At 37.7% G+C, this 72089-nt stretch overlaps 3 protein-coding genes and 1 non-coding gene across 5 annotated transcripts; 1 reads left to right on the top strand and 3 right to left on the bottom strand.

Moving 5' to 3' along the window:
• Positions 1 to 5294: 5294 nt before the first annotated feature.
• LOC145641124 (small nucleolar RNA R71) lies at positions 5295 to 5401 on the bottom strand. The gene has a single exon (XR_014115189.1). It is a non-coding gene; the product is annotated as a small nucleolar RNA R71 (small nucleolar RNA).
• A 10002-nt stretch (positions 5402 to 15403) lies between these two features.
• LOC145638876 (E3 ubiquitin-protein ligase CIP8-like) lies at positions 15404 to 20003 on the top strand. Of its 2 annotated transcripts, none has more exons than XM_081689932.1 (2): positions 15404 to 16666; positions 19574 to 20003. In XM_081689932.1, the coding sequence occupies exon 1, from the start codon at positions 15503 to 15505 to the stop codon at positions 16628 to 16630; it is 1128 nt and encodes a 375-aa protein (XP_081546058.1). In that variant the 5' UTR covers positions 15404 to 15502; the 3' UTR covers positions 16631 to 16666; positions 19574 to 20003. The 2 variants fall into 2 exon arrangements, with proteins under 2 accessions (XP_081546058.1, XP_081546057.1); XM_081689931.1 differs by having other exon boundaries at positions 15405 to 16666; positions 19577 to 20003.
• Positions 20004 to 22127: 2124 nt separating this feature from the next.
• On the bottom strand, positions 22128 to 32174 carry LOC145638875 (uncharacterized). Its single transcript, XM_081689930.1, has 8 exons — positions 31895 to 32174; positions 31353 to 31465; positions 31169 to 31243; positions 24551 to 24586; positions 24250 to 24295; positions 23478 to 23571; positions 22517 to 22574; positions 22128 to 22254 (listed from the first exon to the last, which is right to left on the bottom strand). The coding sequence occupies exons 1-8, from the start codon at positions 31965 to 31967 to the stop codon at positions 22210 to 22212; spliced, it is 540 nt and encodes a 179-aa protein (XP_081546056.1). The 5' UTR covers positions 31968 to 32174; the 3' UTR covers positions 22128 to 22209.
• An 800-nt stretch (positions 32175 to 32974) lies between these two features.
• On the bottom strand, positions 32975 to 43019 carry LOC145638874 (DEAD-box ATP-dependent RNA helicase 28-like). The gene is made up of 11 exons (XM_081689929.1): positions 42666 to 43019; positions 42384 to 42566; positions 42216 to 42284; positions 41517 to 41623; positions 39814 to 39892; positions 38473 to 39378; positions 37606 to 37707; positions 34708 to 34806; positions 34528 to 34614; positions 33920 to 34179; positions 32975 to 33419 (listed from the first exon to the last, which is right to left on the bottom strand). The coding sequence occupies exons 1-11, from the start codon at positions 42909 to 42911 to the stop codon at positions 33404 to 33406; spliced, it is 2154 nt and encodes a 717-aa protein (XP_081546055.1). The 5' UTR covers positions 42912 to 43019; the 3' UTR covers positions 32975 to 33403.
• Positions 43020 to 72089: the final 29070 nt, after the last annotated feature.

The raw sequence follows: 72089 nt of genomic DNA, 5'->3' as shown, positions 1-72089 counted from the left end.
GATGTCAACGACATCAAATTCTTCCCATCGACAATCTGCTTTCGTCCGTCGACGATATTAGCCTCCTTCCGTCAATGACATCGACATCGGCTTCCGTCCGTTGACGACACCGCCTTCCGTCCGTCGACGACCGCCTTCCGTCCGTCGACGACCGCCTTCCGTCCTTCGACGACCGCCTTCCGTCCATCGACAACATCCATCTTTCATTCGTCGATGACATATGCTTCTGTCCGTCGAAGACCATCTTTTGTCCGTCATCGACGACACTTGCTTCCAAAGTTGACACTAGCTTTCGACTCGACGAACAACATCCAATGACATCATTGACATTGATATGGTAGCAACTTAAGCTTACATATGAACAAATTATGACCTCTAAAAAGACCAACGACGAAGGCATCAAGAGTCAAGACACAAAGGCAATGACACTAATATCGAAATGAAGACGGAGTCAAAATTAAAGTAAGTATAATTTTCCTAGTTGTTGCCATGCTCCAACTAAGAAAATGGGGGCTATTGTTATGGGACAGTTGTACAATGGTTGACCGATAATGATAGTCAACGATCGATGCTACAAGACCGGGTCAAGATAGTTACGAGTGCTCCCTAGAATCAAGGAAAGACAATAAGTCAATAAGAATAATTCTTCAAGGTTGTTACTACGTATCTAAACTCTAAGCAAGTCTAAGTTCATGGGAGACCAAGTAAAGAGTGAATAATCGTTATTTCCTATTTTCACGGAGGGCATCCTCATCCTTCTCCAACCGTCTATTAGCTACTGCTTGAAGTTCTATAAATAGGGAAAAACCTCCCCTTATGAGAGATCAACTGATCCCGTGTCTAAGCTCCCTCTCAACATACATTATATACTATTCCTGCCATCCAATGTCTAATCTCCACCCACTTAAATCTTCCCCTAAGAGTTTCTAACCAAACTACTATATTTTAATCCTAAATAAGAAGCCAAGCTTACCCTCTAGTGCTCTACAAATATTACCATAGCCATTCGTATCCTTATTCCACTAGGAGTAAAACTACTATAGTTTATTTCACCACAAATGCTACTACAATTCTACTATATTTTAGTATGTTTTACACCATTGCAAAGATAACTCCTACACACAATACTCCACCAAATTAATACCTCTTTTGTATGTACTACTGTGCAATGAATGTCGTGCCCTCCATTCACTTGTATTTATCTACATTGTATTTTATATGCATCGAATACATCTTGTAATTGTAATCATCGGCTTTATGCCCATATTATAGTGGATTGGTGGCCTTATTGCCACCCGCGGTTTTTACCCACCTTCATTGGGGTTTTCCGCGTCACCATATCGTGTCTCCCCTCTCTTTCTTTATCTTTCCGTCATTTACTTTCCGCACCCAACATTCCTTATTTTAAATTAGTTGATCCGTAGCCCATTTCCCACATCAAATCCTACTTGGCGAAATTTAGCATAAATAGACACCGCAATATAATATAGGAAAAATGGAAACTAAAAATCCAACCTTTGCACGATCTGATGATAAAAATCCAACCTTTAATTAATTTCATAAAAATCCAACCTTTATACCCCACCTTCTCCAACAAATCCATTTGACCTTGAACTTGTTAAACAGGTTAATTTTTTTTTTCCTTTTTTTCTTTCTCCTTCCTCCTTCCTTTCTCTTTCCTTCTCCTCCATTTTTTCCAGTCACCGACCATAACCACCCAACCACGACCACCCAAATCACGACCACCCAACCACGACCACCCAGAACCCACACCCTAACCCCCCCCCCCCAAATTCGAGCCACCCTAACCCCTCCCCCATGAAAACCAACCACCCTAATCCCCTCTCCCATGAAAACCGACCACCCTAACCCCCTCTTCCATGAAAATCGACCACCCTAATCCCCAAATCGACCACCCTAACCCCTCCCCTACAAAATCCGACCCCCGTCCCTTGCAAAATTCGACCACCCCCTCCCTTTCCACTGCAAAATCCGACCACCCCAATCCCCTCCCCCGCACCGATTTCAACCACCGCAGCGGCAAAGTAAGGCCGTTGATCTTCATCAATCTTCGCCGGAATAATTCCACCTAACTGCAGCAGCCCTGTTTCTCTTGTGAGTTTGATTTTCGCCGGAAAATTCGGCGTCGATTATGTATCTAACCATTGAATTTGTCCGGGCATTGTCAATGAATTCGTACAGGGTAAGGGGAAAAGGGGATAGGGGTGGTCAACCGGCGTTTTGGGATTGTGATTGTTGGTGGCGAATTGGTGATTGTGAGTAGCATGTGTGCCGGTGAAAGGAATGGTGTGGGTTTTCCGTTGGTGAGGGGTGGTCGACCACCAGTGTTGCTGGATTCCGGATTTCCGGTGGCCCGCGGCTGATGGGCGATGGGGATAGGGTGGTCAGGGAAGGAGTTGGTGGGCTAGCTAGCTGGGTTTCCTGATTTTTTTTTTATAATTTTTTTTGTTTTTTAATAATTAATAAAAAAAATTGGTCATCAACAGGTAATGAATCTTTAGATAAAGGTGGGGTATAAAGGTTGGATTTTTCTAAGATTAAATGAAGGTTGGATTTTTATTGTTAGACCGCGCAAAGGTTGGATTTTTAATTTTCATTTTTCCTATAATATATTCCTGAGTACTAAGACACTTGATAGCTCAAATCCCATGGTTAAAGCATTAATAAAAATTATATGAACCACAATAAAATTCCTTTCCGATATTCCAAACCAAATTAAACATTTAGTCTAATTAAACATTCTTCCAATCATGCCAATAATAAAAGTGTGGTTCATATTCAACATGCCAAAATAATTATTTCAAATCACCAATCCATCACTAATAATCTGTGCTTCATAATTCAATTACCTACCAACATCAACCAAATAACAAATTCCAATAATTACTGATGAGTCTATTTTATATAGTATTTTACCCCCGTCCCTTGGTCATAATTAGTAGTGTTTTTGGCTCTTTAGAGCCACTTTTATTACTAATTGGTGTTTTCTAGTGTTTTCGTAGATTTGGTTGACTTTTGCAGGGATTTATGCTTTTGGAGTATTTTCCCGGGATATTTTAGAGCAACTGCGGAATCTAGAAGGACGCGACCACTTTTGGAGCCCAGGATCGGTGAGAGCCGGTGATTAAGGGCTCGGTAATTGGGATCCCGAGGCGTTTGGACCAAGTATTCGAGACCCGAGAGGAAACCCAGATTGGGCCGAGAAATCTAGCCCAATCGAAGTCCAAGCCTCAAGAGGAGCAAAGACCCGATCGGGCAACCTCTAGCCCGATCGGGCGCGGCAAACCATAGGGCTGCATGCTAAGGCGCGCCCGATCGTGCGAGCATCTAGCACGATCGGGCGATGCTGCTTGGGAAGAACACGAAGAAAAAAGGCGCGCCCGATCGGGCGGCCCTTCGCCCGATCGGGCGCGCGTTTCTGGAAGACCTAATTTAGTTTAGTTTTAATTCCTGTTTTAGAAAACGTTTAAATACGATTTTGTACGGAATTATTAGGGGACCTTCTTTATTAGACTTTCTCTCTCTACTGAGGATCTTTTCTCTCTCTTAACTCTTCTCTCTCTCTTAACTCTTCTATCTCTCTCTTAACTCTTCTCTCAACTTTTGTTCTTGATTATTTCCATTAATACAGATTAGTTTGGTAACGATTTCTCTTCTCTTTATCTTGTTTCCTTTCATCATGACTTATTTTATTTTATTGCTTTGATTTGTTTAGTTTTTAATATGTGTGAGTAGTTTTATTTCTAGGGTTTATGGGGATCCATAAATAATATGAAGGGGTAATTTATTGTTGTTAATTATCAATGCTAGATTAATTTCTTATTGATTGATTTAATGCTCTATGACTAGATTTGCGCAGATCTTTTATGCATGAGTTTAACAATATTGATTCGAGATTCGACAGATGAGAATTGATGTTTAGGTCTAGTTTCAATAGGCAGGTTAATTTATAAATGGTTAAGTCGAGATTCGAGAGATGAGATTTAATACCGGTAGATTAATTCTGTGATTGTAATACATAGCGAAAGCCCTTTACAATCTGGTTAATTGATGCATTGATGATTGAATATTATTGATTATTGGTATTGCATGATAATTTCTTATTGAATTGTTTTAACGTTTTACAATTACGGCTTGTAAAAGTATAGCAATATTAAATTGATGAATCGAGCATATGTTAAATTGATATTAAAGGCTATTTTCAATAAGAACTTAGATCTAGTAAATTGCGAGAGCCTGTTAGATCTATGTTGATTAATAAATTGCGAGAGCCTGTTAATCGTGTTATTTATGCAATGTCAATGATTGATTACTATGTTTTACCCTGGAGTATTATTTATTGGTGAAGCTATGCCCTAGATCCTTTTATATATTGTTTTCTCCCTATTCCTATTCTTTGTAGTTTGGTTTCACACTCAAATATAAATATTGGTTACTTAGATAATTTAGATTATAATAATTAATTAGGAGTAAAAAGACTTGTTTCCCTGTGGAGATCGACCCTACTTCCCTATCTACTTTAGTTAGAGGATTTAGGTATTTACTTTTGATTAGGGGATACGACTTTACCCTGTCAAAATTTGGCGCCGTTGCCGGGGAAACGGTTTTATTTTTATTTCTGATTGTTTTTGTAGTCTAGATTATTTCCCTTTTTGTCTCAGAGAGCGATAGTTCTCTGAGACAAATCTCACATTTGCTTCTAGTTTTTGTTTATGCCCAGGTGTTCCAGATTAGGTTATATCCCATTCGATCCTGAGATCGAACGTTCCTTCCATAGACAGAAAAACCTCTACAAGCAAATCCTGGCGGATTCTGGTGATAATAACAGTAATCACCGCGATCCTCCAACTGATTCTAGCGATTTAGAGGCATCATCAGACGCAGAATCAGAGATGACGGCTCCAAAGAAGCTTAGTGATTATTCACAACCAAAGCTTACGGATTTTCCACATCTCACCCCTACTCCGGCTCTTGATGGGGTTCAATTCGAAATCAAACCTCAATTTATAACGATGATAGAGAGGAAGCAATTCAGTGGAGCCAAGGGTGAAGACCCGAATCTTCACATTGCCGACTATTGTCAATATTGCAACACAATCAGACAAGTCGGGGTCACTCAAGACCAAATCAGGGAGATTCTCTTTCCCTTCTCTTTAACTGGAAAAGCTAAATTGTGGTTTAATGGCTTAAATAGAACTACACTTGGTATAACTGACTGGGAAACTCTTGTTTTGAATTTCTATAACAAGTATTATCCTGCAGAGAGAACAGCAGTACTACGGAGTGCGATTCAGAACTTTGCCCAAGAAGCCGATGAATCTTTATATGAGGCTTGGGAGAGGTTCAAGGACTTACAAAGAGAATGCCCTCACCATAATTTAGCGCAATGGCAGTTAATCCAAGCCTTTTATAACGGCATTGGAAATTCCTCTAGAATAATTTTAGACTCTACAGCTAGTGGGAGATTCATGAATCTTAATGTTGATGATGCAGGTCAGGTTATTGAAGATATGGCGATACACAATTCCCAATATGGGAATCCCAGAGGATTTGCCAACAAGGGGAAGCATAGTGTCGACTCTGTATCCTTTTTGCAAGCTCAACTAACCTCTATTTGCCAAAAATTAGATAATCTGATCACTGCTAATGTAGCTAATGTTTCTGCAATTAATAATAATTCTAATGAGGCTTTCTGTGAAAATTGTGGTATTGTAGGTCATTGGGAGCAAGATTGCAGGAGTTCCGTGGAGCAAGTTAATGCCTTCCAAGCTTATAGGCAGAATAACCCATACTCCAACACCTACAATCCTGGGTATCGGAATCATCTGTATCTTTCCTACCGGAGCACTAATGTTAAAAATCCACCACCACAAGAACCATAGGCGCCACAGCAGCAGAAATATTATCATCCCAATGCTAGCCAGAAGAACCAGCCACAACAACCCTCCCCATCTTCTGACCCTTCTCTGGTGGAAATTAGAGCAATGTTGGCCAATATGCAAAAGCACATGGAGAGCAGAGACGCGACATTTGATCAAATTCTAGAGCATAATAAAATTAGGGATAATCAAATTACGCAACTCTCCGCTACTCTACAAGCCCGCCAACAGGGAGCTCTGCCAGCACAACCGAATAGGCCTACGGATCAAGAATTTGCAATTACTCTAAGGAGTGGTTCAAACTATGAAGGGCCCTCTAAGCCTAGAGTTGATGAACCTGTTTTATTAAATAATGCTAATCTTGATTCCATTAAACCAAACAATGTAGTTGATAGCCTTGCAGGGCTAAAGGATAATACTAACATATCTAATTCTACATTGCAGGGTACAACTCTAGAGAAGGTGGCTACTCCAGACAAGAATAATAATGCTCCAAAGCCAATTATCAAACTTCCATTCCCCAATCGTCAATTGAAGACAAACTTGGATAAGCAGTTTGGTAAGTTCCTGGAGGTGGTTAAAGATTTGAAGGTAACAGTTCCCTTTACTGAATTGATCACACAAATCCCCTCATATGCAAAATTTATGAAAGAAATATTGACGAGAAAAAGGTCTATTAGTGAAGTAGAGACAGTAGCTTTCACTGCAGAGTGTAGCACCATACTTCAAAATAAGTCTCCACCTAAATTAAAAGATCCGGGTAGTTTTTCTATCCCTTGTCATATTGGCAATCTCTTGATTGATAATGCATTCTGTCATTTGGGTGCTAGTGTTAGCGTCATGCCATTATCTGTGTATTCTAAGTTGAATATGGGTAAATTAAAAGCCACCAATATAACTCTACAAATGGCCGACCGTTCTTTCAAATACCCCTTAGGTGTTTTAGAGGATGTCCCCGTTAGAGTAGGTAAATTTAATATACCTGTAGACTTTGTTGTTCTTGACATGGCTGAGGATATGCAAACCCCAATTATTTTGGGTAGACCATTCCTTAACACTGCAGGAGCAGTCATAGATGTACGAAGTGGTAAGTTAACACTATCAGTAGGGGATGATAAAGTTATTTTTAATCTGAATAATGCCCCTAAAAGCTCCATGACTGAGGAGAAATATTTCAGTGTTAATGTGGTTGTAAATTATTCTAATAAGCCCCAAGCTCTTGAAAAAGACCCCTTGGAGGCGGTATCTTGTGTGGCATCCTTTTCAGATGAGATAGACAAATGGCAGAAGGAAGTCGATGCAATAGAAAGAGCACTCTACAATGTTGGTCTTGGTTTTGAGGATGAAAAGGTGGAACCATTAAAGCAAGTTGTGCGAATCGAGCCTACGGTAAGTGTTCCGCCAGATCGAGTTGCAAGTGTTGAACGCAATGACAATTTGAAGCAACACTCGATCGAAGAAGGATTTTTAGTGCGTAGCATTGATGATCCCCCAATCCAAGTCAAAGAGGATCCACCAGATAAGGTGGTTTGGCGTCCCACAGGGTATGTCAGAAAGCTGAATCGCAGCCTGGACACCGCTAGACCGGGTGAGAAACCACCCGATCAAGCGTTAGGCCAAGGGTCCTAGATATTGTACTTGGTAAGAAGGTCGTGCGGGACCTAGATAAACCAGCGCTTTACGGGAGGCAACCCGTATTTCTTGCTTTCTGTACTTTTTTTTTCCTTTTCTTTAATTTTTATTCTAAGAGGCGAGGAGAGTGAAATTTTACTGTTTATAAGTGTTTTTGAACAGGTATAAGTTTAAGAGGTCGAAAGACTTAGAAAATTTGAAGACAAAGAAAAGCTACGGAAATCTGACCGGGCACGGGCCCGATCGGGCGGAGTTCGCCCGATCGGGCGCGAAAGCAAGGCAAATTCCAGCCTTAATTCAGCCCGATCAGGCGTGGCTGCCCGATCGGGCGCGCAAGGTGAGCTGGATAGTCGAGCAAACGTCGCCCAATCGGGCGAGTTTGCCCGATCGGGCACGTAAAGAGAGTCAGAAACTCGAAGAAATTTCGCCCGATCGGGCGAGGTTTCCCGATCGGGCGCAAATCGAGTGGAGGAAAAGATATGTCGGGCGAAGCTCGCCCGATCGGGCGAGCCATAGGGCGAATTTTTCATTCGTGTTCGCCCCCGATCGGGCGGAGCTCGCCCGATGACGCGCCACTTAAATTCTGGAATTCAATTGATCCACCCGATCGGGCGAGTCTCGCCCGATCGGGCGCGCCTATTTTTGGCCGTCCCCTTATAATTTTCTTCTTCTTTCTTTCCTCATTTTCTTCTTACTTCATCTTCTTCTCCATTACTTTCTCTCTCTAAAACCTCCATTTTTACACCTTCAAACTCACTTCTTTTTCAAGATCTCCTCAAATTCATCCATCAAAACCTAAATTTTTTTACATATTATTAATCCTCACATCTTCCTCCACATTTCCCACCTATTTTCTCCCACTTTCTCTCATACTTTCTTCAAACCCCTAGAGAGAGAAAGCTCCAAGCATCAACTTTTTCCTCATATAATGGCCTCAAAACGTTCAAGGACCCAAAGGGGTGAGAGTTCGAGGGCACCACAACCAACGGTCAACCCGGATCTTCAAATTCCGGGATGGGAGGAGGTTGTCATTACCTCGGAGGAGCAACGGGTTAGGATGCTAAACCTCATCGATCGCCAGGTAATCTCTACCCGTTTTATTCATCATCCCACACTAGTTAGGTTAGGCCTAGATAAATATTTGGAAAAATTGTTCAAAGGTATAGGCATGAGTGGTTTCTCTCAAATGTGCCATGATACGTATGACTACTTAACATTGGAATTTATTTCAAGTTTTAATGTTATTAAAATGAATGCACTAATTACTCATGTACAATTCCGATTATTAAGCAACGATGTGAGACTAACTCTTAAAGAATTTGGAAAGTTGTTTGATTTAAAATCAGATAAACCGATTGAACCCTCTCAAGACCACACCGCCGTGGTCTATAAGAGGCTAACCGGGGAGGATTTAGTTAACCTCCAGCATGCCAAAGGGACGTGGATTCAACATCCCATCCCAAAACTTTGGCAAAGATTTGCCGACCTCACTATTTTTGGGAGGCATGAAGATGCAAATGTTAGGAGAGATGAATTGGAACTTTTGGCATCCTATGTAATTCCTACCGCTGAAAAATTGAACATACCCCATAGGATAGCCAATCACTTCCAAAGGGCGGCCGAGGCTAGTAGGTCTAGGGCACCTATTTATTTTGGGGGGTTAGTGACCCACATTGCTAGGAAACACCTAGGTTGGAACCCGAATGGGCATAGGAAAGTTGTAGGATCAAACCTCATGGACCTACCCTATTTAGGGAGTTTGAACTGGGTGCAACCTGTGGGGAGTGATACTTGGTGGATAGTCCACCGACAATCGGGTAGGAGGGACAAAGCCTTTACCTTACCCAACCCCGCCTTGACCAAATTTGAGAAGGGGAAGCCTTCTTATACTTTCGAGATTAATGGTCAAGGTGAGGTTCAACCACCTCACCCTTCACCACAACCACACCAATCCCCCCTAGACCATTCCCCCACTCACCATTCACCACACTACCAACCACCTCCACCCTTCACCTATGGCATACCCACTTCCTCGGTCGACTACAACGTCGACCCCAATGCCCCTTATGACTTTTCGGCTTTTAGGAGCCAATTAGACCGCATCGAGACGGGGCAAGGGAGAGTTGAGGGTATGATGCAAAACCTAGATTCTAGGTTAAGCACCTTAGATGGGCGGGTTGGTTACATAGAGAGGAACCTCGGGAGGGGCCTTTATCCCATGTATGATGATTATGCCCGTCGGGGGGCTATTCCTCCCGATTCACTTACTCCCGATTGGTTCCAATACCCCCAAGGAGGGTATTCTCACCCTGGTGCGTATGGTACTTATGTGGACTACTCTTCGGTCCACGGATATGGGGGTGATGCCCCTTTTGGGGGTATGGGTGGGAATGTGGACTCTAACTACTTTGCAGGTAGTTCGAGTTATGGTGGTGCTGGACCAAGCCAAGGTGGTGCCGGTTCGAGTCATGGAGGAGGACGTGAGAAGGTGGACGATGATGAGGACTAGCTATGCTGAGCTAGTTTCCGAGCCAATGAGGACATTGTCTGATTTTGGCTTGGGGGAGATTTTTGTTTGGTATTTTTCTTTTCCTCTTTTCTTTTATTTTTGGTGTGTTTTATTAGGTTAGATTTCTTGCTTTCTAGGTTAGTTTTTATTGCTTTCTTATTTATGAAAAATATAAAAAAATTGAAAAATAAAAAAATCCAAAAATACGTTTCAATGAATTATAAATTATGCTTCCCTGTGCCCCTTACTTGAGAAAATTGTTTTGATTCTTGGTATTTGATGATAGGCATTGTGGATTAGTTGATCATGATTTGATGTTTGATTGCCCTGAAACCTTTACATGCGTCAATTTTGTCCAACTACTTGTGAATATAGTGCTTGACTAGTTGATTTGGTTAGGAAATGTGTGATAGTTCCATAATTCCTGGTATGTAAATGAATTTGAGTATTTATTTGCAACTATGAGTAGTGTTTCATGACTTATTATTATGCACATGAGGAAGACGAAGACGTTCATTCTTTTAGGTAACCTTCAGAGTATTTAGATACATTTGTTCCCTTCTTGTTACCCATGTTGTTGCTTGTGCCCTTTTATTGTTTATATTAGCCACATTACAAGCCTATTTGAGCCCCATTGGTTACTATTCCCAAGCTTGGCTTGGGGGAGCTATTAGTTGGTGAAGTGAGGGAGTTGTGGTGTGCACATTATTTGCACAATGTGGAAATAAAAGAAGAGTGTTTGTTCTTTGATTTTTGATTGGAAAATATTGATATGTTGTGTTTCAAAGTTGAAATTTCCAATATAAGTTGAAAAGAAAAAAAAAAGAGCAAAAGAAAAAAATTAATGCTCTATTGGAAGGTTGTTCTAAAGAAAAAAAAAAGAGAAAAAAAGAATGAGTTCAAAGTTTGTTTTTCACTCAAAGTTCTACATTATCATATTTTTATGAGTGATTGTTGTGAGTGTTGGGATTGTTTATGATGATTAGAGTTGTATTTGGTGGTTTTTGTTGGAGTTGGTTATGTTTATGGAGATGTATGATCATCATTATTTTGATAATGGGTTTATTAGGTTTTGGCTCCCTTAATGCATAGCTTTTCTCTCACATGATCCCAAATATATCCTACCTTTACCCTAGTCTTACATTACAAGCTTAAAAGACCTTCCGACCTTGTGCATAGAAGTTATGTAAATGTGAAAGTGTTGTTTATCAATGCAAGTTATGATTTGGCATATTTCGAGTCAACTAGTAGGATGAGCGTTCAATGTTTTTATACACACGAGAGTGTGAGTTGGGAGGGCATTGTTCACATTAAAAGGGTGGTTGGAGAGCGATCGAGTACATCTTTTACTCGCCACATAAATGAGAGTTGAGTGTGTGAGCACTAGTCTTGAATTCTATATGCTCTTGTGGTTTGCTCTATTTGACAATTGTTAGGGAAGATTGGTAGTTGGATGGATTTGATTGGTTGACTTTGATACATGTTTGTCAGATTTACCTTGAATCGTATTTATTGATTTAATTATTATTGGGGTGAAGTATTGATCTATTTATTCATTGCTTTGCTTAGGGACAAGCAAAGGTTTGGCTTGGGGGAGTTTGATGAGTCTATTTTATATAGTATTTTACCCCCGTTTCTTGGTCATAATTAGTAGTGTTTTTGGCTCTTTAGAGCCACTTTTATTACTAATTGGTGTTTTCTAGTGTTTTCGTAGATTTGGTTGACTTTTGCAAGGATTTATGCTTTTGGAGTATTTTCCCGGGATATTTTAGAGCAACTACGGAAGCTAGAAGGACGCGACCACTTTTGGAGCCCAGGATCAGTGAGAGCCGGTGATTAAGGGCTCGGTAATTGGGATCCCGAGGCGTTTGGACCAAGTATTCGAGACCCGAGAGGAAACCCAGATTAGGCCGAGAAATCTAGCCCAATCGAAGTCCAAGCCTCAAGAGGAGCAAAGACCCGATCGGGCAACCTCTAGCCCGATCGGGCGCGGCAAACCATAGGGCTGCATGCTAAGGCACGCCCGATCGTGCGAGCATCTAGCACGATTGGGCGATGCTGCTTAGGAAGAACGCGAAGAAAAAAGGCGCGCCCGATTGGGCGGCCCTTCGCCCGATCGGGCGCGTGTTTCTGGAAGACCTGATTTAGTTTAGTTTTAATTCCTGTTTTAGAAAACGTTTAAATACGATTTTGTACGGAATTATTAGGGGACCTTCTTTCTTAGACTTTCTCTCTCTACTAAGGATCTTTTCTCTCTCTTCTCTCTCTCTTAACTCTTCTCTCTCTCTTAACTCTTCTCTCAACTTTTGTTCTTGATTATTTCCATTAATACAGATTAGTTTGGTAACGATTTCTCTTCTCTTTATCTTGTTTCCTTTCATCATGACTTATTTTATTGCTTTGATTTGTTTAGTTTTTAATATGTGTGAGTAGTTTTATTTCTAGGGTTTATGGGGATCCATAAATAATATGAAGGGGTAATTTATTGTTGTTAATTATCAATGCTAGATTAATTTCCTATTGATTGATTTAATGCTCTGTGACTAGATTTGCGCAGATCTTTTATGCATGAGTTTAACAATATTGATTCGAGATTCGACAGATGAGAATTGATGTTTAGGTCTAGTTTCAATAGGCAGGTTAATTTATAAATGGTTAAGTCGAGATTCGAGAGATGAGATTTAATACCGGTAGATTAATTCTGTGATTGTAATACGCAGCGAAAGCCCTTTACAATCTGGTTAATTGATGCATTGATGATTGACTATTATTGATTATTGGTATTGCATGATAATTTCTTATTGAATTGTTTTAACGTTTTACAATTACGGCTTGTAAAAGTATAGCAATATTAAATTGATGAATCGAGCAGATGTTAATTTGATATTAAAGGCTATTTTCAATAAGAACTTAGATCTAGTAAATTGCGAGAGCCTGTTAGATCTATGTTGATTAATAAATTGCGAGAGCCTGTTAATCGTGTTATTTATGCAATGTCAATGATTGATTACTATGTTTTACCCTGGAGTATTATTTATTGGTGAAGCTATGCCCTAGATCCTTTATATATTGTTTTCCCCCTATTCCTATTATTTGTAGTTTGGTTTCACACTCATATATAAATATTGGTTACTTAGATAATTTATATTATAATAATTAATTAGGAGTAAAAAGACTTGTTTCCCTGTGGAGATCGACCCTACTTCCCTATCTACTTTAGTTAGAGGATTTAGGTATTTACTTTTGATTAGGGGATACGACTTTACCCTATAAAATACCTATCATGATACTACTTGGATTTAATTATTCAAAGCCTAGCATGTTCCTACATCAACAATTGAATACCAATTACGTAAACGTACCTTGAATACGGTCTCAAAATCACTACGACTACACAAAATCACTCACTTGGAAATCTCCTACAATAAAAAATAACAAAAAGACATTAATACCTATTCAATTATTTAAATTTTCAGCAATATATACACTCCTTAAATCACTCATAAACCATTTAAAATAAGCTAAAATTTAATTTAAAACCCCTTACTTTAATCTCAATTAATGAATAGTCAAAAATCCCTTCAAGAAACTTAATTATGGCTTACTAACGAAATTCCAGCTTTATTAAATCATCAAAACTTGCTGTAAATATGTTTTAAAACGCCTATTTCAATATTTTAAACCACCCATAATCAATTTCCATCAATACACAATAATTTAAAAACCTAGGATTTTCAATTTGGGGCTTTTTAATTCAAAACCAAATCTAAAAAATTATATACATCATACTTATAATCAAACATCATAAAATCATCACAAAACCCAAAAACATCAATTATTTAAAGATTATCTTAGGATTAAAAACTAAAGAATTAAAATTAATTTTTTTTCGAGAGCCGCGCACAGCCCCGACATCACAGCAGTGATGCAGCCACGCCCGTTGGTGGTGCCGCTGTTGTCGCCGGCTTCACAGGTGGTGGTGAGCGACGTGCGTGCAAGGGACAAAGAAGGGGAAGGGGAAAATAAGAAAGAAAAGGAAAAATATGACGAGAGAGAGTTACCTTTGGGTATTCTCCACCTTGGGCAAAGTTTGATCGATTTTGCTCATATAATGAGTATTTATACCCTCTTTTAAAAACCCTCATTCCTAAAATTCTTTTCCTACCCTTAATAATCTCTTTCCAATTCAAACTACAATTTTGACTTTCCTTTAAATGCCATAGACTTTAAAAATTTTCTTTTAAAAATCATATGCCCAATATTTTTAAATTATAAAATAAAGTATTTCCAAAATTATTAAATAAATAAATTGGACCTTTAATAAAACTTTTTAAATCAATAAAACCTCATAAATAATTTATTTGAACTTATTTAAATACTTTGAGAAATACTATTTAAATTAAAAATACGTATAAAAATACGAGGTATTACATCTCTTTTCCCCATTCTCGCTTCCCCTAAACCCAAACCCAACCCCGACACCATCCCTCCGGCCCTCCCCCCTACCCCCCTAATCGAAAACGGCGAAATGACCCCTTCCCCCGTCCCCACCATGAATCGACCCACCCTCCTCTCCCCCACCAAAAAATGTCACCCCAAAACCCTAAACCTAATAGATTTGTTTTCTTCGATCGAAACATTTGGCAACCCGGTTCTGCTGGACTAAGCCCCTTGCTTAGGTCATTTTCGGTAAAGGGAAAGAGGGAGGGGTGGAGGAACGAGAATGGGCAGCCATACCATATGTTGATATGTTCGCTAGCCGTTGGCAGGGGAGGGGGGGTTGTTCGCCGGCTGTTGGCAGGGGTAGCGGTTGAGATTTTTTATTTTATTTTTCTATTTTATAATCATTTAATTGTTAATTTAATTATGTTTAATAAATAATCAAAAACTAGATCTTAATTATTTTTTTTTAAAAAAAGAACCAACAACGTAATAACACGTTTCATATTTTACCTTAATAGCTAATTACGAAGTATCTTTTAATCTAACAGGTTTCATCTCATTTTGAGAAAATACCTTATAAAAGTCGACTTATTTTGAGTGAATAAAAAAGTTGACTTATTTTAAACTAACCACTCAAAGGTTGGCTTATTGTTTGGCAAATTTTTCTTACTCCGTAATTAATTTCAATGAATACTTAGGGTAAAATAAGATGATAAGCAAACAAATCCTAATTCCTAACTAGCAAACCTTTTTTGTTACAATCAAAGTCTCTTTCGGATAACAACAATCAAACACCAGTAACTAGGGTCCACTTATTACCACACCCACTGCGTAACACAAGATAACCTCTCCAGATAATTAAACTTTCTTAAATTTAAAAAAAAAAAATAATAATTAAAAAAAATTTGTGGAGGAAAGTCCAAATCCCTTGTACCAATAACCAATCTCATTTCCACCCTTCACCCACCTTTCCTTGATTCTCTCTCTTTTTCCTTTTCTCTCTCCTCCAACCCCATCAATGGCCGCCGAATCTCCTTCACCGCCGCCGTCGTCCCCTCCACCGGCGGCGATGGCGGCGGCGCAGTACTGGTGCTACCACTGCGAGAAACGAGTCTCCGTCGAAACTCTTCCTGGTCAACCCGATGACGTCATTTGCAACGAGTGTAAGTTCGGCTTTGTCGAGTCTATTCCTACCACATCTTCTACCACCAACGCCGCCGCCATTCTCTCTCCTTCTCCTTCTCCTTCTGACCACATGGACGAAGGTACCCTCGGAAATACGTTTCTTCAGGTTCTCCGCCTCCTTGCTGAGGTGTCGCGTGAAGACCTCGCGCCGCGGCCTCCACCGCCGCCTCCTCAGGCTAGACCTCTTAACCCTGCTGATCCGTCTCCGGCCGATGAATCTGACTTCCTACGCATCGTAATCGACGGCTGGGATGAAGACGAAGAAAGCAACAACCGCAACGTTAATCGCGAAGATGAGGATGACGATGATGATGAGGAGGACGATGATGATGATGATGAGGATGTGCGGAGTGTTGAGATCGAAGGACAGTCTGATGATGATGAAGAGGAGAGAGAAGAAGATATTCGGCGGCGGCGGAGAGATGTGCTCCGTCTTCGACTCCGCGATTTCGCTAATCGTGCTCGAAGTGAAGGGAGAAACAGGATCTTAGATTGGGCGGAAATTCTGATGGGATTAGAGGATAATTCAATTGAATTTCGCTTCGAAATGCCGGAGACTACGGATCGGTATATCGGACATCCGTTGGATTATGTCGATGAGGCCGAGTATGAGGCGTTGTTGCAGAATTTGGCGGATGCGGAGGGGAGGAGAGGGGCGCCACCAGCGGCGAAAGGGGCAGTGGAGTGTTTGAAAGTAGTGGAGATCAAGACGGTGGATGAGAGTTATGTGTGCGCTATTTGCAAAGATGGAGTTAATGTCGGAGAGTTTGTCAAGGAGATGCCTTGTGGACATGGATATCATGGCGATTGCATTGTGCCGTGGCTCGAGGCGAGGAATTCGTGTCCGGTGTGTCGGTTCGAGTTGCCAACGGATGATGCTGAGTATGAGGAGGATAGGAAGAAGAGATTTCCTGCATTTCCTGGTAGTTCATCAGGGTCTGCCGGTGGGAATTCAGTTTGAATTGAATTATATGGAAGAAGAGAAAGAAAGATAGAGGTGAACTTCTTGATAAATTAGCTCTCTCCATTTTGTTTAACCCTTTTGGATTGTAGTATTTCTTCGTGTTGTTTTCTTTCTTTGTTTTTGTAATTGTATGAAACATGTTTTATGCTTTGATTTTAATGTTTGTCAATGTAAATAAGTTCTTTTATCTTTATGATCATAGTATTTTGTTTCTTGTATGGTTTAACTTGTGGAGAATTAGGCTTTGTATTTATCTATAATAATCAATAAAGAAAGTAAAACTTGCTCACTATGTTGTTTGTGAATTGTTATGGGTCCAAATTTGCTCCATTCACATTTAAAGAAGTTTTAAATTTAAGTCTTTGGTTGTTGGTTGTTTAGTTTTGCTTTTAAGCATTGTTCATCACATATTGATGATGGTGATCAATTGCTTTGCTAGTATGTTGTTTGATGTGTGACTGAAATTTGGAAAGCAAGTATTTTGATGTTGAGTTTGGATTCCAATCTCGGAACTTGGTTGCATATATGTTACCTGAAGGACATAACCTGAATTGAAGGCATATAAGTTCATCTGTGCACACATGAACTTATTGTTGGATAGATTGTTATTTGTACTTAATACCTGTTATTGGAACTTACTTGATCGAATATTATTAAGGGTGAAAAAACGTGGCATAGTTCTGTGTTTATAGTTTTAGTTTGGAAAGCTGGAGTTTCTCTAGTTGAGGCTGTTTATGTCACCTCAATCAATCATCAGTGCCAGCTGAGATTTGTGACATAGTTTCTGTTAAGAGCTGTGCTGCCATCTCAGAATTTGAACTTTGAACCTGTTCAAGTACTAATTGATGTGTTGTAGATGATTTTTCAGAGTAAATTTGGGCTATTTTAAACATGTGATGGCTTTGGGAAACAAGGTTGGACTGAGTTGGATAGATTTTCTAGCTGTTTGTCTAGGTGCTTATGTGAGAGAGGTGTTAGACAAGGAAGGGGGAGTAGACTTTATTTAAGGAGAAAATGCTTGCTTTGCATGTTTGAACACGAGGCAGTTATGAGATGGTTAATAATGAGGGTTGTACTGGTGTGTTGATTATGTCCAGAGTCTCCAGACGTTCTATATTTTTTGGGTACTAGCTTTGACTGCTAAGATTTCCTTTTTTTTTTTACCAGGGGTGGGGGGGAGGGATTGCTTTAAGGCAGGCACTGGGATGATTTGTGCAATACTATCCATTAACTAACCTGTATATATCCCACTGAGGTAAGGTCTCAGCAAGTCTAGATGTTCGCTGCCTTTACTCCTAAGCAATCAACACAGGAAAAAAGTGAGCCTAGGTGCCAAAGCCCAAGGTGATTCGGGTTAAGTACTTATTTTGGGGATCTCTCCTTGCTTTGATGAGGCATGAGCCTGCCCTTTATGTCTGGGCTTTAGGACTCCTGTGCCTTGTGCTTCTTGAGCCTTTTCATATTGGTTGAAAACTTTAGTGTCTTTTTTCAACAGAATTGTAAGTTTTTTGGAGTTTGTGGTTACTTTTTTTTTTCCTCGGGGCACACATTCAAAAGCTAAGGGGATATATAAGGGATGAAGGCTCTTGTGCCATCTTTACCTTCTTTATATCTTTTTATTATAAGAGACCATGGCCTTCAGAAAATGATTCATGGAGTCATGTTATTCCTCATACTTGTTTCTTGTTCTCTATGATTTTTCTGTATCCTGTTACTACTTGTTGGATGGAAAAAGGGTCTCAGGCCTCCCTAAGCTCATAAGTGATTAATCATTCATATTTCATATATTTTTGTAGCCCTGGTCCCTGGATTTTTGAGCAAATTATCCAAGGCCGTCATCAGTCTCAGCACATATTTGAGTTGGTTGCTTCTTGTTTCAACTTTTTACTCCTGCTTTATACTGCAGAGTTAAATGTTTCCTACTTGGCCTCACTGTGAACTGTTTGATAAATGGCTAGATTTATAGGTCAACTTTTTGGTTTGAGTTATTTTTTTGCTCCCCTGAATAGATTTGTCATTGATCTGCTGGATTTTATTCCTTGTTATCAATATCTTGGGTCTGCACCTAAAAAATAAAAATGTATTTTGTGAGTTCTGACTTCTGAGGTGTTGATGACTTTCATATGCTTGTCAATGCATTTGTTGCAAATATAATGTCATCAGCTGAAATTTTAGAACTTAAATAATTGGCATTGAATATGAATCCTGTTTTTCACATATTTGCATATGTCAATTGTGAAGGCTTGAATCTTCCTCCTGATCTTTTAAAAATATTTTTATTTTCATTTGGTATATATTTACCTAATATGTGGTTCTATTATATTCATGAAAATGCGTCTCTTTAGCAAGTTGTGTTTACAGTTATTGCTCATGAACTACAGAACTTTATCATTGATACAAAGCTTACTGAGCAGCTATGTAGCATTTCATGCATTGCAGCCTGAAGTGCATATAAATATATTCTTTATGGGATGGGTTTGTTTCATACATTGATTTACTAATTACTTACCGACAAAGGCCACAATTACTGATTATTGTTTTTTTTAAATCTGATTTGTAATCAGAATATCAGATACTGTCTGGGACTTGGTTGTCATTGATTTTGTACAGATTGAAGGCATGCTATTTTTTTTAATTACACCTTTTCTTTTTGTATATTGTTTAATCTCTTTTGCTATACTTTCTTGTTAGGGAGTATATCTTTTTCTTTTCTTTTTCTTTTTTTCTTTTTTTTTTTTTTTTACTACTGTGTCGAAAATAACTGAAGTAGGTGCTGTTTCAAGAATTTTTTTTTCGAAAGTGGTTCTAGCAATAGTTTTTGTAATGGTAAAATTTATTTTTGTGAAGTGGGTAATGCCATAATGTATTCCCTGTGCTCTCTTAATAGTTTTACACTTAATACTGGTTGTAAAGACTGCTGAAATTTGATAATTTATTCAGCAGTTTATTCAAAGATGTATTGAATTGGTGATGTCAATCAGCAACAGTGTATGAGGCGAACATAATAAAGCAAGCACCAATTGAAGCCACCTTTCTATTGTGAGTGTCTTCTCAACAGGTCCAAAGTTTATGACAAGGTATGCCTTCTGGTTGATTGGCAATATAAATAAAGCAGCTGAGGAATCCCATTTGGTCATAATCTTCCCTTGTATAATTGATATTGTAACAGATTTGACATATGGAGTATTTTTTTTTCTTTTTCTTTTCCCCTTCCCCTTCTTCGCACCCCCCCCCCCTCCCTTTCCCCCACCGTGTTTTTCTCAGTTTGGAGCATCAGAATTTTAGTCTTGGATGGTGCCATGTTGAGGTTCTTTTGAGCCCTGTGTATATTTTTAGAATCTGTCAGTTTTTAAAAAAACTTTTGTACTTACATCTGTGGTTTGAAGCTCAACTCATGTCGCATCACTGATGCATAGAAGTTTCGACATAGGAGTTGTCACCCATGTCAGTTGTCGTAGTAGTCGAGGGGCATTACACACACTGTTCAATTGAGCTGTGGCTTATGAGATGAGAAACAAAATTTGTATCACAGTGCATTGGCTATTATGCAATCTGCATCTGCAGCATTTGGGAAATTGGCAGTTTCAGTGTTTTTTGTGACTGATTTCTGACTAGTGTCCCGGCATCAGATCTTGTATTGGAAATTGACATTCTCCAGGAAAGCAGCGCTCATGCTCTTTTAGGAAATATATGCAGAGTTTGTTTGATCCAATGTGTTATGTGTATGGTGGCCCCTTTCACTAAATCTGAGGGAAGACTCACATGGAGTGTGCAGTTTCTTATCTCATTGTTGTGGAACCCTAAAATAACGACGAGTTAACACATGTACGTTCTAACTACTGTCAGAATTATCAGTATACGGATAACATACGGAAGTATTTGCTCAACTTCCCAATAAATCCTCTGTTTTTAGGATTTCTTTTTGTTTTTGATTTTGAACGTTTATGCAACTGTTTTACGGTTTACCACTACCATCTAAATACGATTATTATTCTTCAAAAAAAAAAAAAAAACGGTTATTATTAGTTACATATTACGGAGCATTAATGTGATACTTTTAAATCAATTACTTAGTCAAGTCAAACAAAAATAACTTCCAACTATCATCTTAGTTGAGAACAAATCCATCGTTTGATAGATGCAACATCTTAATTAGGAATAACTTTTATCGACGGAAGGAGTAAATTAATTTAGGGAAATTCCCACTGGTACACCCGTGGTTTTGACTTTTCTTATTGATACACTCCAAAATTTTTGTCTTCCCATCGGTACACTCAAGGTTTAGTTTTTTTCCCAACTGTGACTAACACTGTTAAAAAGTATTTCATTAAGTTAAAATAATTAAGGAAAAGACTATAATACCCCTTTTAAATATCTAATGTCTCGATTTGCGTGTTGAAAATTGTTCGGTTAAAGTTTTGGAAGTCATGTTAGTCTTTAAGGATCTAAACCTCGAAATAAGCAAAAAAATAGTGCAAATGTCTCACGTGCGTATCAAAAATGTCTCGGTTTGCGTGCCATTACTTTTTTGTGATAGTATTTGTTCGGTTAATGTTTTAGGGGTCATTTTGACCCTTTAAGGGTCTAAATAAAACTCGTAATTGTCAAAAAATTAACGAAAATATCTCGTTTTGCGTGTCATGACAAAACAAAAAAGAAATATCATGACGTGCAAAATGAGATATTTTTGTTAATTTTTTGACAATTTCGAGTTCGATTTAGACCCATAAAGGATCAAAATGACTCCTAAAACCTTAACCGAACAATTATTATCACAAAAAAAAGTAATGACACGCAAATTGAGACATTTTTTGACACGCATATGAGACATTTATGTTATTTTTTTGCTAATTTCGAGGTTAATTTGGATCCTTAACGACTAGGACTCCTAAAACTTTAACCGAATAATTTTCGACACGCAAATTGAGACATTAGATGTTTAAAAGGGGTATTATAGTCTTTTCTTTAATTATTTTAACTTAATGAAATACTTTTTAATGGTGTTAGTCACGGTTGGGAAAAAGACCAAACCATGGGTGTACCGATGGGAAGACAAAAATTTTGGAGTGTATCAATGGGAAAAGTCAAAACCACGGGTGTACCAATGAGAATTTCCCATTAATTTATTGAAAATAAATTTTTAAAAAAGTAATTTATTTCATTTATAAATTTAGCCGTGTCAAATTGAAAAAAAAAAAAAAAAAAAAAAAAAAAAAAAAAAAAAAAAAAAAAAAAGCCGCGTCAAAAAATAAAAACATCACACACGTAGCTAAGTGATTTATTAGCAATAAATAATGTGTATTCATTTAATATAAAAAAAAAAAAATTTCATAATGATTATCATTTTGTTGTAGTAATAATAATAATAATAATAAAATTACAAACTGAATGCTACAGTAATAATTTTCTCACATGAATGCGTAGGACGGTTTATATATATATATATATATATATATATATATATATATATATATATATATATATAAGGGAAAAGATTTCTATACATTTTACGTCCAATACCATCCAAAATTGTATACGCAGTCTATCAGTTTAAGATTGAGCTTGTGGAATTGAGACTATGAGAGCATATTCCATCCGACTAGTCCACCGATTAGAACAAACTGCAAAACATGGACGAAATCATGTATCACATAATAAGTGACTCTTATTATCGTTATTGTCATAAGAAAAGAGTGCTTAGATATTTGGTAAACATGCATATTATAAGTATTTTCTGCATTAAGAACATAACTACTGTACTGTAGGTTCAATCAATTTGTTTGTGGATGTGTGTGTCTGCTGTGAGTGTGCGTGTGTGTTTTCCTGCAGTGGTATCCTCTAGATTATATGCAAGATGAAAAGAGCTGAGAAAAGCTAACTGACCTTCATCCAAGGCATCTTTTGTATGAGAATGGATGGCCAACCAAAATATGGCATAATCCTGTTGTATTGAAAATTTGTTTAGCAATATTGAAACTTTATCATAAATAAAGTTATAAAAGAAAGGAGTATTGAAAGTGCATTGCTTTTAGTATGAGGGAGGGGCTTTGAGAAATAGACCCTCGTTAAAGACGACTGTGCAAGATCGATGCACTCTGGAATATTGAAGCTTTTGAAGGTGGCTTTAAAATTAGTCAATCAAAACACACCTCAAGATTGTTAAACATAAAGAAAAGGAATACTTAGAAGCACATTTACAAAAGGTTCATATCAATAAAATGATTCAATTCAACAGGATAAACAATTAGGATTGTATTGATTAGTAATGTAGAACACCTAATTATCTAGTTATATATTCAGTTCAATATACCAAGGTCATTCTGTACCAGTAATTTTACATTCCTTTAATGTCAAAAATAACATAATTATAAATTTTTTAAACAGATCACTCACATAAGAAACCTACCCTTAAGGCCTTAATGATGAATTTGATCAACTATCGATTTAAAATTAACCAGAAAGGTCGAGTCCAATTATCTAGGATAGAGGCTTTTCATTCATGCAGCAATTGAGCAGCCAATGAAAATAATGGGAGAAATTACTAAGAGTACAAAAGGACAAGTATGTCGCTTGTATTAACGAGATTATCTTACTAGAGTGGTTAGGTTCTTCCTTTATTGAATCAACAAACTTATTCTCTAATGATATAACAGAATTAGTTAGCGGATTTAAAAGAGGTAAGGATTGAGGAACAACAAGAAAATTTGTTAAGAGTAAAGTAGAATATGGAGGGAGATAAAAGGTAAATCAGGGGAAAAGTTTCAACCAATGAAAAGACGAAAACAAAGATTCTAGGAACACACAAAAGCTTAATTATGCAATATAAGATTACAAGTACACTTACCCTATCACTCTTCCAGTTATATCATCATCTTCAAGCCATAGTTGGCCATCTGCATAAATCCCCCCATAACGGTCATCTACCGAATTAGCATCCCCTGAAACATCATGCACACATCAGCAGTGTAATTGTGTAAAACTGGGAAGGATAAGCTACACATTGCTATTAGAATTAAGAACATTACATATCATTATAAACACAAGCTACTGCACATTTGGCCAACTTTTGGGTTACACTATTACACTATTACACTCCCTATTCGGCTATTCCTTAGAGCTTAAATAATTTTTTTTTTTTTTAGCAGGCACAAAATTACTAATGAGACCAAGACAGATCATCAAGCAATAATACAGAAAAGGATTAACCATTTTCTTCTCAGCCTGCAGTAAGGTTAGAATCACAGTTCTTATATCTCTTTTAGTAGTCATCTAGTCCACATGCCATCCCATGTACATAGCCAATCGTAACACTGCCTTTATTACTAGTTTTCCGGCTATTGCAAATCCCAAATATCGTCTTGTTAATGTCCAATTAACTGCCCCTAAATGATCCCTTGACGTGACTCCAAAACAAATGGCGTTGTTGAGGTTTAATTTAAAACTAGTTGGTCCAGTACTCGAATGCACCCTTGTGCTTCATGACATTTTCTTTTGTTACTCCCAAGCCTTCATATATTGCACTGACATACAGGAAGCCCTATGTACTAGAGTCTGTTTTTATATCTCAAATAATCCTACATAAGCATTAACAGTAATAATACGTATTTAACATTTACCTTTTGTTAACAGAATGAATTTGTTGGAAGCTTTCTGCCTTTGGACCTGCACAAAGAGCACAATAAATCAGAAAAGTTGAGCAACATTATATTAATTAGATGAAAATTATACCAAGGCATGGATAGTGTAGGATTTTCATAAAACTTTCAAGGAAGATTTGACAGAGGTTAGCACAGTCAATAAGAGTTGGAAATTCCCAACTAAACCTTTCAAGAAAGCTACTTAAAGTTGCGATTAATAAGACACTTATCCCTAAAATAATAAGCTAGACACTTAGAAAGATATCATGATGTTTCTTACCTTTATTACACGATGAACTATAGGGATTTCCTTACCCTGAAATAACAAATGCAAATAAAGAGAAGTTAAGTAGAGATTTCGATTGAAAGAGATTGAGTAAATGGGATCAAACCATAAGTAGCAAAAAAAACTTTATGTTGGAAATAGTAATGCAATCGGATGACTCGCGCCCGATCGGGCGAAGGTGGTCAAGGAAAATAGGGAACTCTCGCGCCCGATCGGGCGGGCTTCGCCCGACCGGGCGACGAACAAGAGTTCTTCTACGAGATCTCTCGCGCCCGATCGGGCGGGCTTCGCCCGACCGGGCGGCGGACTCAAGTTTTTGACGAGCCCGATCGGGCGGCTTCGCCCGATGGCTCGCCCGGAATGGGGATTTCAGATCGCCCGACCGGGCGGGGTCGCGCCCGACCGGGCGCGACACTACGTCTGGAAAACCTGATCTCGCGCCCGATCGGGCGGCAGCTCGCCCGATCGGGCCCGCCTTTTTTCCTAGGTCGGTTTGATTACGTGTTTCCTTTTCTAGGACTCATATAAATACTAGTCTTACCTTTTCGTGACATTATTCAATTCTTCTAGCCGAAAACACAAACCTACCTTTTGAGATCTGAACAGTTCTTGAGCAATTCCACTCTTCGAGTTCGGGTGCACGGATTACGCAGAGAGTTGCGTTAAACTTGGGGGGCGTGCGTCACTAGGAAACTTGTACCGGTGGTGGCGTATTTCACTTCTAAGGCAGTGGATTATTGTTCCACAGCGCGACTGTGAGTTTGGGATCTTCAATCTAGGAAAGTTCTAATCTTTTATTGTTTGTTATTGATTTCAACAGTTATTTTTCCATCAATTTAGAAGCGAAATAGAATTTGATTTATTCTGTTGATATCATGACTAGCAATTCTCAAACTCGTCTATACCTAGATCTGTCTAAGGTTGAGTCTCTTGATGGAATTAATTATAAGAGATGGTCACAAAGGATGTTGATTGCTTTTGAACAAGTAGAGATTGATTATGTTTTGTTTAGGGATGCTCCAAAACCCATTGAGCAAACCAATACCATGATTGAAATTCCTAGTACTCCTGTTCCTGGGAATAAAGAATCTAGTTCTAGTCAAAGGATCACTACTATTATTGCTAATGAATCTGAAATCAAGAAATTTGATCGTGATAATAAATTCGTTAGAGGTCATCTGTTGAACAGCATGAAAAACAACATATTTGATTTGTATGTCAATATAAAATCTGCTAAAGAGATGTGGGAGTCTTTAGAGAAGAAATATGGTGCTGATGATGCTGGGAAAAAGAAGTATGTGACTGGAAATTGGTTGAATTTCAAATTGGTTGATACAAAGCCTATTATGGACCAAGTCCATGTCTATGAAAATTATGTTGCTGAAATTCTTGCTCAGGGTATGAAGATGTGTGAAATCCTTCAGGCTAATGTCTTGATTGAAAAATTGCTTGATTCCTGGTCTGATTATAGAAATCACCTCAAGCATAAAAAGAGGGATCTAACCCTAAAAGAACTTGTGAGCCACATGAAGATTGAGGAAGCCAACAGGCTTAAGGATGTTTCCTCTAAGCCTAAGAATGTGTTAGCAATCAAGGCTAACCTTGTTGAATCTGGTGCTGACTCTGACAAGAAAACAAGTGATAATCGTGCCAAGAAGGGGAGCTCTGAGAAGAAGGGAAATCTCCAAGCTAAGGGCAAGATTGGGAAGAAAGTCACTGGTAAGTGTTGGTCATGTGGTGAAGTGGGGCACTTTGCTTCACAATGCAAAAACAAGAAGAAGAAAAATCTGAAATCGAATGGAGGAATCAAGGGTCATGCTCATCTGGTTGAGAATGAGGATGAAGATGTCATTGCTGCAGTTGTCTCTGAAGTCAATAACAAGACACTGGTGCATCTAAACACTTCTGTGCTAACAAGGACCTGTTTGTCAGTATGGAAGATGCAAAGGAAGGTGAACAAGTCTACATGGGAAATTCAAGCAGCTCTGAGGTACTTGGAAAGGGCAAAGTGGTTCTGAAGCTGACTTCAGGGAAGACCTTGGCTCTTCACAATGTGATGTACGTTCCTTCTCTTCGTAGAAATTTAATTTCTGATGCTTTGTTGAACAAAGTAGGAGTTAAGTTAGTTTTTGATGCTAATAAACTTGTGTTAACCCGTAATGGGGAGTATGTTGGAAAGGGTTACCTTAGTGGGGGCCTATTTGTTCTTGAGATTGTAATTGTTCCTTCAATGAATAAGATTTCTACTTCTGCTTATATTGTTGAGTCCTTTGAATTATGGCATAGTAGATTGGGTCATGTTGGTGCAACAAAATTGAAACAAATGAAAAGTTTAAATTTGCTCCCAAATATGTCATTAGATGGATTTGAAAAATGTGAAGTGTGTGCGGAGTCTAAATTCGTGAAGAAACCCTATAAGTCTGTCACGAAGAGAGAGACCACACCACTTGAGCTAATTCATTCAGATTTAGCAGACTTTAAGAACTTGGAAAGTAGAGGCGGGAAACGCTACTATATCACCTTCGTTGATGATTGTTCTAGATATAGCAGGGTGTATGTTTTGAGGACGAAGGATGAAGCTAAGTCCAAGTTTCTTGTGTATAAGGCAGAGGTAGAAAATCAGTTGGAGCGGAAAATAAAGAGAGTTCGCTCAGATAGGGGTGGAGAGTATGACTCCGATTTCCTCAAGGACTTATGTGAAAGTGAGGGCATCATTCACGAAGTTTCGGCCCCGTATACTCCGCAGCAAAATGGTGTGGCAGAGAGGAAAAATAGGACCTTGAAGGAAATAATGAATGCAATGCTCCTAAGTTCCGGGTTGCCGGACAATTTGTGGGGTGAAGCGGTTCTATCAGCTAATTATGTACAGAACAGAGTAACTCACAAGAAGTTAGACAAGACTCTATATGAAATATGGAAGGGTTATACTCCAAACTTGAATTACATGAAAGTGTGGGGGTATCTAGCTAAGGTGGGCTATCCATCGTTCAAGCGCTCAACTATAGGTTCTAGGACCTATGATACAGTATTCATCGGCTACGCTGAGAATAGTGCCGCATACAGGTTTATGAGTTTGGAAGATCGCTCTATATCTGAATCTCGTGATGCAGAGTTCTTTGAACAGGTATTTCCTTTGAAGAAAAATTTAGTTACTAACGATGTTTCTTCAGTTCCTTCATCTGCAGAGCCAGAAGATACTTCCCCTAGGATTGAAAGTGAGATTCAACCTAGGAGAAGTAAAAGGCAAAGAGTGGAGACAAGCTTTGGACCTGATTTCCTAACAGTCTTTATAGCAGAGTGCGGAAATCTAGGTGAGTTCGAAGATGATCTAGATGAGATCATGCTGTGTCTACAGGTTGTGGATGAAGATCCGAAATCGTTTGAAGAAGCTATGAGTTCAGTGGATGCAACCTTCTGGAAGAAAGCTGTAAACAGTGAGCTTGACTCAATCATGTCAAATGGAACCTGGGAGCTTGTGGACCTGCCAAAAGGGAGCAGAGCTATTGGGTGCAAGTGGATTTTCAAGAGAAAAATGAGAACCGATGGCACCGTGGAAAGGTTCAAAGCTAGATTGGTGATAAGAGGATTCACTCAAAAATTTGGCCTTGATTATTTTTATACTTATTCTCCGGTGACTAAAATTGCCACCATTTGTGTTTTGTTTGCTTTAGCTTCATCTTACAACTTGATTGTGCATCAGATGGATGTTAAGACAGCTTTTCTGAATGGCGATTTGGAGGAGGAGATCTACATGGAGCAACCTCCGGGTTTTGTAGTTCCTGGGATGGAGAATAAGGTGTGCAGACTAAAGAAATCCTTATATGGCTTAAAACAAGCTCCGAAACAATGGTATGAAAAATTTCATAAAACTATTCGTAGTTTTGGTTTTGTTGTCAATGGTAGTGATGCATGTGTGTACTCTAAGATGTTTGGTGCGCAATGTGTGATATTATGCCTGTATGTTGACGACATGCTCCTATTTGGCACTAACATGTATGTCATAAATGAAACTAAGAAATATTTAAATTCAAGGTTCGAGATGAAGGATTTGGGAGAGGTGGATGTGATCCTTGGTGTTAAAGTTACTAAAACCAAGAAAGGGTATTTTCTGTCTCAGTCTCGTTATGTGGAGAAAATTCTGAAGAACTTTAATTGTTTTGATTTGCCTCCATTGAGAACTCCTTTTGATCCTTCTGGAGCTTTGGTGAAAAATGTGGGGGACGGTGTGTCTCAAACTGAATATGCTAAGGTGCTTGGAAGTCTGATGTTTTTGATGAATTGCACTCGCCCTGATATTGCTTTTGTTGTTAGTAGACTTAGTCGCTATACTCATTGTCCTAGTGAGCAACATTGGTTTGCTTTGAGGCGTGTGCTCAGATATCTATGTGGAACCATGTCTTGGGGATTGAATTTTGTTGGTCGTCCTTTGGTTCTCGAAGGGTATTGTGATGCAAATTGGGTAACGGGTAGTGATGAAACAAGCTCTACGGGTGGCTATGTGTTTACCCTTAGTGGGGGTGCAGTTTCATGGAAGTCTGGTAAGCAGACGTGTATAGCTAGATCAACTATGGAAGCTGAGTTCATTGCATTGGATCTTGCTACACAAGAGGCAGATTGGTTGAGAAATTTGCTGATTGATATTCCTTTGTGGGGGAAGCCGTCACCACCTGTATCTATGCATTGTGATTCACAAGCTGCTATATGTGTTGCTAAAAATAGCGTTTACAACGGTAAGAAAAGGCACATAAGAGTCAGACACGAGTCTGTGAGGCAGTTTATTGTGAATGGGGTTATTTCGTTGGACTATGTTCGAACAGAGAAAAACCTCCTTTTACTAAGGGTTTGAGTCGTAGACTAGTGGTGGAGTCATCAGCTGGTATGGGTTTAGGACCTTTGTTGTAATGACTTGAAGTGGTAGCTATTCTAGCTATGTGACATGATACATTGGTTATAATAAATCAAGAACCTGTTTTGGTTATTTTGTTTCATTGCAATGAATCATGTGGATTTGTTATATGTGTATCATGTGTTTGAATCTATTACTCTATAAGAGTGGTAAGTTGATTCTGTTAGGATGAGTTTATCTCTTAATGTCATTAGTCCAGTTGTTTTCTGAGCAGGGATAGGTGGAGGTTCTTAAAGAGTTAAGACCTTTGTCCCAGTGGCTCCTAAAACAGGATAGATAATGACACCGAAAGTTGAAGGGTTGAACTTATGTTCTTAATATTCTAGTTCCATTGCATGGATTTCTTAGGTTTGCAAGGTGCTTAAACATGTTTAAGCCTGCAGGGAAAGACCTTTGAATTTGTTGGGAACGTGTGTGAGTAACACATAGGATGAACACCTACGTGAGTACGAGAGGTGGCCTCTCTCAAGGGAAGACTGAAGTATTGTTTTCCTGAAGTACTCATGAGAGCCCAAGTGTTGGCCAAGATTGGCGGAGTTGCTTAAGCTCTAAAGTCAAGGTATGTGCATTCAAGGTCCCTTCCTCGCTCCTAGGAGTTCAAATATTAGGATACTCACTAGGGAAGTGTTGAAAACCTTGTGCACTAATGTGTTAGTTCAAACCTTTGGATACTAGCATTTAAGTACTAAGACTTTCATTTACTGTTCAGGTTTCATGTTGAAGATCCGCTCGCATTAGTGGGGGATTGTTGGAAATAGTAATGCAATCGGATGACTCGCGCCCGATCGGGCGGCTCTCGCCCGATCAGGCGAAGGTGGTCAAGGAAAATAGGGAACTCTCGCGCCCGATCGGGCAGGCTTCGCCCGACCGGGCGACGAACAAGAGTTCTTCTACGAGATCTCTCTCGCCCGACCGGGCGGCGAACTTAAGTTTTTGACGAGCCCGATCGGGCGGCTTCGCCCGATGGCTCGCCCGGAATGGGGATTTCAGATCGCCCGACCGGGCGGGGTCGCGCCCGACCGGGCGCGACACTACGTCTGGAAAACCTGATCTCGCGCCCGATCGGGCGGCAGCTCGCCCGATCGGGCCCGCCTTTTTTCCTAGGTCGGTTTGATTACGTGTTTCCTTTTCTAGGACTCATATAAATACTAGTCTTACCTTTTCGTGACATTATTCAATTCTTCTAGCCGAAAACACAAACCTACCTTTTGAGATCTGAACAGTTCTTGAGCAATTCCACTCTTCGAGTTCGGGTGCACGGATTACGCAGAGAGTTGCGTTAAACTTGGGGGGCGTGCGTCACTAGGAAACTTGTACCGGTGGTGGCGTATTTCACTTCTAAGGCAGTGGATTATTGTTCCACAGCGCGACTGTGAGTTTGGGATCTTCAATCTAGGAAAGTTCTAATCTTTTATTGTTTGTTATTGATTTCAACAGTTATTTTTCCATCACTTTAAACCGGCATGTCATTGACAATAACCTCTATACCAATATGGCAATATGTCACCGATTTGCTAACTTTTATACCAATGTGGTTAATTGGTTGGCTAACTTTTATAACTAGTATATTGTATTATTATTGAAAAAAAAAAAAAGTATATTTGTAGTACTCCCTCCATCCCAAAACTTCGACGTCAAGAAAAGTTAAGATATATCAACATCAAGAAAAGTCCAATAAATTAAAAAAAAAAAAGGGAAGAACAGACCTCAATTTTGAACAATAAAATTTCTCCCGTTTGAATAGGACGGCTTTTTATGGTACTAAGGAACAATAAATCACCCTACATAATAATATAATACGAGTACTTTTAATATCAAAATAAAAATGAAATTATTAATCGAAACTTGTATTAATTATTAAAATAAAAATAATTGAAAAAGAAGGCGGACCTTTCGAATTCCAGGTTCCATGCTTCCGCTAAGAACAACACTAACAGGGTATTTAGTTCCGGTAACCAGAATTAACAACTGCCATGTCATCAACACCGATGTAACAAGTAAACCTGTCAATACCATCAATTTTCTTTAGGAAATACTTCCCTATCTTATGCTAAGACAATGCATTTGACTAAAAAATACTGAAATAGGATAAGTAAAATGAGACAGATTGAATAGCAAATAAAACAGTAACCTAAATGATAGAGTATAAAACATATTCCTGGGTCTCAACCATTAGTTTAAGCTTTTGGTTGAGATGGTCCTTTAACATGGTATCGGAGCCAGCGTGACATATAGGTCACGGGTTCGAATCTCATCCACCCCCCACTTTCAAGTGGAAACAAATAAACATTATAATGAGCATGTATTGAATTGACAATTAATAGTACGTGTATTTACGTCTTTAAGCAACAAATAAACGATATAATGAACATGTATTGAATTGACAATTAGCGGGTATAACCAAGAAATCAAATACGGATTGAAAAAATCACCTAATTCTATAAATTTCGTTGCCGCACCTCTCGACGGAATTGAGCGGTGTGATCGTTTAACGTAATCCAACATCTTTCTTTTATTTTTCTTGGAACAAGAATGATGGAGGGACGAAAGTAATCGGGTTGCAGAATCAATAATAAATAGTACAAGGAAGGCGCCTAATTTTAAATGACGGATGTGCTGCTTTCGTGTTGGTTGATGTTGTGTCTATTTCCTACATGGCGGCTCTTTATTGGTATGCTGAGGACTTTTGACGGTGTTAGACTTTCATGCTCTTAGGAAATAAACTGGACTTACCAAATATCATATCATGTAGTGATGTACTCCATATCTTTTATTTGTTTTCAATTTTATGCTTTTCTAATTAGATGATATTTCTAACTTAGAAACTAGATAAATTTTAAATATTATATTATAATTTATTTAGGATTATTTAGGGTTGGGGAGCAAGTAAAATATCCAAATGGGTTTCCAAATTAGCTTAAAGGGTTTAGCAGTTCGGGGTTATTTCATACGAGCAATTGATTTATTCATCCGATCCATTTGCTTCAACTTCCTTTTGAGTTTTGACCTCTTGAATCTCTTGAAAAAAAAAGAAAAGAATATTTCCAAATAGACATAAAAAAAAATTCGAAAGTCTAAGGAAGTTTAGCTATTAATCATGTTTAGGGGGTTTATTAATGAACTATTTATTTTATTGACATCTAGCTATTGACTATTGAGTAAGCTAGCTAATTTGCTGACACATAACTACCAAATATGACACTATTTCTTGTTGACACATTTGATGATAATTTTGTGTCTGACAAAACTAATAATATAGATTTTCGAACTAAAATAGTCTTACTTGAACCTAAGCCTACTACACTAAAAGATTAATCTAGCTCATCTACACTTATTTTACCAACTAATAATCAAATTAATGTTTTAGAGAAAAAAAAATATATATTTTTTTAAAAATTAAAATACACTTATATTCTAGTTTCTCTTTATGTAGGAAATGGTTTTCATTTAACTATACGGAGAAAATATTACTAGACATATAAGACAGTAGTGCAGACCAAGATTGTAATAGAAATAGAAGTGGTAACATATTGAACTTTTAAAAAAATGCCATAAATATTACTCTTAAAAAAATGCTATTAATATTACTGCCAATCATCTTTTACAACTTAAAAAAAATGCCATTATATCGAACAAAAATGAAAAAAATGCCATTATAAAGCTTTTCCTTCGAACCGCAGCGTAGTCACATAGCATATAAACCTCAAAGCCCGCCAAATATACAAGGGCAGGCCAGGTAAAATTCAGTATCTAGCATGCCCACTGTTATCCGTCCTGCTGAGATGCAGAACAATTGCAACTCTTTAGTTACTCTGAAGATTGCCCAACAAAATTGCACTTCACTTTTAAAAAGTAGATTTTCCATGGAAGTTGAAATCGCCCAAGTTCATTTCTTGCTTGCCTCCAAAACTTAGTCAGAGATCTTGGCCTGGATAAAATGCCTACCTTCGCTTATACCTGCACATATTGAATAAACTATAAGAAAATATGTACTTGCAACAGAAGAATTCAAATCTCAACAGGACACAAATTGCTTGCATCATCTACAAGTGAGGATTAGCCACTACCAATGTCGCACCCCCCAATAGAGTGGCACATATCAGATAAAGGGCTGGGTGAGGACACTTAATATGGAAACAAAGGGGCAGATGGGAGAATCACCCAGAAGAGAGAGAGTGACCAGAAAGTAGAGACCTACTAGCAGCCACATAGGCAGCAAAAGGGCCAGGTAACAGAGAAATGGAGAGGAGGGGGGGGGGGGGGGGGGGTCAATTCTGTCAAACTGTTAGAAAGAACAAACATCAACCAATGAACTTCAGATGCTTGTACCCATGGACGGAAACTACCAGGGTGTGAAGTGCGTTTGTCACCTACATGTGAGTACTATACCCTACAAATTCTGAAATCTTTTAATAAGTATACATGTTATATGTGAAGCATCAGTAGCATAGTTATACCTTGATTTACTCTTAAATGAATTCCTTGACTTCTTTTGAACATGCTGAAGGTTCTTTTTTCCCCGTTTCTCACTCATATCAGTCTGGAATAGCTCCTGCATCTCATCTGTTCTTGACTGAGATTGTGCTGCTTTCTTCCCCATCTTTTTGATATTTTTACCATCTTGTGCTTTTTTCCCAGCCTTGATTGCTTTTGCTTTGCGATAGGCAACCTCGACAAGCGGTATTCCACTTTTATCTTTCTTACTCTTTTTATTTTCCTGCCATCACACAGATGGTTGATTAGAAAAAATAATGTAATTCCAAACAAAAAAAGATAATATGATGCTGATTAAATCAACTATCCAGAAACAAAGCTATTTCCCAATGTAGCATGTAAAAATGAGAGATTCAGGGCCTGAGGACATGGAAATTAGAAGAAAAGGGGCATGGTGAGCATGTGGAGCAATAGCAGTCAGGATGCCAATCCAAATTGCAAGCAGAAAAGTGTAAATAAGCTTCAATAATATAGCCCTAGATACCAATTCAAATAATTGAAAAAAGTCTTCCGTGAGATATCAAGTATAAATCCAAATACACATTCATGAAAGCACAAGATTGATACTCACCCCTTCTGAATCATCAGACTCATTTTCCTCTTCCAGCATCTCTCTCTCCGCTTCCAGCTTTCTGCGCTTTTTCCGGGGCAAGTTTTTCTGCTCAAAGACAAAGTATAATAATGAGATTTTATCACCATAAACCATTACACAATTGCCAGATAATATAACTGTGGGAAATAGGACAAATACCTCACGCTCTCGTTTCCTCTTTTCCTTCAATTTCAAATCTTCTGCTTGCTGGGCACTGACAACGACATTACCAGAATTTTTCTTCGTCTCCGAGGATCCCTATTGAATATATATATTTAGTTTAAATCAAGAATCAAACGCTCAACAGACAGAATATTCTGCATCCTAAAAAAAAAAAAAAAGAAGAAGATTTTCTTAAATGTCATAATTAGCATTAGATAAGAGCTTTCTTGACTCAAAGACTTTATAAAGTAACGCCATTTTTCTTGAAGTTAAAATGGACAATTTAAGGCGTCTAGTTTTAACCAAGCTTCACCAAATAGTATTTAAGGGATTTAGTTTGATATACTTTAACATTCAAGAGCCTCCATAGTTACCCCCATCAAGTTAATATGGAGGCTCTTGAATTTAAAAAGGGTCAAAACAGATTCAAAATTAAGATTCCTGAAAGCGCTTTACAATCTGAAGGTAAAATTTTTTTTGAGAATGTATCCTCTAGATGCAATCATAGAGAGCACCATAAAAATATGGTTAGGTGGCCTGAACAATAATATTGTGGTAATATTTAACGAAAAATACTTATTGAATGGCATTTCCAGCAAAGGTGTAAACACAATCACAATGTATTGGGAGCTAAAGCAATTCGTAGCAATACCGATGGTAAACAAACTACAGCTTCATAGCAAGACAAACAAAGCCATATGCCCATATCCTTCTTCAGTTTCTCAAATTAGTGTCCTAATAAAAATACATTTCAGACAGTATAATATTCTGATTGAAATTTGTAAAATTAAGTGGAAATTACCTAATCATTACATCCCAGACTATAATATTCTGATAAAATTTTTAAAAAATCAGGAAATAAAGTGGAGACTATCATAAAAGCATTTGAGAAGAACTCGAACAACCAACAAAAGAGAATAACTAAACAACTACCTAATTCCTACTAGCAAGTTTTTGTTTTGGCGGCACAGCCAATTAATGGAACTGTTTGGAAAATCCATCCAAAAGGCCACCACCCCATAAAAGCATTTGAGAAGAACTCGAACAACAACTATACAACTACCTAATTCCTACTAGCAAGTTTTTGTTTTGGCGGCATAGCCAATTAATGGAACTGTTTGGCACATTCACCAAATAAACATTAGAAAATTGATGGGTGTTACAAAACATATATGGAAAGAATTTAGAGAGAACTTTTATATTTTCCTACGAGGGAAATGGGAAGACCAATTAGGATCAGAGTAGGTAGGATGGTAGAAGGGGTGGAACCATGAAATGGAATGGGTTTTCTTGGACAAAGATACTAAAGGGGCGTTTGATTGAACAAAGTGAAAGGGAAAGAGTCTAAGAGCATCCACAATGGTTGCATAAAAGAACCTACTTGCAATTCCTAATAATATAGAGCTACAAGCTAGGCATTGTAGAGCTACATAGGTTGTAGCTAAGGCCAAACTACATAGCTCTAGTACACTCCACGCAATACACATATATTGATTTGTCTCATATTTTTTATGTATATTTTTAATGGTTTATTTATAATATTACAAAAGAATTTAGCTTACCATTTTAGAGGTTATAGCTTAAATCATGTAACTTAGAGATAATGATGTGGCAACCCAAAGCTACATGTAGCTAGCCATCGTGGATGCTCTAAGAAAGGAAAACAAGGTGAATGGAAACCCAAACCCCAAAATTTACAAAGTTTTTTGTCTTAAATAAGAAAGGGAAAATCATCCAACAACCTAGACTTCCCTTCAACCACCAGCCCACCACCACCACCACCACCACCACCCTATGCTTACATCTACCCTTTACAATACAGAACTGCCTTGTTGACAATACAGGAAAGTGAGACATAGCATGAAAATTGGTGCTCAATGAAGAACGATATGGAACATATAATGATGTCTTCAACAATGACAACTAAATGCAAAGATCTGAGTTTGGCAGTACTTCCATAGAGAAAGAAATTATGAGCAGGGAAGATATGAGATACTACTTGAAGGGCAATATCTTGACTAGGAGGGTATGATAATGACCACTCCATTTTTTTTAAATAGTTGTTATCATACTCAGCAATACGATTTTTTAGGCTATAGTTGGAACTTGGAAGAAGCACCACATACTTTGAAGGTAGGAAAGCTACGTGAATTAGTAAAAGGGTTTATTAGGAATGGCTGCAAGTATTTTATAACTCAAAAAAGTTCTTAGCTTAAAAAATGTACTGCAGGCTATACTGTATCTTATGATTAAACAGCAGATGAGTATCTTTTGCAAGTGGTAGACTGGTAGGTGCTCTTTTCCTATTGGTTAGTGGCATCATAGTACATATAGATCTTATGATTTTGTGGCATCATAATACATATAAATATTGTGATACATGAATCATATACTGAATGTCAGATTTTAGTTACATTTAGCATTGTTATGTTCGTATAAATCTCCAGAAGTAGAGACCTTTATGCCAGACTTATCAGATAAGTTAACTCTGACCTATAATAAACAGACATTTAGAGGCATATTCTTCCCAAGAGGCAAGTGTGATTTATAATATATGTCCCCTTTATGACATTTTATACAGTAATCCAGAATGGAACATCTTGTCTTTTAATATCCACTGCATCACATGTTAAGAGAAAAGATAATACAGCTGACTCACAACTGCACCATTGATCGATGATAAAAAAGTTTTAGCACTTCAGTAGCGGAGTCTCATCTTTCTTCTATTTGTTTCAGTGAGATAAATGAAAAATGAAAAGTAAAAAGGATCTCAAGTATCTTGTGATATCAGGTTATTGAATTGAAATATATAATTAGCAATCTATTCCAAAGTAAGAGCATCATCACCATGGCTTCTAACTACAAGAAATTCACAATAATCTCAAGAGACAGTACCTTCACCTCCTTTGCAATTAAATTCTTTTCCTTCTCTGTTATAAACCACGTCTTTTTAGGCCGGGAAAATATTTCTTCCCTGTGCTCAATCATATTTTCAGCCTGAAAAAATGAAAGTAAATGTACATGTCAGCAATGATGGAAAGTTCTATATATCTGGATTCTGAGATAAAAAGCAGAACACTAGTGGCCAACAAGTAGTAACATAATGGAATTAGTTAGCTTAAAGATAATCTCTTAAACTTATACTCCAACTCCTGGCAATGATTTAGGATATGATATTCAACCAAGTTCATAACTTCATAAGAAAGTGAGAAGATCAAAATCTTCAATATTTTTTTACAGCAATCCTCTAGGATGTTAGATCCAAGCATGTCAATAAATTTACAACTTTTTTTTTAGTTTTTTATTTTTTACTTTTTATTTTTATTTTTTTGACAAGACAAGTTAATCCAAAAAGTCACAATCCAAAAACTTCAAAGTTAAGATGTTTTAAGATGCAATTTTCATAAGTTAATCCAAAAAAAAAGTCACAATCATTCATGCTAGGACAATAAATCATCAAAGACGAGAACTTTATGCAAATGCAAACCACACTATCACTGCATATAATGCTTCAATGGACTGATCAAGCTATTACATTCCCAAAGTTCTAGATTCAATTTACATTCAGACACAGTATTTAATTATGGATTTTATGGACTTCTGATGGATAATGTAGTGTATTTTCCAATCACTATAAAAATCATAATCTGGTTGATGATTATCAAGCCAAAAACTCTAATTTGCAAACAATTTGACATAAAATGGATGTGAGGGGATAGTAGTGTTGCCATGCAGAAAGAAAGAAACAAAGCATAAACAAACCTTTGCTGCTTCCATCTCTGCCTTTCTCAAAGCCATTTCTTCTTTCTCTTCTCGAAGAATAGTAGCAACCTGATCTTCCATCTGCTCAATTGTTTGTGCCCACTTATTAATGGACTCTTCAGCAACAATTCTGCTCTTTAACCTAGAACCAGCCTTTTTAGCAATGGCTTTTAGTAGAGAGCGATCATTATCAGTGACAAATGTGACTGCGTATCCTTCCCGACCAGCTCTTGCTGTACGACCCACTCGGTGCACATATGTTGTGAGATCACGAGGACAAGCATAATTAATAACTGTCCGAATACCAGCTATGTCAAGCCCTCGAGCAGCAACATCTGTTGCAATCAAGAAGTCTACTTCCTGTTTTCTGAAAAGTTCAAGAGAATCAAGACGCTGTGCTTGTGTAAGATGGCTATGAATCTCGGCTGCTTTTAAGCCTGCTAACCCAAATAAGATCTTCAACCTATGAGCAGCAAGCTTGGTTCCACTAAAAATGATTACTTTGGATGTGAATGTTTTTGAGCATAATGCAAGAAGCACTGCCTCATAATGTGCTTCACGCATTCTTCTTATTCTCACAACCTCCTCAGTCAAAGCTGCTGGTCGTTGGGCAGATGGATCAGCTGACAGCCGTAGTGGTTTCTTTAAAGATAGTTTGACAAGCTCTGCCACCTCTTCAGTCATTGTAGCAGAAAACAGCATTGTCTGCCTCCGTTTTGAACACATACGGACGAGTTCTTGGATCTCAGCATTAAATCCAAGCTCCAAAAGTCGATCAGCCTCATCAAGAATCAAGACAGCAAGATCATCTAGATCCACAGACATTGAATTACGTAAATGGTCAATCATACGCCCTGGAGTTGCCACAACGACATCTGGCATCGACCTTAATGCAGCCTCTTGCACCTGAGTTCATGTATGATGTCACTCAGTTATGACAGATATAGAAAAGAAGAAAGACATCTAGAACAGCCAAAACCGGAGATAGTTGAAGCCATGAAAAACTTTCAATGTTATCCGTAGTAGACGTATTTAGTGAAATTGTGGTTATTTCAATTTGAACTAAGGAAATCACATAGAAACATCAAGAGGACTGAAACACACACATACATAAACAAGCATAAGCATGTAGGAGTCACAGGCTCACAGTAAAATTCACACTTGCACCCAGCTCAGATAAGAAGGATCAACTAAAAGTGTCGAACCATTGCATCAAACCAATCTCAATCAGGGACAAACTACTTTGGAATGTAAAATGGCAAACAACACAGAAAAGTTACTGATAGCATGATAGATAAGTTGTACCGAAACAGAAAAGAGCCAATAAGAAAGTATCATAACCTTATTTGATAGCCCACCAACAATCAGGCAGCATCTTATATCTGTAAATTGAGCAAGTTTTTCTATCATACTGTGAACCCTGAAAAGCCACGTCAGAGCACTAGAGTGAGAAAGAACAGAATAACATATGTTTGAGAAAGTTTACAATTACGAATCAAGAAAGGGAAAAAAAAAAAAAACATGTAAAGGATATACACAAAATTATGTTCCACAAAGGCCAGTATCATAGATTCTTAGGGACTCCTTCATTGCAAGTAAAAGGCAAGAAGAAGTGGAAGACAACCCTCAAAGACTTTAAATGTCATACATTGATAAAATTATTTGGAAGCTACAACCTTTTTCTATAATATGAACTAAATCACATGTCCATGGAAGAAATAACAAAAAGATATTCTGTTTCAGTCTGCTTTTAAGTATTTTGATAATCAGGGATTCATTTAATTTATTGATTACAAATCCAATAAATGAATGGAGTATATATAATTTTATTAACTTAATAAGGAAAAAGGAACTTTGTTTGAGGATATTGCAACATAGCAACAAAGATCCTAATCTCAGAGACAAAGAAGTATTTCTTATGATACTTTTCTGGTGCATTATTCAAAAATGTAGCACCAAAAACGAGCACTCTATCATGTGCTCCTTACACCCCACAAAACCTTTGGGCGTTCTCCCATTTCTGTAAGGTAAAAAAATTTAGAAGTGATATTATAGTGGAATTTTTATTATAAAAAAATGAATATTAAATTAAAGGAGGTAGTTTTAATCTTATTTTAACAAAACTCCCTCCGTTTTTAAATACTTGCTCCACTTTCTTTTTCCGGCCGTTTTTAAATACTAACTCCATTTCCTTAATTGGAAAACTTTTACAATTATTAATTAATTTCTCTCACCAAGTGGACCCAACAATATTAATTCCATATTCTCTCTCCTTCAATTCTCTCCATTACTTTTGGTTTTTTTACAATTTTTTATTCTTCCACCAAGCCCACTACCTCCATATTTTATACTTTCTTCAATTTCTCCTAAAACTCCGCGCATGGAGAGCAAGTATTTAAAAACGGAGGGAGTAAAGAATATGTACAGGAAACTGTTTATGGATGGTGGGCAACGAAAAGAATACTTAAAAAAATTTCGAGGGGGGAAAAAGGAAAACATTAGTGGAAAGGTAATTGAGACCAACAAAAACAAAAATTAGGAAAAGTTTGTGGTACAATTGTACAAGGATAGTATATCACTATACATTATGCATTGATGCTTCAACAATTTGACAATCCTTTCCCCTAATAGGATGAATATCACAAACAGGCAATACTTTGTTTTAGCTTTATCAGATTTTTTTAAAAGCTGCTGGAGGAAAAGAATATTATCAAGGCAGCACTTTTTTAGTTTCTAATGCCGATATAAACATGCATCAAACCTCATCTTACACTTGACCATAATGATTACAGCAATGTTCAATGTGTCATCTGTAATGTTAGATCAGGACATGTTATTCACGACTATTTGATATCACTTTAAAATGGAACCTTTATGAAAATATCAATTCATTAAGCATATAAACACATGCTTATGAAAATATACACGCAATATAATAGGTAAGAAAAGGTTTCCTCAGTTTTGTAGTTTTTTGCAAGTTATTTGGTTTACAGAAATAAAATCTTCTTGATGGCCAAAAAAATGGAGTTAGTAGTGAAACTTACTGCACAGCTAGCTCCCTTGTTGGAGTGAGAATAAGAACCCTAATTGCCGGCACACGCTTTGGGCGGTATAGCAACCTCTCCAAGGTCGGCAGTGAAAAAGCTGCGGTCTACAGAAGCCGAACAGAGAGAAATATAAATAACAATTATATCCAAACCTATCATATTTTCCCCAAATAACAGAATAACGCACACAAAAGCAACCCTTGAACAATTCAAAATATTAGCAAATTCCAATCCTAGAATGCATCCTTAAACAGCAGCAATCAGCTAGCTACAATCAGATTCTTCCATTTCTTTTCTTTCATATTAAATCAGTCTAAGATAAAGCCAATAACAAACTAAGTCCAACCTTCTTTAAAAAGTTTATCTTAGAATTAAGAGCTTGTTTGATATCGTGTTACTAAGGGTTGGAAGTGGAATCAATTAACCATTTACCAAGTGTTTGGTATGAAAGGTAGGGTAACACACCCTATTTCCTAAAGGTAACCATTAATTCCTTTCTGTAAGTATACCGAACAACTAATAATAGTAGCACTTAACAGTTAACAACATTACCCCTTCCTCTTATTATTCGTTTACATTCCATTTCCTCACCTAGATTCAAATCAAACATGCACTAAAGGGAGCTGCAATCATGAATTCCAAATTCCAATCTTTTAAACAATAATCCTAAAACAATGAAATCAATCAATGATTTACCTTCCCAGAACCGGTTATTGCACTCGCGCAAATATCACGCCCGGCCATTGCCAATGGTATACAAGCAGCCTACAAACAATGCTTCCATTTTCAGTCATATCCCAAATTCATTTGAGCTAGTAATTATAATAAAATCCTATAAATTCATAAAAATGCTCCCAAAAAAACCTGGATTGGTGTAGGCTTAGAATACCCTAACGCTTCGCAAGCTCGAAGCAACGGCCTCGAAAGATTAAGCTCCAAAAACGATTTAGCTTGATACGAAACACCTTCAGCAGCTGCAAAGAAAGGCTTATCACTTTCAACAACATCGTTTTCATCATCATCTCCTTCGTCAGGCTTATAATCCTCCTTATAAAATCAATCAACCAAAATCAAATTAAATTTACAATTGAGAAATGAAATTGAATTGAAAAACAAAACAGGAAGAAAAGGAGAATGAAAAAGTACTTGTTTATTGGATTCGGAGTCGAAGTCGGAGTCGGAGTCGTTAGGGAGAGAGACGACGCGCTGTTGACGAAGCTTGTGGATTTTCTGGTCGACGGAGGTGGTGTGACGGCGGGCGTGTTCTTCGGCGACGGCTTCGGAGTAGGCGGCAAAGTCCCAGGCAGATTCGGGGGCATTGTCGTCGCCGGAATGAATGTCGTCTTCGAGTTCTTCGTCGCTAGGAGGCTCGAATACGAAGCCTGAACCCATTATAGTAGAGCTCTGTCTGCTACTGCTAGGTTCAACAATGAACAAAGTGGGGATAGAGAATTGGAATGAACAAACGTTGAAAAGGGTTTTTGCGTTGGTTTTCCAGGGTTTTAGAATTCGACAAAAGGGGAAAACTTCTCAACGGTGAATAGTAAAGTTTGACTCTGGGCCTGGACGTTAACCATCCGTTAATGGGATTCTTAATTCACCAAATGCCACTGACTAATTACTAATTTTCACCAAATGTCATTACTTATTTAAGTTATTACACAGTATATCTGTAAAGTAATGTCTAGTTTTTTTCAACAATTTTGAATTATTGTTGGGGGCAAAGTAGCTGTTGCACACACATTGTTGTATAAATGTAAGACTTAGAACACACATTGCAACCCTCCTACTTGCATAATCTTGAGTTTGATATCAAACACATCTTCCTCAACACACGAGTGTGCATATGTGCGCGTTCCAAACAAATTTTGCGGTTGTGGCAAAAAATACGCGATTAGAAGTTCGGAGTCAACATCAAATCCACAAAGGTTTTATTACAAGTGTGACTCATGTAATAGATTCAAATGGTGCAAAGTTTTGAAGCCGCAAGAAGGTCAAAGTACGATAAGCTACTATGATAGGGATGGACCGGGACATAGCAATTTGCATGATGAATTGAAGCAATTGAAGAAAAAAGTGAAACAACAGCAAAAAGTTCTCAATTCTGTTTTGAAATTAGGTGTATTGATGTGTGTAATATTTGTGATTGTAATGATGAAGTGAACAAAATGTAATTGCAATGAAATTCAATAAAGTGTTACTTTGAACATGTCTTTTATAATTCTTCCTGTTTCAATCATGTTCATCCAAAAAATAAGGCCACTGTTCACCCAAAAAATTAAGGCCACAGTTGACAATGTATTTCAAAAAGTTTACACAGAATATTTCCCAAAAAAAACCAACACAACACAACACACATTGGAATTTTAATGTTAAAAAACTAGACTCCATTAACAAGTATGATGTGCATTCAAAAGTGTAGGGGTTTGGAGTTCAAGCGGCTTTCTTTGCTCTCTTCTTGGGCTTTGAAATGCTTGCTTCAACTTCTGCATTGTTGTTGTTTGCTGCACTTGTTGCTTCAGCTGCTGCAATCTTTTTCTTTGCTGCACATGTCAACATGTTGTGGCCATCAAGCCACACTCTACTCATTAGACTTGTTCTGTCAGTATCACCAACCAGCACATTAAAACCCTGATCTTTATAATGGACATCAAGCAACACTCTACTCATCCTATCATCAATAAATGACTGTAGACACCCATTTGTGTCTCCCCAAAACCAAACCCAGTGATGAGTACCTTTCACGTCGAATCATAATCGAATGAAGCGAAAGTGTGGAAAGCCTAGTGTTGCGGATAGTTTTAATTTATTTTCTTTTCTCTCTGTTTTTGAATACTTATTTTAAGAAAACAGCCAATCCAGTTTGGTTGGTCCATGATATGGGTCCAATAGTAGTATAGTTGGATGGGGCTTGCAAAGACCTTTCCAAAGATATATTATAAGCCCAATTCCGATGAATATTGAGGAAGTTATGGCTGATTTACCAAACTGGGTCTGGTTTGAGCTTTATGTACGGCCCAATGATCTAGGGGAGGGCCTAATATGATTTATCATTCCTAATGCAATTAGGAATGGTTTTAGTCTTCTAGATTCTTCTAGAAGGTTCTTTTCATTCCTAATTCAATTAGCCAGTGTTGGTGTCTGGCGCCAGTTAGCCAGGGTTTGCGCCAGCTCTGTTTTTTGTGCGTCAGACTCTGTTTTGTTTATTTTATCTTTTTGGCTGATTTTCTCTATAAATATTGTATTAAAAACTCCGTTTTCAATCATCTACATTCACCTACAATCAGTTTTCATTCGTAATCATTAATTCTCTAATTCTCTCTTAATCATCCACCAATTCTCACCAATTCTCACGAATTCTCATCTACAATTAGTTTTCATTCGCAATCATTAATTCTATAATTCTCTCTTAATTCATTCATCTCTTTCTCTTTCTCTTTTCTAAAAATTGCTTTTCACATACAAAATTCCGCATTCGTTAGATCTAGAAACACCTAGCCATATTCGAAGTTGCCTTCGCCCTAGACGTGAAAGGTTTAATTTCTGAGGGTTTGGTCCCAAATCTCTATTTCAATTATTTAATTTGATTGTTTTGATTATTATTTTCCTTGAAGTTACTAACGTGTGTATTTTGTTATTAGAAAGAGGTACGAGGCATCAAAGTAAGTACTTTAATGTTCACTAGTAGAAAATATGTAATGGGAAGCGGTTCAAACCCCCTAATGGGAAGCGGTTCTGAACCGCATGCTTTTAGGGGGCTTGCCATTAGCCTTTTACATGGAAAGCGGTTTAGAACCGCTTGCCATTTGTAGTGAATGGGCAGCGGTTTTGGCGCCAAACCGTTGCCCATTATGGCTATAAAAAATAAAAATATTTTTTTTTTTTTTTTTTTTTTTTTTTTTTTTTTGTGTGTTTTTCACTAAAATTGATACACGAACAAACTATATGTAAAACCAATAATATTTAGATAAATTAATTGATTGTTGTAACTTGTAAGTATTACATTTCATAAAAAAAAAAATTAATACAAGTAATAAAAATAATACAACAGCTTGATTATATTAAAAAAAAAAACAACAACAATAGCTCTTGTTCACTTGCTCCACCACCACCACCGTCCACATGCACCACCACCGTCCACGCACGCGCACCACCACCATCCACCAAATCCCAGCCATTTTCGCGTAAAACGACCCCCACCATCCATCAGATCCCAGCCCATTCGCCCACCAAGACCCCCACCAAAACCCCCACCAACACCAGATCCCAACCTACTTCGCCCACCAAAACCCCCACTAACACCAGATCGGCCTGAAACAAATCAATTCAACCACACATCACCATAAAATTAAAAAAAAAACTTAAAAAAAATAAAAATTACCATGAATTCCACCATAACCTCGAAATTGGCTTGAAATTTGGGTTTTAAGGGTCAAATTCGACCAAAAAAACTCTAGATCTAGAGTTTTATGGCCGAATTTGACCTAAAAAACTCGAAAATTATGGTCTAAACTCGAATTTGCTCGAAAAGGATGGTCTATGCTCGAATTTGCTCAAAAATATGGTCGTGGGTCGAATTTTTCGATGGTCGCACCACCACCGGACTGAGAAGCAATGAAATTATAACTCATGGAGATGGAGAACGGAGATGAGAGAAGAAAGAGAAGGAGATGGAGGAGAGCTGGAGAGAGTGAGGGCGTGAAAATGGAAGGGAGGAGGAGAGAGAGCGTGAGAAATAGAGAGGAGGAGGAGAGAGAACGTGAAAACTGAGGGGAGGAGGAGAGAGAGCGTGAGAAATATAGAGGAGGAGGAGAGAGAGCGTGAGATTTTAGGGTTTTTTAAAGAAATGGCAAGCGGTTCATGTTCCAAACCGCTTGCCATTTACAATTTGGCAAGCGGTTCACCCTAAACCGCTTGCTATTTACAATTTGGCAAGCGGTTCACCCTAAACCGCTTGCCATTTACAGCATTGCAAGCGGAATTGCAAAACCGCTTGCCATTTGGGGCTTCCCATTACATTTATTCTACTAGTGGTTTTTAATAATATTATGATGTAGACATCATGTTTATATTGTTATTATGATATTCCTAGTATCATGTCTAGGGTAATTTTAATATTAAATATGATTGTTATGATGCCTTTTATGTTCTTCCTAATATTTATGATTGTTAGTATCATGTTAGGGTTAAAGATTTGATTTTTATTGCTTAGTGACATGCTAGGGTTTGTTATTAATCTTGTTAGTATCATGCCTAGGATCTTGCTATTATTATTATGCTTTAATATTAACATGAACATGATCATTATAATTATTATTCATGGTTGATTATGATTATTATTATGTTGCTTGATACATATTATATTTATTGTTATTGCTTGATCACCTTTATTGCATGTTTAAAGGGAATTTATACTTGTAATCACGCTTAATAAGATATTTAATAATCTTGTTTAGGGTTAATTGTGATTATAATTCAAGTGATCGCTAATAATAGTTTATTTGTGCATTAATATTCAATCAACATAGATAAACAGGTTTAGGGTTAATCCTATTGATTGCATTTTAATTAAAAAGCGCACATGAATACGATCAGAATAAAGTAGAGGCCTATTATTAGGGCAGGTTCAATCTCTTTTAGGTTGAATTAGTACCTTCATCCCCGAACCCTTATTTGGTTCTAGACCTTATGGATTTGACGATCTCTTGGATCGTTAAGGGGTGTAACCTTCACCTCGTGAACGGTTTACAAGTTCCTTAAAAAACTTGTTGGCGACTCTTTTGCTCTATCTTCTTCCCTTTTGGACGCCACCGTACTTTAGTGTATGATCACAGTGGGGTTCAAGCTAGTGGGATTTAAAGCTTGAAATTATTCCCTACAATGACATATTACTTTGCTGAACATCAACACACATCATGCATTCATATAGGCAACCACATAACAAAGCCAACACATACCAATACAGACATTGCCAAAAATCTATTTCAAGGAGTTCACAATAAAAAATCATAACAATGACAAATCAATACCCACAAATAACATTTTCAACATGAATTTTAACATTAAATAACACAATTCAAGTCAAATAACCACATTACACTGATCATTTTAGAAAACCCTAACCCTAACTCAATTTTCGCAAAAAAAAAAGTCAGATTCAAAACACGAAATGTAGAACGAAAGTGAGATTATTACCTTGCTTGCTATCTCCAACATCCTGAAAGAATTTCAACTCACGCGTTTTCCTTCTACTTCCTCCAGTACTTGTCACTGCTCTTTTGGTTCGCCCAGGTTCAGCAACAGATAAAGCTTCAATATTTTTGCGTTTTTCGTTCAAGAGGAGAAGAAAACTTCTTATTTGTTTATGGATTTGAGGTTTTCAGTGATGATGAAAGCTCGAAGAACAGAGGAAGGGAATGGAAGAAGAATGGGGAATTTTTTTTTTTTTGATCGAAATTGAAGAAGTCGAAGAGTCAATGCACTATAAGGCGTCATTAAACACAATAAAGGGCATATAGGTCAATTCGCATTAACGGAGTGTTAACGTCCATGCCTCATTAATGGCACGATGTGACATTATACTATTTGTCAGTGGCATGTGGTGAATTATGAAAAGTTGGATGGCATTTGGCGAATTTTTAAAGTTCTTAGTGGCATTTAATTTGATGAAATAGCCGTAAAATTATGCTTCGTATTATGAAACTAGATATTATGACCAATCTAATGATATATAATATAATATGGAGTAACATTTATTTGATTTATAGGGTGAAAAAATTAAGTCAGCCATAATATATGAATAGTGCATTTGTCAAAGTGATGCATTTAAAAATAAATGGAGGGAGTATTATCTTTGGTAACACTGAATTTATTATTTTAAGCTAATTATAACATTAATGATAAATTTAAATTAAATATCTAACTATAGTTAGTTTTTTTTTCTTTTTTATACATTTTAAATGATTTTAAAAACAATATTTTTTATTTAAAGTCACCCCATTTCCCCACCAGCCAAACCCTCCCATGCCCCCGCCCCTACCCATGTCGGCGCCCAGCCTCCTCGCTTGCCGGTGCGCCGCCCTCCCCCACCCCACCGCTACTGCGCCTCTTCCTCTTTCCCCCTTCCCCGCAAATCCCCATCTTAAAGCAAACTCGTTTCAATCAAATCCAAAGATACAATTCGACATCAAGGTAACCGGTTTGTCAGCCCCATCCGAGATCATTCTCCGCTACGCTTTTACAACCAAATATGTCGGGAACAAGACCTACTCCTTTAACATAGGTTTATCGCACTAACCACCACAAAACCGGCCTTCTTCCTAGACAACCCCCCTAGCTCCTCTGTTCGTTGGTTGAAAACCCACCCTAAAACACCAGAAAATACCTAAACCCGTTAGGTTTAGGGCTTCGAAACTAAACCCAGGAAATGAGTTTGGTTATCTCGTTGTTTTAGGTGGGTTTTAGGGTTTTCGTGGTCGGCTCACAAGGGAGGGGGTTCGTTGGAGAAGGAGAACGTGGTGGTTTGGGGTGAGATTAGGGTTCGGCGGGCGGTAGTGGGGGAAATGGGAGGATGTAGGGGTCGGGGTAAAGGGAAAGAGAGGACGTAGGGGCGGGGGAGGCTGGGCGTCGCCGACCGGGGTTGGGGAAGCCAAGCGTCATCGGTTGGGGGTTAGGCACCTGGTCGCCGGCAGTGGTGCTGCTGCCTACTATTGGCTAGGTGAGGGGTTATATCTTTATATTTTTTGGGGGTTTAGGTTTTATATTAACCATGGTTAGTGAATTTATATTAAAATAGATATTCTCTTTGATAATCAATAATTTAGGTTTACCAAAGATAATAAGATTTTTTGTAATTCACCACTGAAAAAATAAGTATAGTGTTACCAAAGAAAATTTCCTTTTATTTATTAAAATTGGGAATTTAGACCCTCTATTATTGACTTTTCCAAATTCTAAGGGTGCTTATGATTTTGTGAGACGAGACAACTTACGAGCTATTAGAGCTTGAGAATTGAGTCAAAAGGTTTATGAGTCGAGTTGACTCAAAAGCTCGTTAAAACTTGAATTCCTTCGTACGATATTATATTTAGTAAAAGAAAATTTTATTTAATTTTTTTATAATAATAATTAATAAATGTATATTATTTATGTGGTCATATGATCATATGTATATTTTTCAAAAGACAAAATCAAAAAGAAGGAAGAAATGTTACACAAAATAGGGGGTTCTATGAAGACGGATCAAATTGCAAGCTACTCGGCGTCGACTCGGTTAAATTTGGTCAAATCTTGACTTGATCAAAGCTCGGCTTGATATTTTAACGAGTCGAGTCGAGCTACCCCAAACTCGAACTCGACTCACATCATAATAAGCGCTTCTACCAAGGTGTGGCTCGACCCTCTTTTTATAAGTTAGGCCCTGTTCACTTCACCTTACAAAAATAATATTAAGTAAACATAATTTCAGTTCAGTAAAAATAAGTTTAGTTCAGTAAAAATAATTTCAGTTCATTAAAAATAATTTCAATTCAGTAAAATTCAGTTTAGCTCAGTAAAATTCGATTTTCTTAAAGAAGAAATATAATAGAAAATCAGTAAAAATAATTTTAGTTCAGCAAAGATAATTTCAGTTCTATAAAATTAGTTTAAGTTCGGTAAAAATAATTTAAGTTCAGCAAATATAATTTTGTTTCAGTAAAAATAATTTCAGTTCAGCAAAAATAAGGTGAAGTGAACGGGGCCTTACATATTGTGATCCGCTTGTCTAAACAAAAAAGTGCATAGTAACCTACATTAGTGTTCATTCATGACGAACGTTAAAGGGGTATATAATTCATCACCTAACACTCCCTTTTTTCTATACCTTTCTCTCTTCTTCAAATTAAATTCCCTCGCTAACTTAGTCTCTATTTCATTTATTCATTCCACTCTAATCATAAACCCTAATTTGCAAAACACAAATTCCTGAAGCGAATGAAGATTTTGTAGCTGTATTAGTTGACAAAAGCTTTCCTTAAGTTGCAATTTGTTGTTAGTGGGTGGCTTGCAATAGCATCGTGGACTTATTAATTCCATGCACAAGTCGAATTTCAAGGGAAGGAGCATCAAGACTTTGTTATTAACATGATTTGATGTGAGGAAGACAACAATGAAACCCTAAAAAAAGTCACAGGAGAAAGGGAATTAAATAAAAGGAGGAAGAAGGCCAGATCTATTCATTTGGAGAGAACGTTTATTTGGAGAGAAAGTTTCCCACCCAAAAAAAAGCCTATCAAAAACGTAACGCTGCTTTAAAAAAGCTAACGAAACCCTATTAAAGGCTACATAATAGCAAGGTCGTAATTAACTTACTATATAAACAATGACGCTATAATATGTAACTTCCAAAAGAGGGGCTATAAGCCTACAACTTGAAAAAGTTGACAAGCTAAAGTCGTAATCACCTAGTCAAAAATAATTCCTAAGTCCACTAACTATGCAGATAGGGAAGAAGGGTCGAACCACATGAAAACTAGTCAATTTATTCCTAATTAATCAAAAGTAATCTAAATTATCAAGTAACCAATTTGTTATTATTAAGGAGAATTAAACTACTAGGAGTAAAAGTAGGGAGAAATAAAAATAGGAAGAAAATCAATGAATAAAAGACCTAGGGCATAGGTTCACTAATAAATAATATTTTAGGGTAAAACATAACAATCAATCATCAATGCATCAATTTATCAGATCATAAAGGGATTTCGTTACGTATTATAATCACATAGTTAATTTACTGGTATTAAATCTCATCTCTCGAATCTCGACTTAACCGTTTATAAATTAGTCTGCCTATTGAAACTAATCCTAAACATTAATTCTCATCTCTCGAATCTCGAATCAATATTGCATAACTCATACAACTAAACCAGGCCTAATCTAATTGCATAGCATTAAATCAATCAATAGGAAATTAATCAAGCATTGACAATCAACAATAACAAATTACCCCTTCATATTATTTATGGATCCCCACAAACCCTAGAAAGGAAACTAATCACACATAATTAAATCTAAACTAATTAAAGCAATTAAATAAGTCATGATGAAATAAAGAAATAAAATAATTGAAATTAATAGAGAAGAAATCGTTACCAAAGTTAACGGAAATAATGAGTTGAATCAAGAACAAAGTATACTGTTATAAAGAGAGAAAATTAAGCTAAGTAGAGAGAGAAAGTCTAAGAGAAGAAGTACCAATACTAATAACACTAAAACGTAATTATATATGCCAAAAACACCCCATCGGAAACACGCGCCCAATTAGGCGAAGTGCCGCCCGATCGGGCCCGCCTTTTTCTTCATCTTCTGAATTTGGGCAGCCGCCCGATCAAGCCAAGGATTGCCCGATCGGCCCCGACTATGCTTGGACTTGGATTGGGCTTCACTTCTTAGCCTATTCCAAATTTCCACTTTGGGGCTTGATTACTCGGTGTCAAATTCTCGATATTTCACATGTCGAGCCCTTAATCACCGGCTCGATGACTCTAACCGAGCCTGGGATATGAAAAGTGGTCGTGCTCCTCCAATGCTCGTAGTCGCTTCATAAAATCCTGGGAAAATTCTCTAAAAGTTCAATTCCCTACAAAACTCAACCAAAACTACGAAAACACCAATTAGTAATAAAAGTGGCTCTAAAGAGCCAAAAACACTACCAATTATGACCAAGGGACGGGGGTAAAATACTATATAAAATAGACATATCTAACTCCCCCAAGACAAACCCTTGCTTGTCCCTAAGCAAGGCAATGAATCAAAACAAACCATGACTTCACCCCAAATCAAATCAAAGATCCACAATCTAACTCAGGGCAAAACCAACAAACATGCATCAAAATCAATCACTCAAATCCATTCGACTTCCTATCTTCCCTAACAATTATCAAGTAGAGAAAACCACAAGAGCATATAAAATTCAAGACTAGTGCTCACACACTCAACTCTCATTTATGTGGCGAGTAAAGAATGTACTCAATCGCTCTCCAACCACCCCTTCATTGTGAACAATGCCCTCCCAAACTCACAACACTCGTGTGTTTAAAGAGAATATCACTCAACCTAGATAGTCGACTCGGAATACATCAAGTCATCCTTCGCATTGATAAAGAACTACTTTCACATCTACACAACTCTATGCACAAATGTCGGAAGGTCTTTAAAGCTTGTAATGTAAGGCTAGGGTAAAAGGTAGGATAAATTTGGGCAAAATGTGAGAGTAAAGCCATGCTTAAGGGAGCCATATCCTAATAAAACCCAAGGTCAAAAATAAATAATGATCAAATCATCTCCAATCACAACTTAACTCCACAAAAGTTCACCAAACAACCAAATTGATATCTCACATAACCACCATCACTTACAAATTCACTCATAAAAATATGATATTAAAGAATTAGAGTGAATAAAAACTTTGAACTCATTCTTCTTTTTCTTCTTTCAAACTTGAACTTTTTTTTTTCTTGAATTTTTTTTATTTTCTTTTTTTTCTTATGAGCAACCTTCACGTAGAACATTTGAACATTGAAACAATTTTTTTTTTCTTTTGCTCTTTTTTATTCTTTTTCTTACATTGGAAATTTTCAACTTTGAAACATAAATTATCAACATTTTCCAATCACAAAATCAAAGAACAAATTACTCATCTTACATTCCCACATTGTGCGAAGTATGTTCACATCACAACTCCCTCACCTCACTAACTAATAGCTCCCCCAAGCCAAGCTTGGAACTAGTAACCAATGGGGCTTAATTAGGCTTGTAATGTGGCTAAATAAACAATGAAAGGGCACAAGCAACAACATGGGTAGCAAGAAGGGAACAAATGTATCTAAATCTTCTGAAGGCTACCTAAAAGAATGAACGCCTTCGTCCTCCACATTGTGCAGAATAGTGAATCATATAAACATTACTCATAGTCACAAAATCAATACTCAGATTCATTGATATACTAGGAACTAACACACATTCCTCACCAAATCAACTAGTCAAGCACTATATTCACAAGTAGTTGGACAAAATTGACGCATGTTAAGGTTCCAAGGCAATCAAACATCAAATAATGACCAACTAATCCGCAATATTCATTATCAACAACCAAGAGTCAAAACAATTTTTTCAAGGGGCATAGGGAAGCATGATTCATTTTCTTCATTGGAACGTAATTTTTTTTTTCAATTTTTTTGTATTTTTTTTTTCAAAAGCAATAAAACTACTCTAAAAAGAAATAAAAAATCTATACTAGAAAGCAATAAAAAGAAAAAAAAAAGAGAGTAATACCATATATACAAGATCATCTCCCCCCAAGCCAATCAAGCAATGCCCTCATTGGCTTGGGAGTGTATCTAGGACTAGCTACTCCTCATCATCGTCCTCATCTTCCTCCATCCTACCATAGCCACCACCATGGCTAGAGCCAACACCTCCATAGCTCCAACCAACACCTCCATAGCTCGAACCAACACCTCCATGACCTGAACCACCTGCAAAATAGTTAGGATCCACATTCCCCCCAATCCCACCAAAAGGGACATCGGCCCCATAACCATGGACCAAAGAATAGTCCACATAACTACCAAAAGCATCGGGGTCGAAACCCTCCTTAAGGATATTGAAACCAATCGGGAACAAGAGCCTTCGGGGAAATATCCCCTCGGCGTGCATAATCATCATACATGGGGTATAAACCCTTCCCTAGGTTTCTCTCCACGTGCCTAAACCGTTTATCTAGAGAACCTACTCTAGAGTCAAGGTTTTAAACTAAACCCTCCACCCTTCCTTCCCCCTTCTCGATCCTATAAAGTTGGCTCCTAAAAGCCGATAAGTCATATGGTGCATTGGGATCGATGTTGTAGTCAACAAAAGAAATAGGGATATCATACATGTAGGGTTGGGGTTATGGAGGAGGTTGGAATTGGGGTTGTGGTTGAGGTGGTGAGTGGTGAGCCTCTCAAGCCTCTCCTTGGTTACCTAGTTCAAAAGTGTAGGTGGACTTACCCTTTTCCAACTTGGACAAGTCTAGGTTAGGCAATGTGAAAACTTGATCCCTCATGCCCGACTCTCAATGAATTATCCACCATATCTCACTAGGGGTAGGTTGGATCCAGTTGAGGCTTCATAGGTATGCTAGGTCCATTAGGGTAGGGCCATTTACTTTCCTATGGTCATTGGGTGCAAAACCCAGCAATTTTTACCGCAATGTGGGTAACTAACCCACCAAAGTAAATAGGGGTCCTAGCTCTACCAGCCTCGACCGCCTTAGCGCTTCTTTGGAAGTGTTGAGCCATCCTATGTGGGATGTTTAGCTTTTCACTCCTAAGGATCATGTAGGTGGCTAACAACTCTAACTCATCTCTCCTCACATTTGCTGGTTCATGCCTCCCGAAGATGGTGAGGCCAACAAACCTTTGCTAAAATTTAGGCACGGGATGTTGAATCCAAGTTCCCTTGACATGTTGGAGGTTCTCTAACACATTCCCAGTTAAAGCTAAGTATACTTCGGCACAATAATCCCTAGGTGGTTCCGTTGGCCTATCAGATTTTAACTCAAAAAGTTTACCAAAATCTTTCAAAGACAATCTCAGATCATTATAAAGTAAACGAAATTGAACATGATAAATAGATGCACTAGAATTAATCAGATTAAAGGTAGAAATAAGTTCCACAGTCAAGTAATCATAATTAAGTATCATATTGCAAGTTAAATAAACCACTCATTCCAATTCCCTTAAACAATTTTTCAACTTGTTTGTCAATTCCTAATCCAGACAAGGTTGGGTGATGAACAAAACGAGTAGTAATTACCTGCCTCTCGACGATTTTGAGTATCCTAGTCTTTTGCTCCATGCTTGTTACCATAACCTCGCTCCATCTCGGAATTTGGAGCTCCGGGTCGACCGTGGGTGTTGGTTGTTGCCTTGATTGCTCACCCCTTTGAGTCCTTGATCTCTTGAATGTCATTTGAGTTGATTTCTTAACATCTTTCTCTCTCTTAGGTTTTCCTAAAAATTTGAGAAAAACTAGTGAAAATTAGATGGAGAATGTAGAGGAAAGTGAGAGGACGAAGAATATGTAAAATATTTTGAGTTTTGACGGGAGAATTTGAGAAGATCTTGATTAAAAAAGTGAGGTTGAAGGTATGTTAATGGAGTTTAGAGAGAGAAAGAGTGAATGAAAGAGATGAAGTAAGAAAGAAAATGAAAAGAAAGGAAGGGAAAGGAAATATGAAGCTCGGCATAAAATAGGCGCGTCCGATCGGGCGAAGATCCAGATATTTGGATTGATAGTTGCGCGCCCGATCGGGCGAATTTCCTTCGAATTCTTCTTTCATTTTTGCGCCTGATCGGGCAAGCTTCGCCCGATCGGGCGAATTTCATACTAAAAAATTGGATCACTTGCGCGCCCAATCGAGCGTGTCTGCCCGATCGGGCGAATTGAAGCTCAATTTGAACTTCACTCTCGCGCCAGATCGGGCGAGGTCCGCCCAATCGGGCCCCTGCCCAGCTCGGAACAATCATTTTTTTTAACTTTTCCTCTTTAAATCTCCTTACTTGTTGATTCGAAACTTGTACAAAAACACTTTGAAAAGGTTAAATTACACTCTCCTCACCTCTCTAAAAAAATAAAAATAAAAAGAAGGAAAAACTACTCTAGAAAGCAAGAAATACGGGTTTCCTCCCACAAAGTGCTGGTTTATCTAGGTCCCGCACGACCCTCTTACCACAATGTCGCTCAAGATGAAACAAAATCGGTTAGGTGAAGTAATTTAACCGCACCAATCGTAGCCCCTTCATGGTATAGCTTAAGTCTTTGACCATTTACCTTGAACTCATTACCATGCTCATCGATTAATTCCACAGAGCCAAATTTATTAGCCCTTTTAACAGTAAAAGGACCCAACCACCTTGACTTTAACTTTCCTAGGAAAAGTTTAAGTCTAGAGTTGTTCTGGGAGGAATCAAGAAGCCTGGATTTGAGATATATCATGATTGCTACTTCTTGAATGACGATCTCAAAATAGTTAAATCAAAACACCCAACCCTAGGGTGTTATGATAGGCAAGCATTTAACTTGCTATTTGGACTAGAGCAAAACCATGTTGCTACCATGACTAATCAGAATGCCATCCAAGATGAAGCTTTTGACCCAACCTCGTTGATCACCCCTTCTAATGAAACTTTCGAGCATAGATAGAGGAAATCTTTCAAGTGGACCAACCATAAAGGTGATAAGTCGGAGATCGTCACAAGAGAGGGGAAGAAGAATCGAATGACGAGTTTAGCTTAGACTTTAAGGAAGCTGAAAATTTGAGCCTTGTGGCCATTACTGAATCTTTATTTTCTAGTTTTAAGGATAAATATCCCGAAAAGGATTCTTCTCTTGATGTACTCTCTTTTGAATTCAATAATATGAGCTATATTTTCGAGTATATGCCTTCTCTTGAATCTTTTGAATGCTATAACAATCAATCTATTGAATATGATAATATTAATAAATTGGTTGAACTAATGAATGAACGAGAAAAAAAGAACCCTATAATTGAAGAAATTGAAACAGTCAATATGGGAACTAATAAAAACAAAAGGGAAGTCAAAATTGTCTTAACTTTAAATCCGGAAGAGCAATCGATTCTTATATTGATGCTCAAAGAATTCAAAGACGCGTTCGCTTGGTCATACAAGGACATGCCTGAAATAGATAGGGAAATTGCGGAACATATCATTCCCTTGAACCCTACCTCTAAACCAGTAAAATAAAAACTTCGACGAATGAAACCTGATGTCGCTTTGAAATAAAAGAAGAAGTTCAAAAGCAATTAGACGCAGGTTTCATTTGCGTATGTAATTACCTAGAATGGGTAGCGAATAGCGTCCCAGTCCCTAAAAAGGATGGACAAGTTCACATGTGTGTCGACTTTTGGGACCTTATTAAGGCTAGCCCTAAAGACAACTTTCCTCTACCTCATATTGATATATTGGTAGATAACACGGATGAACATGCGATGTTATCCTTTATGGATGGATTCGCAGGTTACAACCAAATCCTAATGGCAAAAGAAGATGAAGAAAAGACATGCTTTATCACCCCTTGGGGTACATATTGCTACACAGTCATGCCATTTGGTTTAAAAAATGCAGGAGTTATGTACCAAAGAACGGCTACGACTCTCTTGCATGATATGATGCATAAAGAAATAGAAGTGTATGTGGATGATATGATTGTAAAGTCCAAATATAGAATGGGACATATAAAAGCTTTACGCAAATTTTTCACTTGCATAAAAGAATATAAAATGCGATTGAATCCACAAAAATGCGCCTTCAGAGTAACTTCTGGTAAGTTACTCGGATAAGTAGTAAGCACACATGGTATTCAGATCGATCCCTCTAAAATAAAGGCAATCGTTGATACGCCTCCCCCTCAAACAGAAAAAGAAATTAGGGGGTTTCTTGGCAAACTACAATACATTAGTCGGTGTATCAACAAATTGACTATGACTTGTGAGCCAATATTCAAAAATTTAAAAAGAAGAAAAACATGAATGGGACGATCAATGCCAAAGGGCCTTTGAAAAAATCAAAGATTATCTCAAAATTAGTCCACAATTTTAGCCCCACCAGTACCCAAACTACCTCTTAGGCTATACATCACGGTTACAGACACGACCACAGGTGCCATGCTAGCACAAGAGGTAGAAAAAGTCGAGCGTGCAATATACTACATAAGTAAAAAATTCCTTCAATATGAAACAAAATATAGCACCTTGGAAAAAACAAGTTTAGCATTAGTGTGGGCAACTAAAAAACTACGACATTATATGTTACCACATACTACTCATGTGATTTCTCAACAAAATCCGATAAAGTATTTGTTTGAACAACCACCTATACAAGGAAGAATATCCAAGTGGTTGGTGATGTTGGCCAAATTTGAACTAAAATATATTCATGAAAAATCAATAAAAGGAAAAGTAATTTTCGATTTTCTGGCCCAACATCCTATTCAAATGAGTCATGCAGAAACTACTCATCTTCCGGATGAAGAGATTCTCATGACGCAAGATGACAAATGGGTAATGTAATTTGACGGTGCATCCAATCAAAAAGGATGTGGCGTGGGAGTGTTACTCATAAGTCCAGAGGGAGCACATACTCCAATCTCTATCAAACTAGACTTTGAGGTTACTAATAATGCTGCGGAATGTGAAGCGTTGTAGACACCCATTTGTGTCTCCCCAAAACCAAACCCGGTGATGAGTACCTTTCACATCGAATCATAATCGAATGAAGTGAAAGTGTGGAAAATCTAGTGTTGCGGTTAGTTTTATTTCTTTTCTTTATCTTTGTTTTTGAAAACCTATTTTAAGAAAATAGCCAATCCAGTTTGGTTTGTTCCATGGAATGGGTCCAATAATGGTGTAGTTGAGTTGGGTTCGAAAAGAGCTTTTCAACGATATATTATAAGCCCAATTCCGATGAATAATGAGGAAGTTATGGCCAAATTACTAAACTGGGCCCGGTTTGATCTTCATATGCGGCCCAATGATCTAGAGGAGGTCCTATTATTGATTTATCATTCCTAATGCGATTAGGATTGATTATAGTCTTCTAGAAGGTTCTTTTGAATCCTAATTTAATTAGCATTGATAAATTGACTTTAGTTGACTTTTAAGAGTTTTAATTAGAATAAAAGAAGTGTTTTTAAGGAAAATACAGTTTTGCCCTATCGTACACTTAAATTTTATCAAAATAAGAAAACACGTGGAAAATTAACTGCAGCGCCATACGACAGCTCTGCCGCTTGGCGACATACCAGGCGTTTGGCGGCAGACGCGTGTTTGGCGCCGCAGTCGTGTTTTATTCTTTTCGAAACTCTGATTCGTTTTTTATCATATCCAGCTGATTTTCTCTATAAATAGCCTTCTTAAACCTCCGTTTTCAATCATCAATTCTTAATTCTTCTCTACCAACTCTCATCAAGAAATTCTTGATTACTCTCTATCTCTCTCTCTTTTTTAAACTAGCCTTTTCTCATATAAAATTCGGCATTCACAAGATCTAGAAACACCTAGCATAGTTCGAAGTTGCCTTCGCCCTAGACGTGAAAGGTTTTAATTTCTGAGGGTTTGGTCCCAAATCTCTATTTCAATTATTTAATTTAATTGTTGTTTTATTATTTTCCTTGAAGTTACTAACGCGTGTATTTTGTTATTAGAAAGAGGTACGAGGCATCCAAGTAAGTGCTTTAATTGATTTATTGATATTATATATAAATCATGTCTAGGTTGCTATTATGATTCCTAGTGTCATGTTAGGGTGTTTTGATCTTCCTAGTATCATGTTTAGGGTAAAGATTATAATATCAGATATGACAATTGTGATTCCTGCGATGCTTTCTATTTTCTTTCCTAATATTCATGTTAGGGTTAAAGCTTTGATCTTTGATGTTTAGTGACATGCTAGGGTTTGTTATTAATCTTGTTAGTATCATGCCTAGGATCTTGCTATTATTATGCTTTAACATAATTATTATGATTATTTTTATTGTTATTATTATGATTATTATTATGTTGCTTGATATTTATTGTTATTGCTTGATCACGCCTATTATGCATGTTTAAAGGGAATTGGTACTTGTAATCACGTTTAATTAGATAATTAATAATCTTGTTTAGTGTTAATTTGATTATAATTCAAGTGATCGCCAATAATAGTTTTATTTGTGCATTAATATTCAACCAACATAGATTAAACAGGTTTAGGGATAATCCTATTGATTGCATGTTAGTCAGAAAGCGCACATGAATACAATCAGAATAAAGTAGAGGCCTATTATTAGGGCAGGTTCAATCTCTTTTACGTTGGATTTGTACCTTCATCCCCGAACTTCCAGTCATGGTTCCAGGCCTATTGAAGTTGAAGATCTCTTGGATCGTTAAGGGGTGTAACCTTCACCTCGTGAATGGTTTACAAGTTCCTAAAACTTGTTGGCGACTCTTTTGCTCTAGCTTCCTTCCCTTTGGACGCCACCGTACTTTAGTGTATGATCACTCTGGGGTTCAAGTTTGGGGTAATGCTTGAAATATTCCCTATAGTTTTTTGGCGACTCCACTAGGGAGGATTTCTATTTTAATTCCTGAAATTTATTTCAGCAATGATTTAGAATGAGTGGATGAGACTTGAAAAGTTTTAAGTATTTCATGTGCGTAATTTTGATTAACATTATAGTCATATGCATAAAAAAGATCTCATTGAAAGACCATCCGTAATGAGTTAAAAACATAGGATTTTTACACGTAGGAAATTTGAGGAATATCTTTCACAACTAGGATCGAAATAATGCTGCGCGAAACTGGAAAATTTTATCGAGCACAGAAAGCTGCTGAGGCATGTAGGAAATGGGGGCCAGAAAACATAGTCCGTCGTCGATGATATGACTCTATCGCCAGGCGACACTTTTGTCGCCAGGAGACAAAGCCATATTCCGGCGACGGCCTCTGTTCGCTGGCGCCAAATTCTTCCAATACCGAGCCAGAAATATGCGTTCTAATTTTGACCAGTTTTAGCATTGTTTGCTCGATCCTACTTCCTGATTGAGTTTTTCTCACTTTTCTGAAACCCATATGTGTTCTACATATGTACATAACCCTCTGGGAATTCATGCTCCATCTACCTGATTGAACTCTCTGTGCAACAAAGGGTACATCCGAGAATGTTGAATTCACCAAACCATGGAAGCGAGTTTTTAACTCGCGGTGTCCCATCCACTCGCGCCAACCCTTCAAAAGGTAAGGCTTCCGCGCGGTGCATCCGGACAATTAACCATGGACCCTCTTTGACTAACCCATATCTCGAACTTTAGAGAACTAGAGCCATGGTTAGGTTGCGAACTCATTGCATCATATTGTGCCTACTTGACTAATTGTGCATTATTTGTTGTGCATACTCTATGTGTTTTTCCTAACCGTTTATTTGACTTGTGTTTAAGACTAAATAAACTGATTAATGACTAAAAGGACTTTGCCTAATTAATTAATTAATTAATTTAAGTAATTAAAGTCTAATAATTTAATCGGAATTGACTTAGTACGACTTTAATTAGGCATGTAGTAAAAGTACATAACACAGTCCCAGATTAACGCTCCAGTACTGGCGCCGCGATTTGGGCTGCAGCGCCACACTATGTTGTGCAACGCCTGGCGACAGTTCTATCGTCTGGCGCTACACTGCAAAGTGCGGCGACAGTCCTGTTGCTTTGACGATAGTTCGGTATTTTGCTTGAGTCATCACTATGAGTCAAATTAAACAGTTTGCTAATCAATTCGATTATTTTGTTAATAACTATACCTTTGTTAAGTCCTTAATTGAGTCTAGACACTAAGTCCCATGGTCTTACACAAGAGTCAAAACATGTCACTTGCGCTCACAATATAAAGCACACACTAATATGTATGTACACTTTGACCATGTCTAAGAGAGTCTTGTATGTGCGTGTTTTCCGTCATTTTTTTAGGGGGGTAAGTCGGATATTAATCCTCCAATTAAACCACTTGTTTGAAACCTATACTTGATCCCAAAAATATACACCCTATTTTTGCTTTTTTCTTTATAAACCCGTAAAGTCAAAGTCAATTTGAGTCAAGTCATTAAAATAAAAATGGTTTAATTTATAGCGCGTGGTCAAGAAAGGAAGGGCGTTTGATAAAAGACAACCTTTTTGTTCAAGTACAACTTTTTGACAAACCACTCGCTTGAAAAAGAAAATCCAAGAAGATAATGGCAACTCAGGAAGAAGTCAATGAACTTAGGAATCAATTGACTGACATAACTGAAGTGTTGAAGGCTTTAACCCTTCAAATTAATGACCCTGTGAAGCAACAACAAATGGATCTTATGCAAGAAAGGTTGAGCAAGCTATCTAGTGACTACAAGTTTCAGGCATTAGTTCACAAGGGGTCTCGGTGGACAAGGAGCTTCTTCCGCAGAAGTTCAATGCCAACGACATCCCAAAATTCAAGGCAACTGATAACCCTTATTTCCATTTAAGAGCTTTTGAAACAATAATGAGTATTAAGGGTATTGATAAAAAAGTATTTCCTTCTTTATTTTCCTTATCTCTTGAAACCGTTTGCCAACAATGGTTCTTCTCCCTTGACAAAGAGAAAACCTCTACTTGGGAATCAATAGTAAAAGCTTTCATTGATAGGTATAAGTGCAATATTCAAGTTGAAACTGATTATAGGGAACTTGAAATACTTAAACAGAAAGAGAATGAAGGTTTCACTTCTTTCTTCAATAAATGGAGAGAAACCTCTGCTAGGATGATTGAAGTACCAAGCAAAAAAGAATATGTGAGGTTGTTCATCAAGAATCTCCAAGAAAAGTACTCCAAGCATCTGAAATATCAAAATAATCTACACACCTTCAAGGTCGTCTATGATATTGGAATTAACATTGAAGACGACCTTGCTAAACTAAAAGCTGCTAATAATAACTCCAACAGTGGCTGGAAAGGCAAGAAGAACGACAATCCGTCTTCTTCCAAAACCACCCTCTCAAACAATGTTAGCACCTTTAATTTGAGTGAAGTCCTTGCTATGAACAACCAAGGACAAAAGAAACCTTTTAGGAGAAACTTTACTCCTATTGGTATGAGTTATGACACCGCATTTGACCGACTGAATGCAAAAGTTCTTATAAATCCTATTGGACCATTTGTTGACCCACCAGTTGAAAAGAGGACAGCTAATTGGAACCCCAATGCACACTGCAAATATCGGCAAGGTAGGGGCCATCTCACGGAAAATTGTTGGAAGCTTAAGGAAGCTATCCAATATTTAATTGATAACAACAAACTACCATTGCCCCCTGCCAGTAAGAAGCCAAGCATCGACAATGCACCTCTCTCCCATACCTTGGCTATCTCTGATGAAGAGAACGATGTTGATCCCTCATCTCTCATCAAAGCCGTTGAGGAAATTCATACTATCGAAGAAGAGGAGGAGATCTTTTTCGATGCCATGGATGACTTTCTAGAACTAGCAAGCAAGGAAGATGTGCGAATGCTTATATGGTCCATGTGAGAGGGAATAGACTTACTACGTGAGGCTCTTGAATTTTTAAAGAAGAAAGGGGAGGAACTTCAGAAAAGTATGATTAAATTCCACCCACGAAGATGAAAACATTCCCTCTACAAGTAATTGACACACCCAAGAAGAGTAATAAACTCTATACTCTAATTGGGACTTCATATGCTAAAATGTTCCAAATGCTCTCCGAGAATGGTAAGGTCAAACCTCTCGAACCGAGACCATTTGAATCTCTAAAGAGGACAGATAAGTTCTATTTTCCATACCATCAATCAGGAGGACATACTATTGAAAACTGCTTTAAATTTAAAGATTTAATTTCGAAGATGATTGATGATAAAAAGCTAGTTCAAATCCCACAAGAAGAAGACATAAGCATCAATGGGGTTTGGGACAGCGATGAAGAAGACGTCTACCTAAAAGACATAGAAAAACCTCCACTTTCAGTGTCGTATTCAGTAGGTAACTTTTGGGATGAAGAGGATTCACCTATAGACGTCCTCACAAGATCTGGGGGAATGCAACCTCCTGTCTCTGCACAACCTATTCCAACTGTGCAGCAAGTTCCCATACCTATCATAGAAGACAATGACATTGTCAAGAAATTAAAAAAGATTAAGGTCGATATGAATGTATGGATGCTCCTAGCTACGTCTCGAGAACATAGGTTGGCAGTAATGAATGCCTTGGATAAGATAGGGATAAATTCTGACACTACTCTTGAGGGGTTGGCTAACTTCCTTACGAGTGATCTCCCTAGTCCTATCAACTTGATTACCTTTTCTGACAAAGATTTACTTCCAGAAGGTGACAAGCATATACAAGGCACTAAATCTCACAATAGTCTGCAAGAGAATGAACGTCCCAATGACTCTTGTAGACAATGGATCAGCAATTAATGTCTGTCCACTCAGAACTGGGAGGATGTTAGGCATAAGGGATGAAGACTTAGCCCCGTCAACACAAGGAATAAGAGCTTATGATAATACTCGTCGCCAAGCTCTTGGTAAGATTACTATGAATGTAACGGCGGGAGCAATAGAACATGCCACTACCTTCCAAGTGGTAGACATTAAAGCTTCATTCAACTTATTGTTAGGACGCCCTTGGCTTCATGACCTCAAGGCCATCCCTTCATCTCTTCACCAATAGGTAAAAGCCATAGTTGGAGGAATCCCTGTTACAATCGATGCTTCACCCATGAGGATTAAAGCTGTTGAAAATCCGATCATTAATGTGGAGCACGATGAAGATGATGAAGACTTGTGGGGATTTAATGAAGAGGTCTCATTAATCGAGGAGGATGAAAGGACCCCTCTCTGTCATGACCCCCAATCCAATATGACAGTAAATGCTATTCTTAAGAGACAAGGGCACTTTCCTGGAATAATGACTCTAGGAAAGAAGAAGGAGATAGCAAAACAGCTGGAATTACCTGGCCTCCCTAAGTTAAATACTTTTAAACTTGGTTTCGAACCGACTCGTGAGGATCTTAAGCGAGCCCAGGAAAAGTCTCAGGCGTGTAGGAACGCTCGCACCCAAAATAAAGCAATCCCAATGGATTAATATCCTCTTACTCTTAATGGACAATTCATAAGAGAAGGAGAAGACTATCCATGTTATGAATTTCCCGAACCTTTTTTTGTTGTAAATGGCATAAAGCAACCAGATTTTAAATCTTTCTGGATTGCTACTTTCTAGATGAAATCCCAACTCCTATTCACAAGGAGAAAGCACCCCCATGCTTTGACTTTAATGTCATGGGATTACTATTTGGGGGAGAAAAAGATGAGCCGAGATACATAGAGGATAATTCCTCGCTCATCCAAACGGTCCTACAAAGTGAGAACTTTGACCCTTCAAAGCTCATCACTCCAGCGGAAGGATTAGTACAAGGGTGGCGTAAGACAGTCAAGGTGACTACTCCAATTGGAATAAAAATCTCCATAACAACAGGGCAAGGACCAATGTTCGAAGAGTCGTCAGAGTCAGAGTCTTTTCCTGTAGAGTCGTCCAAGTCTTTAGTCGTAGCACCCATCCTTTTCCAATTTCTAATCCTAGGATAGTTAATAATCAAGTCCCTAAGGACATTTCCCTTTTTGATGTAATGATTTCAGAGTTTAATAATATGTCTTCTTCTGCTTACTCCTTGCGCTTTTCATTAACCCAAGATAACGAGCATTGCTTAACTAACAATGAAAATGACAAAGAAATCATTAAAGCAATGGAAACACTTGAAAAGAAAACACCGATAATTGAGGAAACTGAGACAGTTGATATCTCAAATGATTCAGCCATTAAAGAGAAGTTAAAATCGGATTAACACTTAATGAATAAGAAAGAACCGATTTAATTAATCTACTTAAAGAATTTATTGATGTATTTTCTTGGTCATATGAAGATATGCCATGCATTAATAGAGAAATAGCTCAACACACTATACCATTAAATCCAGGAATGAAACCTGTAAAACAAAATTTATGTCGAATGAAACCCGACGTAGCTCTTAAAATAAAAGAAGAAGTTCAAAAACAAATAACTGCAGGTTTTATCAGGGTATCAAATACCCCGAATGGGTAGCCAACGTTGTCCCAGTTCCAAAGAAGGATGAAAGGGTAAGAATGTGTGTCGACTATCGAGACTTAAATAAGGCAAGTCCAGAGGATGACTTCCCTTTACCACACATCGATATCTTGGTAGATAATACAACAAATCATGCACTTCTCTCGTTTATGGATGGATACGCGGGATACAATCCAATTCTCAAGGCAGAAGAAGACATGGAGAAAACAACATTCATAACACCATGGGGTACTTACTGTTACACGGTTATGCCATTTGGATTGAAAAACGCGGGTGCTACTTACCAACGAGCAGCGACTGCCTTACTCCATGACATGATGCATAAAGAGGTTGAAGTATATCTGGACGACATGATTGTGAAATTAAAAGATCGCCCAGGACATCAAGTAGCCTTAAGAAAATTCTTCGAAAGGCTAAGAAAATACAACATGAGGTTGAATCCATCCAAGTGTGCTTTTGGAGTCACCTCAGGCAAGCTCTTGGGATATGTCATAAGCTCTAGAGGAATAGAGATAGACCAGACCAAGATCAAGGCAATCATGTAATGCCATCGCCCAAAATCGAGAAATAAATTCGAGGATTTATTGGCCGGTTGCAATACATAAGTAGGTTCATATCGAAATTAACAACGATATGCGAACCAATATTCAAGAAACTTAAGAAGAATGTACCAATAATATGGGACGATGAGTGTCATAAAGCCTTTGAAAAGATCAAAGTCTATCTCGCAAATCCTCCCGTATTAGCACCAGCACTTCCAGGGATACCCCTTAGGTAGTACTTAATAGTCACCAAGGAGACAATGGGAGCCATGCTCGCACAAGAAGTAGAAGGTAGAGAAAATGCAATCTACTATCTGAGCAAAAAGATGCTCGAGTATGAAGTACGTTATACACCGCTAGAGAAATTGTGCCTCGCATTGGTGTGGGCCACAACCAAGCTAAGACATTACATGCTCGTGCATACAGTCTTTGTAGTTTCCTGAATGGATCCACTTAAGTATCTATTCGAAAAGTCTACACTCAATGGGCGCATATCAAGGTGGATAGTCAATTTAGCCCAGTTCGATGTGAGATTCATGCCTCAAAAGGCAATCAAAGGATTTGTGGTCTCGGATTCCCTAGCAGATTTTCCAATAGAAGATTCAACGCCAATACACGACAATGAATTTCCAGACGAAGACTTGATGGTCACAGAAGATGATACTTGGACTTTATACTTCGATGGAGCCTCAAACCAAAAGGGATATGGCGTTGTAGTATTTTTAGTATCACCTAAAGAAGAGTACGTTCCAATCTCTATAAAGTTAGATTTCGACGTTACCAAAAACGCTGTTGAATACGAAGCATGCGTGGTAGGCCTTGAAACAGGCTTGGCATTGGGAGTGAAGAAATTATGAATATACGGGGACTCTTTGTTGATCACCAACTAGATTTCTAAAAGATGGATAGTAAGGAGTGAAAGTTTAGCCCCTTACCAAACTTATCAGGAAACTCTCACCAATCAGTTAGAAAAGGTAGAATACACTTATCTACCTAGAGAGGAAAATCAATTTGCTGATGCTTTGGCAAGACTAGCCTCAATGGTTAGGATTCCTACAAAAATCGAGCAAATGCCTCTAACAATAGAGAAAATGCACAAACCGGCTTATATTCAAGCCATAGAAGATTATGAAGTGATCCAAGAAGAAGAAGAAGATGAAGAAGAAGAAGAAGAAGAAGAAGAAGAAGAAGAAGAAGAAGAAGAAGAAGAAGAAGAAGAAGAAGAAGAAGAAGAACCTTGGTATACGGATATACTCAATTATGTCACCAAAGGAGAACACCCTCCTCATGCTGACAAAAGAGCAAAACGAGCATTAAGACTTTTAGCTTCCCAATACGTACTCATAGACAACGAGTTACTTAAAAGGGTACCTAAGGGCCGAGCTCTCTTATGTGTAGGGAAAAAGGATGCCCAAAGCACTATGAGAATAGTCCACGAAGGCATTTGTGGAACCCATGTTAATGGTAAAATGCTAGTCCAAAAGATAATGCGAGAAGGGTACTATTGGACTACCATGAATAGGGATTGTCATCAATATGTAAAAAGATGCCCTAAATGCCAAATTTATGCTAATTTACAACATGTTCCTCCATCTCTACTCTACACCTACACTTCACCATGGTCGTTCTCTACATGGGGGATTGATATCATTGGAAAAATTACTCCTCCTGGGATAGGAGGTCACGAATACATCCTAGTAGCAATTAATTACTTCACAAAGTGGGTTGAAGCACAATCATATGCAAAACTCACTGCAAAACATGTAGCACTCTTTATTGAAAGAAATATCATTTGTCGATACGGAGTCCCACATGAGATGATAAGTGACAATGGAACTCATTTTCAAGCTATATGTGAAGAATTGCTACAAAAATATGACATTCAACACCATCATTCTTCCCCTTAAAGACCTCAAGCAAATGAAATAGTTGAGGCAACAAATAAAAATCTAAAGACTATCATCGAGAAAATGACAAAAAATTACAAGGATTGGCTTGACAAACTCCATTTCGCACTTTGGGGTTATCGCACGTCAATTCGCACATCAACAGGAAATACGCCATTCTCCTTGGTTTATGGAATGGATGTCGTACAACCTGTAGAGCTAGAGATACCCTCTCTACGCATTGCATTAGAAAGTAAACTCGATGAAGTCGAATGGACTAGAGCAAGGTATGAAGAACTAATTCTACTTGATGAAAAGCGACTAGAAGCTCTACATCATACCCAATGCTATTAAACCCGTATGGCTAGGCATTTTAATAAGAAGGTCAAGACGAGAAACATCAAAGTAGGAGAATTGGTGTTAAAAGCATTAAGGAAAAATGTTTTGAATCCAAGAGGCAAATTTAGGCCTAATTGGTCTGGACCCTATATTGTCAAAACAATCCTACCAGGAGAGGTGCAGCAAAACTAACTGACATGGATGGCAATGAGTTTTCGAACATGACAAATCTTGACCAACTTAAAAAGTACTACCCATAAACACTTGAGTAGGATACTCAAGAGAGCTACGTTTGGCCTAATTCCTTAGGAAAGGATACGTAGGCAACCCTTTACAGGGTACGACAACTTTACTTTTCGCAAACCTCGCATCCCAGAAATAAAAAGAAATTCAACAGAAATTCGACGGAGTAGCAGCGTCACAGAAAAAATTATGTCGCCGACCGATAGACTGCAGCGCAAGGCGATAGCGCCTGTTGCCGGACGACAGACGACAACGTCTGGCAACAGCCGCGAAACGGCGACGCCACTCTTCCGGGAGTACCTGGGCAAATTTCGTGTTTTTTGGAAAATTTTCGACTTCCGTACTCGAAAAAATTTATGAGAAATAAAATTTTCAGTTTTCATTGCTTTAATAAATTTAATTTAAAGAAGGTGATTTAATTAAAAAGCTGAAATTTCATTAATAAAATAAAATAAAAATTACATTATTGATGGAATTTAAATAAAATCTTAATAAAACAAATTAACTTTAAATTTAAAAACTAAGTCTAATAAATTGGAAGTTAAGCAATGCTTCAATATTTCTTCTCTTTCTTTGCTCTTTGCCAATTCTTATCTAAATCCTTTTCATCGTCTATGACTTTAGCTAGTAGGCATCCTTTGGAGAACCTACATTCAATCTTAGAGTAAATAGTTTCTCCCTTAGCTAGGACTCCATGTTTCTTCTCTACCCAAACCTTCTTCTCTAAAGTGTCAGCTTTTCTTTTCCCTTTATCTTTTGTAGAGTCTTTCTTTTTAAGCATCATAGTTGTTTTAAATTCAATCTTTTCACCCAAGCGTTCCTTAACAGGGATTACCTTGTCACCTAGACAATTCTTCACATTGGATTTACTCTGATTTTTCTTCATGTCCTTTGAAGGCTTCTTAAGAAGCCACCTCTTTACATCATTGGGCAAGGAAGGAGGAACCTTTTGGGTAATCACTTCCCATAAAGGTCTAGCGCTCCAATATGCATCAAACTTATCTACTTCTTGTGAAACAGGGAATTCATAGGGACGACGAAGATCCCCAGAAGGAATTATTTGAAGTAGGCCGTACTATCTTTTTACCCTGCAGGGATAACAAAAAGTCATCTTGGTTAAGCTTGGAAGACGGCAGAAAGGTTGCTTGTTGACACCAACCATCTTCTCTATTTTCCACCAAGGGATGACCCACTTGATAGCAAAGTTGCAAGAGGCAAAGACTTTATTCCACTCATGGCGCCCCATCTTAGAGAAGCGTTTCTTTTGCCTCACAAAGCAATTTGGAGTATATTTTTCAACATTGTCAGGAGGACTGATTAATTCTAGTCTCTCCATTAGCCATACCTGCAAAAATTCAATACAAATAAATTAATATTACTATACAAAAATATGTTTTTGATTTCTGTAATTAAAAATATTATTTTTCTACCTGTAATAAAATTGGAGAGCCCCAAAAAGGTGCTTTTGGATTTCTCTTCAATTCATCAAGACTAAGCATAGTCTCTCCAACAATTAATGGCATTGGATTCCTTCCAGATTCAATTTGCTCCAAAACAGTTAATATAATTGCTTGACCCTCATTAGTTCTATCACTAGTGAGAAGATATTGGTTAAGCATACGAAAGAGAAAAGCCTTTCTTCTATAAACATGAAAAGATTCAGAATAGGGTCTATCAAAGTAATGGCGTGCAAATTCTTTTAAATTAACTACACTACCATCTACAATATTTGTTAGATCTTTGTCTCTCAAATTAAAGAAGCACTCAAAATCTTTATAATAATATTCATTTATTCTAGGGATTACCGCAAGATCTAATGAAGGGAAGCCTAAGATGGCACCAAATTCTTCTGGTAAAGGGCAAATTTCATCACACTCTAGTCTAAAACAATGAGTATCTGTGTCCCAATACTCTAAGGCAGTATGAATAAAATCTATATCAAGATCTACCCCCTTAACACCATAAATACCTCCCATGTGAAAAAAGTCAAGTTCTTTTCTCTATTTAGCAGTTAAAGACCGACACCATTCACGAGTGAACTTGGTAAAACTCTTAGTAACTAAAGACATGATTATTTGTTAGGAAGCTAAGACTATGATTAATCTACTGGAATTATGAAGAAATTCGGCAGATTAGGGGGCCACTTATACACAAAATTGATGCAATTTTAATCTGGAACGGACTCGGAGTCAGCGCACTTCAGCGCCGAACGACAACTCTGTCGCCTAGCGACAGAGTCTGTTGCTTGGCGACAGCAGCAATGCCTGGCCCCAGCGCAAAACGCGTGGCGACACGTCGCGCTGCAGCGTTTTATCAACGAGCTATTCAAACCGCATTTTTCTGGCTATGATTCGAATTTGTACAATGACTTTACGATTTTATCCCGTTCTACAAATACCCTTACATATTAATTTCATATATTTTCCTTCAATTTTTCTTTTTGGATTTATTCAGATTTAATTTAATTTTAGGTTTGTTTCAAACCCAATTTATTTTTTTATTTTTTTTCTTTTTGGGGGAGAAAGTCGGATACCCTCCATTAATAATAAAAATGACAGAAATTTTTGCGCAAAATTAATTTTATCACAATTTTTTGCACACAAATATGCAGATAAAAATGAAAAATAAATGCAAAAATAAATGCAGTCATAATGAATAATAATATGTATATATAAATATGTCTAACAAGTGAGTCAATCAGGCAAAGTCCTATACAAGTCAAAATAAATAAAACAGGTACAACTACGGCGCTGGAGGACGCAGATGATGAGGAATGTTCATCATATCAAAGAACTGCGCAGAACGAGGAGTATGCTCCCCACCAGTTCCAGCTCCAGTCTCTCCAAGAGGAGGAAAA

Source organism: Chenopodium album, chromosome 7 (genome assembly GCF_948465745.1).
Source record: "Chenopodium album chromosome 7, dcCheAlbu1.1, whole genome shotgun sequence".
In the NCBI taxonomy this organism is placed as follows: domain Eukaryota; kingdom Viridiplantae; phylum Streptophyta; class Magnoliopsida; order Caryophyllales; family Amaranthaceae; genus Chenopodium; species Chenopodium album.
This window is presented reverse-complemented; position numbering and strand designations above follow the sequence as displayed.

Bases quoted from the DNA above. Each gene is read 5' to 3' on its own strand.
- LOC145638876 (XM_081689932.1), top strand. From the start codon at position 15,503: ATGGCCGCCGAATCTCCTTCACCGCCGCCGTCGTCCCCTCCACCGGCG.
- LOC145638875 (XM_081689930.1), bottom strand. From the start codon at position 31,967: ATGTTGGATTACGTTAAACGATCACACCGCTCAATTCCGTCGAGAGGT. The intron at 23,572-24,249 runs GTAAATGTTAAA...ATGATGTTTCAG, and splicing joins ATTCATTCTGTTAACAAAAG to GGGATGCTAATTCGGTAGAT. The intron at 22,575-23,477 runs GTAAGTGTACTT...TCAATACAACAG, and splicing joins ATAACTGGAAGAGTGATAGG to GATTATGCCATATTTTGGTT.
- LOC145638874 (XM_081689929.1), bottom strand. From the start codon at position 42,911: ATGGGTTCAGGCTTCGTATTCGAGCCTCCTAGCGACGAAGAACTCGAA. The intron at 37,708-38,472 runs GTTTGTTTATGC...TCATTTTTTCAG, and splicing joins CAGAGATGGAAGCAGCAAAG to GCTGAAAATATGATTGAGCA. The intron at 34,180-34,527 runs GTGAGTATCAAT...GTGTGATGGCAG, and splicing joins AGTCTGATGATTCAGAAGGG to GAAAATAAAAAGAGTAAGAA.